Here is a 60,948-nt window from a genome sequence, read left to right on the forward strand (position 1 = left end):
TATTTGGTGTTATTGTCTTTTTTGTCTGCAGGATCGAGAGAGAGAATTTTTTCTTTCCATTGGTTGGGTTAATGTGCTGTGTAGTCTCTTAAGAACTTCCCTTTGAAAGGCTAGAACTGGGGATCCTAACCGTTCATAAAAACTACTACTACTACTATTTTTTTTCCCAGAGGTAGTGTGTCATTGAGGAGTTGAGGTTATAAATTTCAAACTATATTCTAGATTTTGTTTTGATATTTCCTATTCTTTGTGGGTTTTCATGGTGAAATTCACATAATTTAAGTAAAATATTGGGTTTAATGTTAATCATACAATCCTATTACCTCCATAGGTATTGATGCCCTGGTATATAAAGGGAGTTATGGAGGCTCCTTTGATAGCTCTATACTCATTGCTGCCCATACTAGTCTCATATGTGATGCGGAGTTTGTTCCTAATGTATCTAAAATGTTCCCTAGTCATTTTGATAATTTGATGTCTTGAACCTCTACGGAGATGGTCTCGACATTAATTTTTCAGTCACTTGTGAGGAACAATGAAATTAATTGGATTTTTGACAGTCAGGCTTACACACATGTTGAAAAGATCCAGATTTATTTATCATTTCACCAATAAGTTTAAAAATCTTTGCAGTCTATCCATACCACCATAGAGGATTCTGGAAAATTTATTGGAACTCCTTTTCTAGTGGTAATGAACCAGTTACTCATGTTTTCTAATCTGGTCCAATATATCTCAGGATTTGTTTAGTTCCACTTGCTCCTACTGCCGGTTCCTGGTACCCCTTGGAAGATGATGAAGTGCAAAGTCATTACAATGATTTGCGAGAGTTCGATATGCTTCTGTGGCTATTTTGTCTTTTAATTGTTCTTCACCCGATCATTTTGTATTGCAGTTTTTATTCAGAATGGTTTTCAAGTGACTTATCACTTTATCCAGGCATTGTGATGGTCCCTGATGTTCCTGATCTTAATATCTAAGCCTACTTGAAGTTGGGGCTGGGCAATGTCTTTTTCTGAATCCAAGTTATGACATGGTTCTGGCATTATCACCAAGGCTATTTTTCCTATGCCAGTTCCTTCAGCCTCAGCATTTTAGACTTGATTTCCTTTAGTAGGGTTTGCATAGCTTCAGCATTGATTATTTTCATATATATTAGTTATCCCTCCATCATGTATCACAGCATACTGTACTGTATTTGGTTCATAAACATATCGGAAGACCGGAGAAAGACATACCTTGGTAATCTTGCTATAAATATTACCACTGGGTAAAAAAAACAACATTTTAAAAATGTAAAAAACTAAAAAATGAGGGCACTCTTAATAGGTAATGTCATCGAATGTAACAAATTATTTGAACAAGTTTGCATGCCTCTTAGAGGTTGTTGGCACATGGTCAGTCACTATTTTATCTATAATGTTCTCTAATATTCTCAGGAGCAGACCATGCCTGTTCTATTTGTGTAGGTACTGTCATTTCATTTTGTGCAATGCACAACAGTAATCCCTTGGCTATTGTGGGTGTTATGTTCCCTTCATTCCAACTTCCTTTCTTCCGTCTTCCTGTCCAACTTTTCTGATCATTTACATCGTAGTGCAACTACAGAATTTATCCTGCTGCACCATGGTTCTGAAAGGTCTCCCAAGCTCCAACATTTGGTCATATGGCCCAAATTCTTATCAATTTATTCCAGTTGTATGCAATGCATGACCTATCACTATTTCTCCGGTTAGTTAAAAAGGGGTGTCTCTTTCTCTTCAGAAGTGGTTTTCGACACTATAGGCATTGTTTTATATGCATGTGTGGAGCAAAAGTCAAAGTGGCAAGTAAGTTTAGGATTTGTGAGGTTACCAACATTGGTTCTGTTGGATTTTAGTGTATTTATTTGTACTGTATTTCTTGCCTGATGTCGGTGGCACTGGTTATGGCTGTTTCTTCCAAAGTGCCCTTTTGTCTTGGGCGGTTAGCGTGTTCTGTAAGGTTCTGACAACACTAATATTCCATCATTGCGCTTGCTCCTAGTTTATCTTTGAAGATGGATCTGGGTGAGTTAATGGCAATAATATGTGGTGGTTTGTTTAACAACGGCTTTGCGTACATAAAATGTTTCATATCAAAGGGCGTAGGTTTATCTTTACTTCTGTAGGCCTTGAGTATATATTATTGTTGGCTTTCTTGATGTTCAGAGGCTTTATATTAATTACCTCCCTTGAGCATAGTAAAACTAAGTGCTTTTCATGTATAAGGAGACATTCTGAAGTAAGATTTTGTAATAGTTCTCTCTCCAGCATATAGGGTATTATGAGGTGTTTTACTGCATTGCTCTACTTGATAGAAAGTGTATACTTTTTAAATAAGGATGGGTTTAAGATTTACCTAGTTGTTTTCCTGATTAGCAGTTAGTCTTTGTGGTGAGATAAGCAATATGATAATGGTACTGTACTTGCATTTTTTTTAGCTGTCTATTTTAACAATGTTCTGATGGTTTACTTTTATGGTCTAGTACATTAATCTTGTATTATTCTACTCTTCATGCATTGGTTTATACTACCAATAATGTCAGTGAGTTTTATTAATACCAGCGCAACAAGTTTGTGCTAGATTTGGGAATTTTATTGCTGATGGTAAGCTGAACCTTATGAGGGAGCTATACAGTTACCATTAGCATGGTCTATTCAGTTGAGTACATACCTGTTCTTAGGTGTCCACGTGTCTGTCACTAGTGTATCTTATATTCCACATCTAATATTTGTTCGTCAATTTGAAAGGACCCTTCTGTGGGAAGCAAAGCCTAGTGTATACATATAGTACTTGTCTTCAATGTATTTATTGTTTCTGTCCTTGTGTATGATCCCCTAAGGAAGGTAGCACCATCAGTGCTCCTCATGCTGTCCACTCTAGGCATTAATTAGGGATTTTGCAGTATTCTTTTGACCCCTAGTTGCAATTGCTTTATATCATACTTGACCTCTGTTCCTTCTTTCCTTATTGCTATCCAACCACTTGTATCTTTTACTTCATAATGCAATCGTTGGGTTGAACTCCAATTTCACTAGCGTACTGAGTGGCTATATAGGCCCAAGCACTGCGCTGTATAGCACAGTTTCATAAATCCAATCCAATTTGTAATAGGATCTTGTTCTTCTTCAGTGCTTGCTTTTCACTGTTGTTCTTTGTTATATGTGAGGTGCAAAGGAGCAGTCTATATCTTTGACAGACTGATTTGGCTATAGGTCTGGTTATTTAAAAAAAGAAAAAAAAAAAACTGTAGAGCCATCACATTTCTGTCTGGGGAGATATTGAAAAGTTTAAGACGACTTTGTTTTATGTCAACCGAAAAAGTTAGGGAGCTTATTTTTGTCAGTAAATTATTTCCAATGTATTGCCTTGGATTATGATACCCCTGTTATATTTATAAAATTGAGGCCTGGCAAGATCTTTGTTGATAATGAATAATGATCGTTCTAATGTTTCTCCTACTCTAGTTCTTTTGGACCTGATTTTAGTTTTTAGTTCATATTTTGTCGCGTAATATCAAAGGTTAGACTTCTCGTATGTAATTTCAGATTACATTAGTTTTTATTGCTTCAGAGGGTCTATTGGATCTTTAGCCTCTTAATATGCTAAATTTTTCTTTTGATTGTAGGCTTCTGGTTTACTATGGACCAGAATCAAATACACTGCTACATTATATTTTACTTTATTCACTATCTACACATATACATACAATCACCTACATTGTTTTACCTATAATATTTATCTAAACCCTAAACCCATCTGTTAGCAATAATTTTTTATTCCACCGAGTACTGTACTCACAACAATGGAAACATTATATAAAATGCAGTAGTTACCCAAGCCTATCTATCTTGTCTACCATGGCACTTCCCCCAATTTGCAAGGTAGCAGACATAAAAAAGAAACAAATGGAGAATTTTTTCATGGATCCCCTTTGCCTGACGAGCGACTCGGCCGAGTTTGGTTGGTACTGCTAGGGTGCCACAGCCTGTTTTCCACCACAAATAGCAGAGCTTATCACAACTGTTGCACTTGCTTGCCATTCATTTCTATTCCTAGCATGCTCCTTTGCCTCTCACATCTATCCTGTCACCTGGGGATTATTTCTGCACTCCATCCATCCACCCAAACTTTGGCCTTCCTCTTGTACTTCTCAAATCAACTCTTGCCTTCATCACCTTAAGCAGACAAACATTTTCCATCCTCTACGTGGACAAACCTCAACACATTCATATCCAGCTCAAGCTGCCACTTCATTTCTCACACCTGTTCTCACCCCCACTACTCAATTTGTCTCCCCGTCACTTTCATTCCCCACAACTCTGATCCATGCACCACAATTGGTACAATTACTTTCTCATAAAGAACTCTTCACATTCATTCCTAAGCTTCTATTCTTTACTACTTCCTTCACTGTCCCCAACACTTTACATCCTTCATTCACTCTGATGTTCATTGCTTCCATCATTTGCAGCAACAACAGAACCCAAGTGCTTAAACTGATCTACTTCAAGTAACACCCCATTGAACATGACATTCAATCTAGCACCACCTTCCCTTCTTTTACATCTCTTAACCTTGCTCTTAACCCAAATTAACTTTCAACTTCCTTCTCTCACACACCCTTCAAACTGTCACTAATCGACACAGCTTCTCCTGCGAGTCTACAGTCAATACAGTATCATCTGCAAACGACAACTGATACACCTCACACATGATTTCTCTCATCTATCAGTTTCAATCCTTAACGAAGCACTTGAGCATTTACCTCTTACAGCTCCATCAACGAACAAATTGAACAACCATTGTGACATCACTCATCCCTGTCTCGGCCCCACTCTCACTGAAAACCGCTCGCTCACTTCAATCCCTATCATAACACATGCTTTACTGCCTCTTTATAAACTCTTCACTGCTTGTAACAACCTTCCACTAATTCCATATAACTTCATCACATTCCACATGGCTTCCCTATCAACTTTATCAGAAGTTTTCTCCAATTCCATAAATGCAAAATATACCTCTCTACCTTTTGTTAAATATTTCTTGCCCATCAGCTTAACTATGAAAATCTGATCCCTACATCCCCTATGTCTTCTAAAGCCACCCTATACTTCTAAAATTGCATCCTGTTTTATCCTTAATCCTATTGACACTACCATACTCTTACCCAACCACACTTAACAAACCAATACCCCTAGAATTACAACACTTGTGCATATCTCCCTTATCTTTGTATAGTGGAACAATACACATACACACACACACTCAGTCCACTGGCATCATGGACAATGTAAAACACATGTTAAACAATCTCATCAACCATTCTAGTACAGTCACACCCTCTTCCTTTAACATCTCTGCCCTCCCACCATACATATCAGGTGCTTTTCCTGCTTTCATTTTATCTAGTGCTTTCCACTGCCTCTCTTGTAATATATCTCTCATTCTCATCTCCCATTAGTGACGGCTCAACACTTGCAGCAGCAATTATATCTGCCTCCCCATTATCTTTCGTCATTCCACCACTCGCTACCCTTCCTCATGCTGTCTCCAACAATCCTCTTACCACATACACCACTCTCAAGGCCAACAAAATTTTCTTTGCCTAACTGCTACTACTCCTAAATCACCAGCTTCTCACTTTCTCTCTGTCATATGCCACTTCTAACCTTCTTGGTATTCACTTTTGACATGTTTTTTTTAACTCTTCCACCTTCAGTAACTCCCTTTTTCATCCCCATTCTATTTCCCCACTCTTTTGCTACAACTAATTTTGCTTGAACCAAAAAATGATCAGACATGCTGTTAACCACACCCCTAAACACATGCACGTCTTTCAAACTTCCAAACATCCTTCTTGTTATCAACATACAATCCATCAATGCCCTTTCTACCACTCATCCATTTGCCACTCTTGCCCATGTATACTTGTTTATATATCTCTTCTTGGAAAACTACTACATATCACCAGCTATTGTGGAGCGTACATATCTAACAGTCTCTCACCACTCATTTTCACCTGGTACACCATACTTCCTAGTGACACCTACCTCTCCAGCACCCACTCTAGCATTTAAGTCACCATCATAACTACATAATTTCTTCTACTCAATCCCTCTACACATCTAATTAACTCATTCCAGAATTGATTCTGGTCTTCTTTTCTCACAACCTGCCCATATGCACTAACAAAATCCCAACATTCCCTACCCAACCTAACTCTTACCCACATTAACCTAGATTACACCTTCTTCCATTCCACTACTTTACCTATCATCCATTCACTCGGCAATAAAGCCACACCCTCTCTTGCTCTTCCTCTTTCAATCCCTGACACACTACCTGTCACTTCACCAAACATCACTTCCCTCTTCCCTTTTATCTTTCTCACACAAGGCCAATACATTCATCCTTCTATTCCAAAACATACATCCAATCTCACATCTTTTATTCTATTGTACTACAACCACGCACATTCAGACGCCCCAAAAGTAGTGCGGTGAGCAATCACTCTTTCCTCAACTCCTCTTTATATCTCAGTAAAAAGCCAACTAAACTAATTATCACCAGTTTTCTTGCTTATCTACAAGATGTTACATTTGAATACAGTATGAATATACCATAGGAAGACACTAACACTATGAACTGGAACAGACAATATATGTATCATAACATGGTACTAAATTTTTATCATACTATGAGGGTTTACTCTCCTTGTAGAAGTCTTATTCCACTGGAAAATACAGCCATATAAGTATAAAAAAGAATACATTACTTACAATATTGTTTTCACAAAATCATCAGTGTACAAGCAAGCACAGTACTTTTTAATTTCACAAGCATCAGTGTATAAGAAAGTACAGTACAGTACTGTATTCAAACTATCACTTATGTTTTTCACTTTATTATACACAGCTGTAACAGATTTGTATTCTTATTTCTTATTTTTTACTCTAAAGCTTTGACAAAGTTCTCTCTGTTTCACTGTCACTTGCATCCAAATTCATCTTTACTGTATATTTTTTTTTCTGTCTCTACTTTTAGTATTTGAGAGATGTGAACGTCATGATCACTGCCATTAGATGGTTCTTTTTTTCTGATTTCTATGATTTCCATCAACATCTACCTTTTTCTTCACACACTACCCTTAATCATTGACATGTTTTTATATAGTTATGGTGTTGACATTTACATCTTTCTAACTACCAGAACACACACCATTAGGTCTGGTGTCTTGAAAACAACAGGGGAAATTGAAGAGAAGTCACCCCCAAACATTTGGATCCTCTAAAATAAAAACAAGAAAAAACAGGTAGATGAGAGGCAAAATAGATTTATTTTAATGAAAAGATTTAATGAAAAAAAAAAAACTGCTACAGGGTTTCTTACCTTTTTGTTTTAAGATAAGTGTATACAGTACAGTATAGTACTTTGGCTTACTTTTGATATTTACCCCCCATTAATTTTAAGAAATGGCTTTTATCTTGATATTGTCAGTTGTACAATAGAAATTTTTGGTTGGTTTGTTTGTAGATGTTTCATCATTGTTTGTGCGTCCTTTATCTAGAGGTGGTGGTTTTGTTTGTGTATGCTCTGTAAATGTAATTCTCTCTCACAACCCTTTGAAAAGAGTTTTGGCTCCTTACATTCCTTTGTTATCATTATGCTGAAATGAGTTTTAAAGAAAAAAAATTACACCATGCTTTGTGTATTGACGTATCACGTGCCCTCCATCCACTGCTGTGGTGTATTCAGCACATGAATCTTGGGCAAGATTCACTGAAATCATTTTAAAACAAAATTATTTCCACCTTACCCGAGAATTATTGATGATCCCTCCTGTTTTTTTTGTTTCACTTTAGTGCCTCAATTGAAAGTTCCTTTCTCTTCTTGACTTAGAGGGAATGAAGTTCTTTAAATGTCGGCCAAGGTATGATTAGGCAATCCATGCCGAATCCTTATTCAGTCGTGAGTTCACCTTACTGCGGGGAATGTAGGGGCATAGTAATAATTAGAGAAAAAAATTCTTTTAGAGTGAATAGCACATGAATCTCTCAAGTATTTCGAAAATTAAGGGTCAGCTAAAATTTCTCCCTTTTGAAACTTTATGCTTTGAAGAGAATAAGGAAGTTTATTTGATATTTTACAAGAGATTTTAATGTTATTTTAGATTTTAGAATAATTTATCAGTTAAGAAGAAGTTTTGGAAAGAAGTGAAGAGAGTAAGGAAGGCTGGCTCAAGAATTGAAGAGACAGTGAAAGATGGAAATGGAAGGTTGTTAAAAGGAGAGGAGGCAAGGAAAAGATGGGCAGAATATTTTGAAAGTTTACTGAATGTTGAGGATAATAGGGAGGCAGATATAATTGCTGTTGCAGGTGTTGAGGTGCCAGTGATGGGAGATGAGAATGAAAGAGAGATTTCAATAGATGAAGTGAGGAGAGCACTAGATAAAACGAGAGTAGGAAAAGCGTCTGGTATGGATGGTGTGAGAGCTGAGATGTTGAAGGAAGGGGGTGTGACTGTACTTGAATGGTTGGTGAGATTGTTTAATGTGTTTTGTATTGTCAATGGTACCAGTAGATTGGGTTTGTGCATGTATTGTACCACTATATAAGGGTAAGGGAGATGTGCTTGAGTGTTGTAATTCAAGAGGTATTAGTTTAAGTGTAGATGGAAAAGTGTATGGTAGAGTAATGATTAATAGGATTAAGGATAAAACAGAGAATGCAATTTTAAAAGTACAGGGTGGTTTTAGAAGAGGTAGGGGTTGTATGAATCAGATTTTTACAGTAAGGCAGATATGCGAGAAATATTTAGCAAAAGGTAAGGAGGTGTATGTTGCGTTTATGGATCTGGAGAAAGCGTATGATAGAGTTGATAGGGAAGCAATGTGGAATGTGATGAGGTTATATGGAGTTGGTGGAAGGTTGTTGCAAGCAGTGAAAAGTTTCTACAAAGGTAGTAAAGCATGTGTTAGGATAGGAAATGAAGTGAGTGATTGGTTTCCGGTGAGAGAGGGGCTGAGACAGGGATGTGTGATGTCGCCGTGGTTGTTTGACTTGTATGTTGATGGAGTGGTGAGAAAGGTGAATGCTCGAGTGCTTGGACAAGGATTAAAACTGGTAGACGAGAATGACCATGAATGGGAGGTAAATCGGTTATTGTTTGCGGATGATACTGTACTGGTTGCAGACACAGAAGAGAAGCTTGGCCGATTAGTGACAGAATTTGGAAGTGTGTGTGAGAGAAGGAAGTTGAGAGTTAATGTGGGTAAGAGTAAGGTTATGAGATGTACGAGAAGGGAAGGTGGTGCAAGGTTGAATGTCATGTTGAATGGAGGGTTACTTGAGGAGGTGGATCAGTTCAAGTACTTGGGGTCTGTTGTTGCAGCAAATGGTGGAGTGGAAGCAGATGTGCGTCAGAGAGTGAATAAAGGTTTCAAAGTGTTGGGGGCAGTTAAGGGAGTAGTAAAAAATAGAGGGTTGGGCATGAATATAAAGAGAGTTCTATATGAGAAAGTGATTGTACCAACTGTGATGTATGGATCGGAGTTGTGGGGAATGAAAGTGACGGAGAGACAGAAATTGAATGTGTTTGAGATGAAGTGTCTAAGGAGTATGGCTGGTGTATCTCGAGTAGATAGGGTTAGGAACGAAGTGGTGAGAGTGAGAACAGGTGTAAGAAATGAGTTAGCAGCTAGAGTGGATATGAATGTGTTGAGGTGGTTTGGCCATGTTGAGAGAATAGAAAATGGCTGTCTGCTAAAGAAGGTGATGAATGCAAGAGTTTATGGGAGAAGTACAAGAGGAAGGTCAAGGTTTGGGTGGATGGATGGAGTGAAGGAAGCTCTGGGTGATAGGAGGATAGATGTGAGAGAGGCAAGAGAGCGTGCTAGAAATAGGAATGAATATGCGAGCGATTGTGACGCAGTTCCGGTAGGCCCTGCTGTTTCCTCCGGTTCCTTAGATGACCGCGGAGGTAGCAGCAGTAGGGGATTCAGCATTATGAAGCTTAATCTGTGGTGGATAATGTGGGAGGGTGGGCTGTGGCACCCTAGCAGTACCAGCTGAACTCGGTTGAGTCCCTTGTTAGGCTGGGAGGAATGTAGAGAGTAGAGGTCCCCTTTTTTGTTTTTGTTTCATTTGTTGATGTCGGCTACCCCCCAAAATTAGGGGAAGTGCCTTGGTATATGTACTACCCTTTTCTGACTAGAGAAATTGGGTTATAGTGTAGGTACAGTATTGAGCATGAATATTTAGGTATCAGACTGATAACTTTCTGTATATAATAGGTAAAAGCCATGGCATTTAATTTGTAATTTTCAGTTTAGAAAAACTTTGTAATTATCAATTATAGAAATTATAAGTCACTTCATATCATTCTGGCAGTGATAGTTTATAGTCAAGTATCCAATTTATTGGTTAATTGATTTGATTTGAGCATAGGTTCCCTTCACTTTCTAAAGTCATATAACGTCTAGGTCTTCAACCATCCCGTTTTGGTATATTCCTAGTGTTTCTTAGTGAACTGTTTCCAGGTATTAATTTTACTACTATATTTGACTGTTGTTCCCTTTTCATTGGGTGGTTCTTCCCTTCTAGTCGGATGTTTAAACCATATCATTTGAGTTCTGTTTTTAATTTCTGGATTTGAATTATTTCTCCCACATTTTGTCAATTCATCATTCATAATACAATCTCTCCTTTATATTAGAGCTATGGAGTATTAACAATTTAAGAATGAAGTTGATAACAATCTAAGGTTGGCACTGTTCAAAATTTTCATCATCATTGCCTGTGTTTGTGTTGCATACTGTATAGTAGTTCTGGGTGTATGTACCTATCTAAAGTACTCTTTCTACTAATGAGGCGTTATTATTGGACAATTTTATCTACTAGTACATGCTCTTACTGAACGTCTTCCAAAACTTGAGCAGCTGTCTCTTTTGTAACTCCTCTATAACTGCTGTGCAACAAACATGAAAGAACACAATGCTGATCGTTGATGGACTTGCAAGAATCATTTCAAACTCTGGTGATGCATCTGCCACTGGTTGCACTCTTAAATATTGTGTTATGGCAGTGTAACATTGCTTATTAAATGAGTTTCTATTACCTTCTGCTTTTATAATGCCCATATGATTACAGTACCAGTACTTGTCTCAGTACTTTCAAGTAACTTTTCTAGATCAAGTTTTTGGTAAAAACTTTATCATTGTGTGGTACATTTCAAGAACAGCTGTTGCTTTTGATATACTGTAATAGCATTAAGTTAAAATGACAACTGTTTTACTTTTGGCTTTTTCTAACTATTGCTGATATATTCATAGGATGTTCAAGTAATCCTATTCCTCTCTTAACTTGCACATTGCAGTTAATACTTGTTTATATACAATTACTTAAGGGCTTTTTTTTCCCTCATTTATGTTCATCTTTTGTGTTTCATAAACAGTACCTAACAACTGTAATGAATGACAAGCTCTTCAGATACTTTTATGTCTCTTGTCTTGCCATTTTTCATTTTGTCTGGAAACTTTTTAACCTAGCTAATTTTCATTTTCTACCATACGCAGTTTTAAAAAGTATATACTAACTTCTTTATTCCTGTAAAGTTTGTTGAAATTATTTCATCTTGTATGTAATTCAGCCAGTTTGATAGTCTATTTTTTACTTTAATTAGGCTGTTGAAATTCTGATTCCATTTAAGGTACTGATTCTATCCTTTCTAACAAGTTTGTTCCTGGCTCCCTCTCATATTTTTTCACCTTTTCACTGCTTGTCCATTGTTATAACTTGGTTTGCTCCTACATGTATCCTGGTGGTATCATAATTTTCTCTGGTGTCCTGAAGTTATCTGAAACACTTTAATTTTCTCACCTTACAAATATCCTCTGTCTGTGGTTCCCATTGACCACTTATTAATGCAATGTTTGCTGGTATATTTTCATTATATAATGCATTTATTAGTTCTCGAACAGCTCTTTTCAACTCTGTTGTTAGAATAAACTGTATGTAGTTTTAATTAGAAGATATAAGATCCATGGTTTGGATATATCCTGATGATAAAGTACTGTATTGTAACAATTTATTAAAAAAAATTTGACCATTGTAATCTTAAATGTCTTTTAAATCTTTAATTTCTTTTAATATATTTTTCATTCCAGGAGGATAAACTCGATAACAAAGAATTCGTGTTTGGAGTAATTTTGTCAATGGGTGAAACCTGAGAAAACACAGTTTGTACTGCAGTTCATTCATTCTACCATGTATTGGTTATGCAAGATTTTCTTGTTGCTGCCTTGAGAAAAACTACACATCCACGAAGTTGTTAGTGGTTTCAAGAAAGATGACGATGCCAGCGCCCCATACTGGGTTTCAAGAAAGACGACGACAGCGGCCCATACTGCAAGTTTCTCATATCTCTTCAACATTTAGTCTACCTATTTCCCAAGTTTGTCATTTGTCACATTTCTCCTCCTTATACAGATAAATTCCTCTCTCCTTAACAGCATTAGGAAATTCTCAAATGTTAATTTCGTAACATGGTGAAGGAGAATTGAATTTGTCTATGTAAAGAGGGATGTGAGTAAGGATAGACTTGGGGAATAGGTAGGCTAAATGCTGAAGAGATTGGGGGACTAAAATGAAGTTGAAAAAAAGAGGCTAAGCTAGAATTATTGAGAGCGAGGTGTAATCCTTGTTTACAACTATCTAGCAACTCTTACTGTCAAGTTCCCAACTTTTGAATTTTTTTTTTTTTTTTTTTTTTTTTTTTAATAAAAGAAAACTTCAGTTAATAAACTTCTTCAATTTATATATTTTATTTTTGTAATTTTGTACAATAAAAGAAACTGTTTTACTCTGGCGTTTTTATCACTAATTACTACTGACATGAGTGAACAAGAAGGTACATAAAAGTATCATTTTTGGTGTATCTTAGAGGTTATACAATAATGGATCTTACATTTATAGCCATGAATTTCAGGCTCCTTCAGCAACCTTATTAACTAACATGGTAAAGTCTAGTTAGTTACCATCTAGACCTCTGTATTTGAAATACTCTGGCAGTTTCCCAACATCATGCATTAACACTTGTAACGTTCCTATTTACTTGTGCTGATTTGACTTTGTACTCACCCTCAAGGAAACTTTTAATGACTAACCAAGAATAACTACCATATGCATCATTGAACTGGTCCTACTTTGAATATGAGGAAAACAAGTTTAGTTATAATATACTGTATACATTGAATTCCGTGAAACGGAATTCATTGTCACCATGGTGAACTGAGAAATATAACAGGAATGCAAAAGATAGGTTAGGTTAGGTTAGGTATGGAGAAGACATTTTTTCAAATTACCGTATTCAACATTGAAACTGTAGTGAATTTAATGTAGGCAATTAAATTAAGGATACTTAAAAAATCGATCAGCCATTTTCATTGATATTACAGTTCTGTATTTTGAAAATGTCTTCTCCATATGTAACCCTTCTGTTGTATTCCTCTAATTTTATTTTTATACTTATGAGTCTGGGAAACTTGACAAACTGCACACGGCACACTACAAATGTACCATTGTACTTAGTGATAGCTTTTTATTGCTTGGAACCAATAAGGAAATTTAATTCCTACTTCTGAAATTATTAAGTTTCATTAGATTACATACAAATACTACTGTAAATACTTTTAATGGGGGATGCTTACGAACAAAAGTTGGGTGTTATGGGTTCACTTTCTCCTCCCATTTTAGCTAATTATGAATGAAATTGAATTAGAATATCTTGTCAAAAAGGGTTGTAGGTGAATGGGTATTTATGACATCAATATAAACACATTTTTGATAAGTTAAAGTATTCTTAAAATTCACAACAGTTTTAAGGAGAATGGAATATTGCAATTTTTAAATCTCATTTCACCATGGTAAATATATTGTTTCAATGTATATTTTATCATAAGTACACTGACCTACATCTACTAGTCAATTTCTTTTAGCTAGGCATATTTGCACCGACTCGCAGTGCTGCCTTTTTAGCTCTGAAAAGTTTCCTGATCGCTGATTGGTTGGACAACAATTCTAATCAATCAGCAATCATGAAACTTTTCAGAGCTAAAAGGGCACCCTTGCGAGTCTCTGCAAATCTGCCTCGTTAAAAGAAATGGACTACTTTTACTTTACCTCTCATTCAAACCAGTTCAAGGAAAATTTAATAAATTCATTTGGCAGGGTATACAGGATGTGTGACCAGTTCATTGATGCAAAAATCAAACATCTTAGGTTTATCAAAATAATTTCTTGGCCTTAAGTGACTTTGTACTCTCCCTCAGATAGAAGAGATCTAAAAGGTTCTGTTCTAAGCTTTGTTAATGTAAAGATATGCCGAGAGTAAATAGGAACATTGACAATACTTCTAGGTACAACATTGACATTACTTCTAGGTACAACATTGACATTACTTCTAGGTACAACAATACCAGTAAGTGAAAATTAAGTAAAAACAAAGGCAAAAAGAACACAGGAAACTGTACCGTGTCATTCCATGTCAGGATTGTAATAAAAGATTAACTGCTAGAGCATTGAAAGTTAATTCGCAGTAACACAAGAGCTTGCTCTATTGGCTTCTAAAACTTGTTTTGCCCAAGATCTTTACTATAGAATATAGATTATGATGATATTGAAATCTAGACTTGGATATTGGTTGTAGGAAGGTAGCTAAAGGAACCATGATTTATGCAATGGACACTTTTGATATTAAACTTATTAATCAGTTGGACTGAATTATGATTGAGAAATTTTTAAAACCTTTAGGCAATCATCTGCTTCATGCACAACCTCAAGGCATTATTGCAATTGATCATAGCCATGATGCCGACACCTTGAGCTACGTTTACTAAACATTAGCACAACCATGTGGAAAATAGACTTGCCACCAAGACTATCAGAAAGAATTTGTAATAGGCTACAAAACAGATGGCAACTTTTAACATCAAGACCGTTCACTCATTGGCAGAATGCCTTTTCCTTTCAATTTTCTTTAGCTAAAGCCTCCTACTTTGATTGTAAACTTTCAATTTTCAGCTGAATTGAGACTGAAGAAAGTGTGAAAGCAGTGTTTTGAATATACACTATAACTATGGATTAATACCCCAGATTCTTAAGATACATTTTGGGATTTTCTTCCAGCTATAAGACCCTAAGTTACATTGAGGTTAGACAAGAAGTGGGAACAGAGGTAAAGTATTAATGTATGAAAAAAAAGTTCCTAAGGGGAAAAAGCAACAAGACAGATTGAAGTAATGCCTTTGAATTTTGGCTTGGTAACCGTTTCAAGGAGGCCATTCAGAGCCCCGTAGTTGCAACATTTAGTTATGTCCAAGAATTTGGACAAGTAATTGTAGCTAGTAGTCAATAGGCCTGCAAAGCCCTTAAAATTAATCCCTTCTACAATGCACGACTCGTGATGCAAGGATTATACTATTACTAAGGGGGTCAATGAGGTTTTAACTATTCATCTACTATTAACATCCAATTGTAAGCTTCACTAGGGGATATTTGCAAGAATCCTTCAATTCCTAACTGTACCCACTTTCAAGCCTATACCTGCCATTTTATAGCCCTATACTTTGCTGAGGAGCCAAGACCCTTTCAATTGCCCTTTAGTCTCTCGTGGTATTTCTGGGGTATATGATAAGGTAATCAATCATGTGCAAATCACAAAACTAGACTTATTATTCAGGGGCTTACTGTTGAAAAGCTAATTTATTCAATAAGAACTTACTATTCTTAAAGTAGGACATTATATTATGAGTATAACTGATTATTTTACCTGCATTTCAATTTCTATATACTTAAGTATTGCAAAACAGTATACTGATGATGCGACCATAGTAGGGATTAGTGCAAGCCCATTCTTTAAATCTTATTTTGATCCATTGAATTCCAGCTACCCTTATTTCTTTTCAACCTGTTAATACCGCACAGTAATTATAATGTGCAACTACGGAGTTCCCACATCCCCCTTAAAAGTTTTTTGTGCACTAAACTGCCTCTGTCCCTGGAACCTACAACCATAAACTTAAGGACACTTACATTTTTTTCCTATAACAAGGGGTCAAATTAAGAGCATTCAAGCAAATTAAACAATTTAGTTCATTCACCAATATTAAATTGAAACCTATACACACTTTTGTCTTTAATTATTAAATCTCCCTATCTACTTGCTCCTCACTAGGATTAAAGACACTTTGCCAAATGGTTTCAAAAGTAAGGAATTTTTACTAGAGGTTTTTTTCAAGTAAACAATCCAATTAAACCATATAAATTTATTTAACAAGACAGACAATACATTTATATATAATATAAAAGTTATCCTTAAATTTCAGTACAAAACAATACAGTAACAAAAACCAATACAAAAAAATTACTTAAAATGTACAATAGTGTAATTAATAAAAATCTTGTGGCAAATTTCCTACAACAAAGTATTTTCTGTCATCAGGACAACCTGATGAAAAGCACTCAAGGGAATTAAAGCATTCAAGAGTTTTTAATTATGAGTAAAATTAATCCTGGTACTCCATATCACTATAAACTAGCAGGTCATTAAGTTTTGCAAGGTAAAATTCTTCAACCAGTAAATTTCTAAAGTAATTTTTACACTAAGTTCACACGCAACTCATCTGCAACTAATGCAAGACTAAAATTCTATTCAAACAATCTGCAAGATTGTTATTTGTCACTAAGTTATATTTTACTCTAAGCTACAGTAATTATTAATCATCATGTGAGCATGTCTTCACTAAGACACCTACACACTAAACCTCTAAGTTTTGGTCAATGCCTTCATTTTTTTTATTTATGGAGAACCACCAACAAAATCCAATTGCAGCCACAAAGCTAAACGTTAAACTGAAATTTCTGCTACTCTACACCTGTTCTGCTTAGACTTCAATGTTACTTTAGTCAAGCATGACCTACCATTGCTGCAGAAGTATGAAATACAGTATACAATTGCTTAACTAAAGTCTGAACCAGCAATGACTGCCTATTGCTATAGAAATAAAGAATTGCTTGCCTAAATTCTGAACCTATAATTTGTACCAATGGATTTCCTACATTAATTTTTGCCAGATTTTTTTTCTGCACATTGTAGTATTCTTAAAATGCAACAAGATTTGTAAAGAGGAAAAATACCATACATACTGATTTTTCATCTAACAGCCAAATTAAAATATCCCTATAACAAAGTTTTTAGTACTAAATACAATTAAAACTAAGTCCTTTCTTGCCTAATGACTTTGGTTAGCATACAACAACATGGAGTGACTCATTTTCCAGAACCTGGGTTTTTATTTTCAGATTAATCAGATTTCTTAATTCAAAGAACTTAGTGAGATGTAATTTCTATGACTAAACTATTCAATACTAGAAATTACCATCTTAAAATTATTTTGTACCCATTCTAATGTCCATGTTTTGCTCGGGTAACTAAATTATCAAAGCTGAATTTGTAATAGCAAGTAAAAAATTAATAGCAGTAAGAGGATATCAATGGAGAAAAGCTATACAATAGAAAGCTAGGACAGGGTTTCAAAACTTGTTACACTACCTGTGAGACTATCCATTTACCAAATTAAAAAGTTGAAGACCAGAACATAGGCTAATGGAAAGGCTGGAAGCATATACCGAGATGTGCCATTATGCTAACTATCAAAGGAAGAAAAACCTAATTATGAAAAGTAAGGAAAACTAATCTATGAAAACCACAGATTAGGAACACCAAGATTTAATCAAGAAAAAATAACTAGACAGAATAGAGGAATTTTGGTAATGAAGAAATTTAAACATGTATGGGAACTAGTTATTAAAAACAGTCCAAGGAGATACCTAAAAAAAACATTTTTAAAGTTTGGGATTATTTGTACAATGGGGTACTTCTTACAGCCGGAGAAATAGTATTCATTCAAAAAAGCACTATTACAGCAAAGCTATTACTGGCAGGATGCAGGCAAGTTGTATAAGGGGACAAAGGTACAAGGTCTGAAGACATTAAAAAGAGGAAATGTTTCTTTACATGGACAATTAGGCTTGGAAGGCAAATAGCGTGTATGATAGATGTTCGAGAATAAAGCCTATCAAGAAAATATTAAGGAAAGAACATTGTACAACAGTACCAGGAATATAAACTGAATAACAGCAGCAAGTATGAAAAATTATGTAAATAATAACTTGAAGAACATGCGACATTGACACAAACGATACAGGTACCAGATGCGAAGAATTTTACACAAGAGGGTGCAAAATTCAGCACTTAGCATGGTGGTGAAATTGTACAGTATTTTAGAAGAGGGAGAGTAGGAAGAAGGAATAGTGTGTGGAACACTAGAAATGCTAAATAAAAATTTAGGCATAAGGAGGCAAATTTTCCATTTGCCAACACACATCCATACAGGTCAAGACGAGAAAATGTCTAGTACATATCCGTTAGGAATAGGAACTATGTAAAGATTTGAAAGATATAAGAATAAAGACTCGAGATGAACAAAAACGTTCCACGACGTTGAGCCCTGTTAATCAAGATTTATATTTGAATCTTGATAAAGCTCACAGGGAAATAAGAACCAAAATTTACAGATCAATAATGTAGCCCAGTAAGAAAATTATGAAATTCCTCAAAGACTACTTGCCAAAGCAGAATGATATAAATAAAAAAAAAAGACATATGAGGCAAAGTATTGAACATCAATGCAGGCGGCAAATTGACAAGAGAAGATCAAATAATTCATTGATAATCAAAGAAAAGTAAAAGCATTAGTAAGTAAAAATTATCCTCAACCATAAAGGGATATTATGTAGAAAGAAAATGTGAATAAGAGAAGGAACGCAAGCAATAAAGAGGAGGCAAACAAACCCAGTACGTACAAAGTGCAATGTAAACAAGAAATTACCTATCACAAACTACTGGAGAGGCCAATTATGGAATAAAGTGAATTGCAAGTCAAAGATAATGTTAAGTGAATAAGAAAAGTTGGGACCTTGCAAAAGATTAAGGCTAGTGGTACAGCCAACTGGCAGTCTAGAAAAGATCATGGTAATTTAAGGAAAATTATGCAATCTTAAAGAAACAATTTAAAATATGAAAATTTTTTTATAATTCTGTTTGGCCTTTAAACTTTAAACAGCAACTGGAAAAAAAAAATAAATTCAGATTCTAAGTTAAACAGGTACATGTAGTGGAGGGGAGTTAGAAAAATAAATCAACACTACTCGTATGGAGTTTAAAAGTCAAGAAGATAAGGAAAGGACGGACTGCTTAAACATCAAAACATCCATATAAAGTCCACAGAGATAAAGGATTGTTTTATTGATGTTAACCATAAGTTATAAAGTTTAATATTCAAAATATTAAGGAAATGAAAAGCGTAGTGTAAGAAAAGGAAAAACAGAAGTCAATTTTAATTTAACCCACGAGAAAAAATTTGATTAATCTAGGAAATGAGATTAAAAAAGGATAAGCACATGATCTATGAACGAAGCAGCAGAGGAGATAAAAGCAAATGGAGGTATGAACTGTCCTTCGGAAACAAAAAGGGAATTAAAAAACCCGATAACTGTACATCCATCATGGCAAAAAAAGAAATTAACTTTAATAATGTGAACAATTTTATGAGACAGCCAGAAACAAGTAAAGAGGAACTCACGGTAACTAGATTAACACCCAGTTAGATGAAGTGATTAAGATCTGGCAAAGCAGAAATATGTTAATATAGGAGCCATTGTAAAGCCTATAGGACAAGTGACAGGACAGAAAAGGCTTAATGTTAAATGAAAATGGTAAATGTAACCTCTTGTCCTACAAAATTTAAATATCCATCCCAGAACAAGCATTTTAAATACATAAAATATGGAGATTGAAATCGAAAAGAGAAAAGGCTTAAGTGTACAATTGGTTAAATATTTGAGAAAATATGAAGAGTTTATATCAAAGATTATAAAGCACAAAGTGAAGGCATCAAAGCCAAGTCTACTGTACATCATATGAACAATGTAGTAATCAGCTATAATGCTTAAATGGGGGTATCTACAAAAAGTGTCTCATCAAAACTTTAATAAATTAGATCAAAGATTCTATTAAATGAGAAAAACAATTTAAATACCACTTAGGAAAATTAATAAGAGGCTTAACAGTTTTAACCATCCTGTAGGAACTACAGACCATTGAGTGAAGTTAAGAAAGACTAGGAATTATCTTTACCGAAGCCATGCAGAATAGCAAAAATCTAATACGTGTAGTATAAAAAATACAACACTAATAGGAGTATCTAAATTTAAATCTTTATAATTATAGACTGCTCTCACATGAAAGAATGAAGCAGCAGAATACGCTAGAAGTTAATACAAACCCAAAACCTTGAAATGTACATAATGAAAAGGAGATTAGAAAAAAAGATTAAGAACAGGCCAGCAAGTAGGGCTAAGAAGTATCTAGGAAAATGAAAGACATGAAGACTGCAAAAGAAAAGCCTAAGTGTTGTGTATATAGTCCAAGAAATATCTAAAGGAGGACTTTGAAGTAAAAAAAAAAATAATTTACCAAAAATATTTGCTAATTTATGGAGTAACATTAGCGATAAATGAATTAAAGATCTAGAAAATATAATATGAAGATATAGTGTATGTATGTACATCCATCAAGTACTGTACTCCATACTGAGGCTTCATTGAAAAAATTATCTGTCTTAGAATATTGTATCAAAAATAATGTAGTTCCATAACATCAAAATTGGTAAGATTGATCAGGGACCTTGATACAAGATCAATTGCAAAAGCCCTTATTACAGTGCTAGAGCAGCCACATTCAAGAAATTTGTTACAAATAAAAGTAAATTAGAGAATTTATAAAACAAAACAAAAAAGTATGAAGGAAGTTAAGACAGTAAAGAATGGTGCACCTTAGAAACGGATACTGAAATGCTAGTCATAAAAGCATGATTATCCATTTTCAACATGCAAGTTTCAAAGGAAAATGCAGAAATATTTGTGACTTGTGCAAAGATTGCACAACATTTTCTGCCAAAAACTATGAAAATTTAAGAGAATGATATAGAAGAGTGGATGTTTGTAAGATCCATGCAGAAGTCTGGCAGAATACAAAAGGCCAATAGAATAAAGGGTAAAAATACTACAATAGATTGCCAAAACTGAGGGTATTATCTAGACCTATTTAAAGGTAGAAAGGAATAAAAGCAAACTTATTTTCTTTAAGATTGTAATTTTTTCTTAGCAAATGGTTGAATTACATTGCAGTATTTAGTTCCTAGCACCTATCTATTAATTGACAGTATGACGAGTCTTGTACTGTGTGTTTTGCAAAGTGAGAAGTGTAGAGCCAAGAGTCAACGAGTAACTGAAGGGTTATGAGAAAAATAGAGAAATTAAAATATTGAAAAACCCATAAGTTAAATAAGATGGAAATGGTCACATACAGGTAAAAGAAAATAGCACAGTAATGGGGGAAAAGTGAAAACTAAGATTAGATAAAATTAGCAAGATATTTCTAAAACTAGCAAATACAAGTCTATTTGGAAAATCCAACCCAAGATAGTTTTAATCTATGCAATCGTTTATTATAAGCATTAGGAGGAACCTTTATCATGTATGATTTGGAGATTAGTTTAAATGCTTTGACAAAACCAATGTCAATAAAGAAGTACAAGAAAATTATGAACTTCAATATTTTACCCTTATTTCAAGAACACTAAGAATTTAGGACAAAACCCCAATGCTGTAACCACGTCATTCTAGAATTGTTAGAAAAGTTACACTAAGGATTCAAGGATAACTTTTTGTCTGCAATTTTCACAAGCTCCAATTTAATACTCTCAAAAGACATTTGGCAAGATTTGAAATATAATCCTATCTGACCTTTAAGCGTACATTTTGAATAGGTACTAGTCTACCTTCAAATTTTTCAAACTATACATAACCTAAACTTATTAACCAAGTCATTTCAAAGTCACACTATTGTGTAACTTAAAAATCCAAGTTTCCATGGACTAAACTAACCACTTACTCAAAAATTAAAAGCCTATTTAATTACCTACAGTAATGCTGTGTAGCTTCAGTTCCATAAATATATAAACATTCCCAGACTTATGATAAAGAGCAATAACAGAAAATAACCTCAGAACAACTTACGTCTTCCTGCATAACTCATTCTATTTGTATTCACTTTTATAAAATAGAAATAATTATAGGCTTTTTCAAGCAGCTGTAACAAAATGCCTAAAGGACTCATCTCAAGTGGGATCAAATACTCTGAATGAACTCTACTGTCAAGGCAACTTTCCAGGCGTACTGAAGACTGTCAGGTTGACTTCTGCTGATGGACAGTTCCCTCTCCCAACTCCTGCAATAGAAGATTTTTTTTAACAACCTTTCCTTTAAGCGAAATACGAGATTATCAGGTTCCAAAAGAATACATTTAAGAGTAACTTTAAAGATACACAAGTGCAAATACAGTAATGGGATACAGATTCATGTATAAAAAACTATAGAAGTTCTCAAAGATTTCTGGAAACTTTACATTCAATTAGGATATTCTATAAGTAATGGCCAAAAAATAATATACACCAAGCTAACCCGAGCTTCAAATTTTAATACTAAAGCCTATAGTTAGGTTAATCTTTCACTTCAATAAATTTCAAATGTGAAAATTTTAATGCATTTAGGGCAATGTTAATTCAAATTAATGGATGAGTAATCAGATGCCCAAGGTTGTTAAAGCCAAAAAACTCATTCGTTGCATTTTTAAATTAAGTGTCCCCCCCAAAGATTAATACTTAACCTTATTGCACTATACAGTATTATGAAAAAATATGTTAACTTGCATTAATTTACAATTGAATGAAAGCTAGGCTATACTATACACAATATGGTTTATATAGCAAGATTATTGACAAACTAAGCTTTGTTCCAGCCCTCTTAGCATTTTATTTCAGCAAAAATAGTTAATTCAGCAATAAAAAAAATCTAGACTATAGATAATAAACTTTGATATAACTTTTGGTCAATTGTTGAGATTTCTTTAGTGTGAAAATATAAATTAATCTCCACTGGAAAACCTAAAAATAACTAACTGGATATTTATACCTGCCACAAAAACTGATGTTAAAAATTATAAAAGTTGTGGTTAGAGCTATCAAAATATTGGTATAATCTCTACTCATAACCACAAGTATTTTTAATTACTAAAACTAATGGGGGAAATTTCCAAAGATCCATTAAGACTGCATGTCTGCGACCATTTCAACTTTCTGCCTTAATATGTTTTCAAATTATCTTTTACTCAAATTCATTCAAAGCTACTGATAACTTGAGATTGAGACTACGAAAAAGTTTCCCATATATTCTCCATTGTACTTATTTCCATTAGTAACTTTTAGGTACCCTTCTGAATGCTTTTAAAACTGGAAAAATTTTTTGTAACCAAATCAAAATATAAAGCCACATTTCTTGAGACTATTCTGGTTTCCCCCAATCATACTACTAGATCAAATATCAAATATTTCAAAGGATTAAACTTTTAAAATACCATAACCTTAAAATATAGGCTAACCTCTTAAATACTTAGCAAGTTTCATATAGATATGTAAGATTGAGAATGCAAGGTATTTCATTCTAACTTTACCTAAATCAAACTTAAAATCTCTCCAAGGGTACATTAATACCCGGCCAGTTGCTTGAAAGCATAACCAGCACTATTTTGATTGTAATAAATTGCAACTATGCCCACACCTTACTGTGGTGTACTTATTAGGACTGATTCAACCACTAAACCAACCTAGTTGAAAGTACAGTAAAGATACATGGGTACATAATACTATTAACATTTCACTACTGTACTGCTAGATATATAACATGCTTTGTCTTCATCCACTTCAGACTAGTATTTAGAAATAAACGGATTTTGAGCGAAGTTAAAAATCGGTTTTTGGGTGAGATGGCCATGACGTCCTGATGGAAGGTTCCTTTAGTAGCTTCCCAAGGGTATATATGACTACAGTGATATTCCCAGAGAATCAAACCAAAGGTTTCACAGAATTCTAACTTCTGGCACGAGTACCCTTAAAATTACTCTCAAGGATATCGTATATAATCGGGACGTATTTTTGACACGCCACATGGCAATCTGCACCCCGAATAGCCTTTACGCTTCGAGGGTTATAGGTGACAGAATTAGAAGGGTAGCCACAATAGAGGTTACCCTGATTCCCCTACGACTATCTTATCACAACCGCACCAACTCCCTCTGGCAGTCATTCCTTGTAGCGTTGAGCATGGTGCTACAGATACAATAGTTCAAGGAGGGAAACCGTGAAGATCTTTTCATAGAAAAGGGTGGTTTCATCAGGACATGGCCATCTCACCCAAAAATAGATTTTTCGCTTCGCTCAAAATCCGTTTTTTGGGCTCAAGCCATGACGTCCTGATAGAAGCATACCAGAGAATTAATGTATCTGGATTTTCATCAGTGCCTTAACCTTGGGACAATATTTCTACGGCCAAGAGGGCCAATCGAGACAAATGACGTTACCGTTATCCGTCATTATCATTAAGCATAATGTTAGTGCTTCTTGCCCCCCTGCAGTGAAGTAATTTTTAGAAGTTAGAAAAGGGGCCTCAAAGTAGCATATATTGTATGAACAAATATAAGTATACACTGAGAATACAAACGGTCTCAAGGCTTGTATATATTGCGGAACCATTATCAGTGTCCTCATTCGTTGTTTGTAAGCATACAATGATATGAGAAATACTGTACTTACATGAGTAAGTCAAGGAACTCTGGCATCTTAAACATGCAATTGTTGGGCGAATTAGGACGCAACTGCATTTTAATAGACATTCATTCCTAATAAATGACTACATGCTAAATGAACGTAGCGAGATAAGGAAATTATGCAAGAGATACACAAATTAATGTTGCCTTTTTTGAAAGGTGAAAATTGATTTGTGCCACACTCAGACTGAAGAAAAGCTCTTTTAACAAGACTTTTCTTTATAATTTCTGTACATGAAATAGTCTAACACCACCGTGTACTAAGTACAAACGGCACTAGTGGTATCCGTATAATTTCACACCTGAGATTCTGAACAGATTTGGTGTTACCATGGCAACACTTATTCAAAGGGAGGTCAAACGAAAAATGCTGACCCCTTCTCCTTTTAATTGATAGTCCCAATCAATTTACTGTTCATCACAGAGCTAGACGACAGGGTCCAAAATAGCACCTGCCGCCACCACAATGCTTCAATCCATTGACTTGCTTAGCATAGTGTCTGTAAGACACACTGGACAACCTCCGATCAGTAAATGAGCGAAGAGGCTGAAGTCCACACACTGAAAGGTTCAGTGATGAAGCAACTTTTCTCGGATCTTTATCTGCAGGAGTACTGTCAGGATCCGCTCCGCGAATAAGGTAGGTGAGCTTCGCCCTCAGTTATAGGGATAGTTTGATCCAAAGTTTTCTCCTGTAAAGAGCTGTTACTCCTGAAGTCTGAAGTTCTATAAAGATAGACCTTAGACACACTAGCAGACCTAGAGAGACATCTTCCTTCAGAGGGCAAATTCCCCAGGAACCCCACCTCTTAGTGGGTAGGTCGTCCTTAGTGACAAAGGTTGGATCAGGAAAGAGATGCAGTTCTCCCACTTAATGTGGCCCTCATCCCCAGATAGGGCCACTATTTCACTAACTCTAGCCCCAGAGGCTATAGCGAACTGAAAAATAACCTTTTAGGTTAGATCCTTGAGGGACAATCCTCATTGTTCACAGGTGAGGCATAACGTAGGACCTTGTCCAAAGACCATGAGATGGGCTTTAGTGGCGCTGCAGGCCTAAGCCTACACGTTTTCGGAATCAAAGATTTAATTCGTCAGATCCATTTAAAGGGCATGTAGAAGAGGTCTAGTCTGGGCTGACCTGCACATAAATATTGGTCCATGGATCCAAAGATCCAATCAAGTGACCTTTCTCACAAAGTCATCCCTACCCTTAGTGCTTACTCAAGGGTTTATATGGGGACAAGACCGAAGAACTTTACTTCTCTTAGTATCTAAGGATACACTGCCTCCTTTCTCAAAGGCCATCGTTCTGTTGGCCACCAGACCTTGAATATAGAGGTGGACAGAGAAGGACAGGCAGAAGATCATGAGATTGCTTTCGGTCCCTATTGCTTTACAAAGCAACTTTTCCCAAGACGACTTTTCTTGTCTTCTAGTTGACTAGACTCTTATTCAAGGAATTCTAATTGGCCTTTTGAGATCCCAGTCTTTTTCCTAACCGTTAAGGGCAAGGAATTCATAAGATGAAGGGATCAGGTGAATTGTGATAAATCGAAGGCAGAGAACTTCTGAACCTCCTGGATAATCCTAGGTGCATAACCAGGACCAGCCTCAGTCCCTTCATTACAGGGAATGGGGTGTTCTTGGCTACCTGGGAGCCAACAGAGCCCCTCTTCCCTGGAAGGGTCTCAGCATGTAGAGGGCCTTCCGGAGGAAATTTGATGGGCTGAACAGGAATTTTTAAGTCCTTCTATTCTAGACACATGATGTCTGTTACCTATCCTCGTATGGGGCTATATATCAAGATAGTATCTTGACCTCGTGATGAAGAGAACGATCTGCAGCTCGGGGACTTGTTCCCATCTGGGAGGGAATGGATCTGCGTCCGTGTACCATTCCAACTCTATTGGGTTGAACCCGAGAGGAGCATCCACTGTCACCTTGCGGATCATTTATAAACTAGCTGCTGATAGGCGCAATTCCCTTAAGGAAGGGATGGCTAACATTCCCTAATGAAATGAGATGTCCCTTATCCCTGACAGTTTCGACGCCTCATTATCACTTCGATGCCCCAGATCAGCCTGAGGAGGTCTGATCTATGTGGACAGTTTCTCCAACCATTACAGGGCTAAAATGGCCTACGGGCCCGTGGCCTTTGGTCATTGTGGATAAGCGAAGAGGGAATGACCATCATTGGTCCTATTAGATCTCTTCGAGCGTTTGATGAGTATCTTCTCCAGCCTCTTAACGCATCTTACAGCTGTGCACATAGCACTGGGTCTGTCATTACCGTGAACTGGAGTTCAAAACTCCTCCCTGTTAGCGTCATGGAATCCTGACTGATTACAATAGTCTCTTGACAGACCTTGCGATCTCCTTTTACATCCCCAAGGGAAAGGAGCGTTAGGGTGACCACAGGTTTCAACGATTTTTTTAAAAACATAAGCCCCGAGCTGGAGAGAATCGAGACTTGAAGTTATTTTGCATCCCCAATGTTCCGGGGACGGATCATCTCCATGATGCTCATAGTCGTTTTGGGTGCTGCCCACCCCAGCCCATCGTCCAGGGCCATTGTTGCCTGAACACACTCTAGGCTTGGTTTCGCTTGACTGTCTGCTAATTCCGTGAAATCCTAGGACTGAATCTAGTCCAACGAGAATCTTGTCTAGGATATATGTTATCTTCTGTAACTTGGATCCTAGTTAGGAGGGGAGGGGGTGACTGACTGGAAGTTGCCGATAGACATCTTTCAGGTCTGGCCAGACTGTCAACACCCCTTACTGAATAAGGTTCTTATGTTGAGAAGGATTAAAATTCTGAACTTGCTGTTTTATTGGAACTTGTTGAGTGGCGCCAAGTCCAGAATGACTCGAACACACTCTAGGCTTGGTTTCGCTTGACTGTCTGCTAATTCCGTGAAATCCTAGGACTGAATCTAGTCCAACGAGAATCTTGTCTAGGATATATGTTATCTTCTGTAACTTGGATCCTAGTTAGGAGGGGAGGGGGTGACTGACTGGAAGTTGCCGATAGACATCTTTCAGGTCTGGCCAGACTGTCAACACCCCTTACTGAATAAGGTTCTTATGTTGAGAAGGATTAAAATTCTGAACTTGCTGTTTTATTGGAACTTGTTGAGTGGCGCCAAGTCCAGAATGACTCGGAGTTTTCTTGAGTCCTTCACATGAATACTAAACAGCCTTCCTTGGAAATAGATGGACTACTTTCCTTACCGCTAGTATGCTCTAGAGCTCTAAGGTATACCCTTCCAGGGGATTTGGAATGTAGGAAGAGTTGAGGAAAGGATGGTGGAGGCATGTCCATTTCCATTCTAGTCTCATCTTGGTTAGGCCTTGGACCCAAGGATCGAAGGTCCAGCGATCCAGGAGGAACTTCCCTCCTACCAGAAGCGTATGTTTGCTTCACATGATCAGAAGGTGTACATATCTGACCGTCTGTGGAACAACGGTCATTGTAACTGTGGGATGCTGTTTAACATCAAGGAGAACTAAGAAACCTTCCCGTCGTCCTTTTAGGTCATACCTGACAGTTTGTCTATATCAGCTCAGTGTTTCACTGTAATAGAAGATTCCTTTCTGTTGTATAAAGCTTAGGATAAGTACGCTGGAAAAGAATAGGAGACATACGTGTGAATCCTTCCAGCCAACTGCTGTGGCCCTCCTAATTGATTCTAGGGCATCCCCTTTTAAGAAGGGCCCAATGGAAGATTCTAGCCCATAAGGATAGAGTAGCGTAAGCAGCGCCTACATCCAGGGAATTAATAATGAGAATCAAAGAGGCTGATGAGTCAGCGTAAGGAAAAAAAAAGGGGGGGGGAGTTTATCCCCCAAATCAGGTAGGTCTCAGCAAGAGATTGTGCTTAGAAGCACAGCATACTGGAAAACCATTCTATTGTATGGTTATGTACCAAAGGTTTCTGTCTGATACGGTCCTATACTACAGATGTACAGGGTATTACAGTGAACCCTCGCTACTTCGCGGTTCGACAATCGCGGATTCACCACTTCGCGGGGTTTTCCCATAACCCATATATATATACATATCGCGGATTTTCCGGAAAATTCGAAAATACCGCGAAATCTGAAGATAACCAAATACGATATTTTGTTACCTGTAATTCCATTAATACTGTAATTAGTAATATCTGCTCTTACTGATTGTTCATTGCATTACATATGATATATAATTCAGCACAGAAAGAAATAAAACACGAAAAGAGAATGTGATCATACGATAATTCAGTACGTAGTAAAATTAAATCGAACATGAAACGCAAATCAGATGCAGTCATACCATATTAGAATGGTGTGTACTGTAATGGATGTGCTTCTTTTCCATGAATCTTTTGTATGTATACGTACGTAGTACAGTACTGCATCCAATAATATTCTTTGTTGCAAAAATCACATTTCGAATACTGTAAGCGTACGAGAGAGAGAGAGAGAGAGAGAGAGAGAGAGAGAGAGAGAGAGAGAGAGAGAGAGAGAGAGAGAGGCGTAAAATAGCGTACAGTACGTAAATTTTTATTATTATTGTTATTATTATTATTGTTGTTGTTGTTAATAAAATTATTATTGTTATTATTATTAATCATTATTATTATTATTATTACTGTACAGTATTATTATCATTATTTATTATTATTACGGTACTGTATTGTACTTAATCTACGTACGTTCAGTATGCGCGGGGGCATCTTCTATGAGTAACCAACGCGCCATAGTACTAAGACGGGTTGTGATTGGTTCAAGCGCTGATAGATGACGAATCAAAACTCAAGTTTTGTTATCTAGCCTGTGATTGGTGTTTTGCCCGCATCTTCTACCCGCAGCATCAAAGTTCTCGGGGCTGCATCGTTCACTTTCTCTTTCCGCGTATTGCTGAGTAGACGTTCTTAAGTTTGTGAAGTTTAATCTGTGCTGTGTGCGACTGTTTTAAGTTGAACTTTTTGTTGAACTTTCTGTTACAATGCCTCCCAAGCGTTCTGCTTCTAGTAAGGCTGGTAGTGAGCTTAAACGCCACCGAAGAATGATGACGATAGCTGAGAAGGTTACGCTTCTCGACATGTTAAAAGATGGTAGAAGTTACGCGGCCGCCGGCCGCCATTTTGGCATCAACGAATCCACCGTTCGCTACATCAAGAAGGACGAGGCGAACATTAGAAAGACTGCTGCAATCACCTTTAGCAGATCAGCGAAGCGAGTCGTTACAACGCGTAATAAAACGATCGTACGCATGGAAGGTGCTTTAGCTGTGTGGATTGCCGACTGCCGGAAGAAGAACATAGCGTTGGATACGAACACCATCCAAACAAAGGCTTTGAGCTTATGAGAATTTTGCTGCAAAGGAACCTAAAGAGGACGACGGCAACCATGCTGAAGATGATGATGATGCAGATGATCCTCAACCAGGGACATCCACTGATTCCCAGCCTCAGAAACGTTTTTCCGCAAGCAAAGGATGGTTCGCGAAGTTTCAGAAACGCTTCGCCCTGAAAAGCGTTTCCCTGCATGGGGAGTCTGCTTCCGCTGACACTGCCGCTGCTGAAACTTACGTGAACCAGACTTTCAAGAACATTATCGCTGAAGGTGGATACAAGCCGGAACAAGTCTTTAATATGGATGAAACCGGCTTGTTTTGGAAGAGAATGCCGTCGCGAACTTTCCTGTTCAAAGAGGAAGCCAAAGCCTCTGGCTTTAAGGCATTCAAGGATCGCGTTACCCTCGTGATGTGTGGCAATGCTGCTGGATTTTTGTTAAAGCCGGGGCTTATTTATAAGTCGAAAAATCCTCGCGCTTTGAAAAATAAAAATAAGAATCTCCTTCCCGTGTACTGGATGCATAATCAAAAAGCATGGATTACGAAGATGCTGACCTCCAACTGGTTCCACCAGTGTTTCATCCCGCAAGTCCATGAATATCTCTTAGAGAAGGGCTTGCCATTCAAGATCCTTCTCCTTATGGATAACGCTGGTGGACACGCAACTGACCTGTCGCGTGAGGGCGTTCAGGTTGAGTTCCTGCCACCCAACACCACGTCATTAATTCAACCAATGGACCAGGGGGTTATCAGGGCGTTCAAGGCCCTCTACACGAAGAATACCTTGGCGGACCTCGTTGCGTGTGTGGATGCTGCCCAAGATGATGAGGATGAAGACTTCAACTTGAAGGCGTACTGGCGGCAGTACACCATAGCCACGTGCCTGCAGAATATTCAAAAGGCACTTCAAGAGATGAAACCTGCAACCGTAAATGCGAGCTGGAAGAAGCTGTGGCCCGATATTGTTTACGACGACAAGGGATTTACTCCGTCGGAAATCCAACACTCTGCAATACGGAAATCTGTGCAGTTGGCTGCCATAATTGGGGGTGACGGGTTTGGCGACATGACGACTGAAGACGTCGACGAGTTGTTGGACTGCCATTCCCAGCCCCTAACTGACGCAGACCTCGAAGACCTGACGAAATCGGCAAGTGAGGAAGAGAGTGAGGGTACCCAGGAAGAGACCCAAGAAAATGTCGAAGAAACGGGCTTAACATTAGAACGGCTTGCCAAGTTCTGCAACCATATGAAGGAGGCGAAAGAAATGTTACAAGAGTGGGACGAGGATATGGTTCGCTCGATGCAATTCTGCAACAAGGTTGATGACATCACGACTCCCTACAGGATGCTCTTGGATCGAAAAAAGAAGCAGCGGCAACAACTTCCGATCACAATGTTTTTTCAGCCTCGCAAAAAAGAGCCAGTTCCTCCTGCTAGTACGCCTTCGGAAGAAATTGAAGAAGTTGAAGAGGTGTCCCAGGAAAAGACACCTCCGTCTGAAGAGACGTAAAATACTATCATTGACTGCACAGTAGAACACATCATCAGCTTCATCATCATCATTTCTACTGTGCAGCAAATTCATCGCCATCGTCATTCAAGTTTTTCTTGAACTTCTTTCGTGGTGAGTACAGTAACAATCTTTATTTTTTACTTTAACCAGTTTTATAGTTTAGTAATGTACGTACTGTATGCATTAAGTTAAAGGGAAGGTTTTAAAAGTCTACATGTTGTAACCTATCATATTTTTTTTGTTTAAAATTTACATTTACGTACGTAAAACACTCACACACACTCTCTCTCTCTCTCTCTCTCTCTCTCTCTCTCTCTCTCTCTCTCTCTCTCGTAAATTGTTTTCCTGCTTTGCTACTCTCTCTCTCTCTCTCTCTCTCTCTCTCTCTCTCTCTCGTAAATTGTTTTCCTGCTTTGCTACGTACAAGTACTGTATAATTTATATTTGTAAGGTAACATTTTGTAAATGCTTTTACTGTAAATACTGTATGTACTGTATCATTATTTATCACTATCATCATGCGCGTTAAATGCCTTGTTTGTTCTGAGCGTGGTTGTTTACTGAGCGTACACGCCGTCGTTTCAGGCGGCGTCATAAAGAAAAAGATTTCATTTGGAAGTCCTAAGAAAAATACGTAAACTAAAACATTGGTAATAAAAAAATCAACATACAGTACTGTATAATCAATATAATCGATGCAAAAACTAACCTATACGTACATATATGTGTACACTAAATGAGTTTGTTTCTTCATTATGATCAGAGATGAACGTAAACAAAACATTGGTTGCCATTTTTTATCGTGCTTTTTAGGTGTTTAGGAAACACATGATATAAAATCGCCTTTAATATTTGTGCCTGTTTTAGTTTAGGGTGCTGTAGTACATGCATTAAGTGTTCTGTACATTAAAGGGTGGTTTGTTAACAGTACTACGTACAAGGGAAGGTTTTAAAAGTCCGAATATACATGTTAAATAAATAGGTAAATATGCTGTCACTACTTCGCGGATTTTCACCTATCGCGCCCGCGTCTGGAACCTATCTACCGCGATAAACGAGGGTTCACTGTATATACACCTATACAACTGGCATATTACCGTCAAGGCTAATACTTGGGGGTAAGTTAACTGGCACAGTACTTCAGTACCGATATGGCTAGCAGTTCTCCGGCATGTCAGTGACTTGTTGGCTGTCAGCGGTTCGCTGACTTAAGTCACACCATCCTAGCCAGTATTCGATGCGACTGGGTAGTGGTGAAAACTATACGCATAGTCAGCAGCCCTCTGAACCATTGGCGACCCCTCGGGCTGTCGGCAGTCTGCCGGTTATCGGCGGGCTGCCGATTGAAGGCATACCAACTCTGCTATTGACTGGGTGATGACCAAGGGCACACACTGCCGGCTCTCGGCAGCGGAGTCAGATGCGACGGTGAATCAATGACTGCCGTCGTTATCACTGCAAAGTGTGGCCTGATTGTAATGTGCGCGCCTGGTGTTTGCCAGTCGGGGGTTCGAGTCTTGCTCAGATTCATTAGTGCCATTAGTATCTGCAACCTTACCATCCTTGTGAGGTAAGGTTGGGGGGTTTGGGGGGAGCTTGAAGACCTTAAAACCTTTAGAAGGAACACTAAATTGCCAGTTATCGCAATGAATACGTGAAATCTTCGGTCCAATTCCCGTAGTTTCCGTAATTTTTTGCGAGTTAGCAACTGAATCTTATTTTTGTGATAACTTCTGAAACCAAACCAACCGTAGTTCAACAGCTTGAGACTGCCATCGTGTATGCACTGGCAGCGAGAGGGGGGGGGTACCCCCGTCCTCACCTCTCCTCGAACTGGAGTGGAGAAGGAGGGATAGGGGACAGGATGTCATTTGGGAAGCTGTAAAATAGGTAGGTATGGTTTTGGAGAGATTTTAGACATCTCACACCCAAATGTGTAAATGTTAAGAGCTGTATACCAGATTCTATTAACTTGGGTTTTTCGAGACCTTCGACAGTAAGGTCTGGCCTACTTACAGGTCAGAGGGTCTCAGATGGGGTTGGGGATTTGGAAATAATATTGCTGAGGGCATGAACCTGCATGTATTATGTTCGTGAAAATACTCTTTATAACTGCAAAAGACTGCGATGCATCATCTGGTGTCCCTCCTGTAAGGAAAGGAGAACAGTAATGAGTATTCAATTTACTATCACACTGATAAACAATTTGCAAAAGTCATCTTTTGACAAAAATAGCTTAGGACAAAGCTATAGAGATAGTGGGAGAGACATACCCGTGTATCCCCTGCGAACCAATGCTGTTACCTCCCCTCAGTATTAAGATAAGGAAATTCCTCCAACTGGGGAATTCCCGGTAAATAGGGGGTCGAACACCTAGGTGTAAGGAAGTGTACAAAGCACTGTCCCCCCTTATACTTAACACTGAGGTAAGGAGGACTGATTTCACAATCAGAGTATCAAAGGAAAGTCATTCTTTCGATATAGAAGCGGTACCAGCAGAAGCTCGCACAAGGGTACCCAAGATATGTTGATTAGAAAAGATAAAAGACATATATTTGTGTATCCCAACCAATCTATTTGTTGTGACCTCCCTTACAATATTAAATCAGTTTCCTGATCAGGGAAACTCGGGGATAAGGGCTCTCCCCTTTAAGGGTTAGAGGTGTCACACCACCAGCCCTATACGAAATTTAATATTGTAGGGTAAATGGAAACTGATTTCAAATCAGAATATTGACAAAATATTTTTTCAATATAGGATTGGGTTCAGCAAATACCTGGGCAGGGATACCCAAGATATATTGGAAATAACTACTAGTATAATATAGACGTTAGTTTTCCATCTGCCGTATATACTATACTGCAAATATACTGACTACTGTACCTGTATAGACATACTGTAGTTCAGCCGGCATGTTGCCGGATTAGCTAGCTCTTGCCGGAGCATCTAGCATGCTAGTTAAGAGAGAGGGAAAGTATGGAGTGAAGGCTATCTACTACTGTGTATGTATACAGTAATAAAGGATGTAACTAAATTTTACTGCCTTTTTCCAAAAAGAAGGTTCAAATGGAAGGGGAGAATGTAACATTCAGGCTTTCATCTAGCCACAGTACTATTGCCGGCTTACCACTGTAGGCCAGCCTCCGGCAGCACTAGTACAGTCGGCATGCTACCGACTGAGTCAGTACCTATCTGTGCCGGTCTACTGCCGGCCAGAGCAACATACCGACAACAGAAGTTGTGGCCAGCAGTTCAAGGGAGAACTGGAGAACCTTAGTGACAAAAGGGACCTCCCACCCACAGCCGTCATGGCCGCCGGAAGCCGTCAGTCGCCGACGGTCGGCTGAGGAGAGGCGGTCTGGCCGGCTCCGGTGACCCACCGGCAATGGTAAGGTTGCAGGACGCCGGCTCAGGAAAGACAATGGCTCGGCCATCGTAAAAGAACAGGGGGGGGGAAGGGTCCTATATGAGGTATGGGAGGGGCCGGCAATGTTGCCGGACCTACACACCTTGAAGAAACACTGTTTTACTACCGGCACAACCCCAAGTGGCAGGAGAATCTTCTATTCTCCAGCTTAGGAGGTGCTAATACAGTTAAGGGGACGACAGTCCATGCCGTTCCACTCAACAAGGGAGAAAGTTCCAATGCCGGCGAGATCATAGGCCACTAGAGTATACTACTCTAAAGCCTAAGGTCTGCGAGCATAGGACTAGTCTACTAGACCACAGGGAGAAGGTGGCGGCATCATGCAACCACTTCAGGTGTAATCTAGGGAGGGCTAGCCTCCTATGCCGGCAGGGGAATGCAATCACCCCGCCGACCAACTGCCGACAAAAGACTAAATACTTTGAGGTTCTGATCGAATCCCAAAACTTGCTGTCTGCTGTTAAGGGACGAGACAAAAAACTCTAGGCTAGTTATGCCTGAATTCGAAATTCAAGGCAGACTCAGAGTTGTAGCCTAAGGCTACTCTCAGAGGGAAGAGAGATTACCCATAAATCTCTATCAGAGACTAGTAACGGCTAATAATTCCAGGAGATATCAATCTCCAATGAATGATAACCGATACACAAGGGTAACCGGGGAAATGTTGAAAGTATATGTTGTCTAGGTTGGGTTACCTAGACAAGGCGAGATCTGTTACCTAAAATCATCAAAACTCTTGACATATACGATCGACACAGAAAAAGGGAAAATTATGCATATAAATATCTTTACAATATAAAATGCCTAAATAGCTTTCATAACAACAATGCTATTTAAACCGGAAATGTCATTCTGCTAACTAAATAACACATGCCCAATGAACGACGGCGCCTATGGGGACACCGGTGACCGGCGTAGATCCAAACAATTACACTAATTTCATTGTGAGGCTGGAACTAAAATACATATTGTAAAGAATAAATACTCTACTTTCTGGATGGAGAAAGAAGCCGTAGAAAGCATTAAGATTCCTAGAAATCGATCGAAAGTGTCAGATCAACAGGGAACACCACCATAGCGAGTCTCTACAAATAAAGGAATGACCGCCAGAGGCAGTTGGCGCGGTTGTGATACGATAGTAGTAGGGGAACCAGGGTAACCTCTATTGCGGCTACCCTTCTAATTCTGCCACGTATCCCCCTCGAAGCGTAAAGGCTACTCGGGGTGCAGATTGCCATGTGGCGTGTCAAGAATACGTCCCCTGATTATATATGATACCCTTGAGAGTAATCTTAATGGTACTCTCACCAGAAGTTAGAATTCTGTGAAACCTTTGGTTTGATTCTCTGGGAATATCACTGTAGTCATATATACCCTTGGCAAGCTACTAAAGGAACCTTCCATCAGGACGTCATGGCTTGAGCCCAAAAAAAGGCATCTAAAATTCAAGATACACAGATTACGTTTATCTGACTATTTAGGATAGAAATTTCTTTTTAGCTCTTTAGTGTAAGATAAAGATGAATTATATTACTTTACCTTAGCACCATTAAAATATTTTGTGCAAGTGGTAAAATGAATAAAAATTCTTTGTAAAGAAAATCAACTGATATCTAGAAATTAATAGCCCCATTTGCTGATTAGTTCAAGATCATCAATAACTATGCAAATAGACAATTACACAATTTCAATTGTGTTGACTTCAAGCAGCATAGAAGTGATACCAATCTGAAAGGCATTAACCAACTAATTAATCCTTGAACTGAAATTTATATCTGTTGAACACAAATTTACAGAAACTCATAAAACTTTAAATGCTTTAGTTTGTCAGTTTCTAAAGTAAAGATGGACATTAGCTGAAAATATATCTGTTTTTATACTTTTAACCTAACCCTGTGAGGAGTTAACACCAGCATTCCTTAAAATCCCTTAAAAGAAACTTCTTGATACATCTTTCTAGTCAAGATCTCACTTTCTTGAAGTATACAGAGGTTTCACTTAGACTAACATCAAACAAGACAATTAGCCACTTCTGTGTTAAACTCACCTCATGAAAAGTCATCCTATTCCTGTATCCATTGGGTACTTCATCATTCCGGCAAGAGCTCCCCCGTAAATCATCACAAATCTGGAAGTGAATTTCCAATATGAATAAAAATATTTGCAAGTGCATTTATGGCTTGTCTAAGCTTCAACTGGAGAACTACATGTGCTTAAACATTTTGGTAGAATTATCTGACCAGGCCTGCGTCATTATAATAATTACTACAAGTAAAATACCAGTGTCACTAAACACTGGTCTTGAAATATAGTATAAATTAAAATTATATAATACAGATTATTAAGGATTAAAGATTTTGTAACTACTGTATACTGTACTATCAAGCAAAAATGCTACCTACTAGGACAATATTTATCAAATATTGCAATTAACTTTTGCTGAGATTTCCTGCCTTTAAAGGAATTTAAAGGTTTCTATGCAATCAAAGACAACAGTTTTTCCTTTTTAGGTAGATAAAACAAGCGATCAGTCTCCAAGAATTATTTTTAACGGTAAAAAAAACTTTCGTGTTAGTATTAATAGAATTATTGATAGCTAGCTACATTGAATCTTATCCTCAAATTCAACAACTCTGTTCTTAACACCCCAAATCAGACAATTAACAGCAGAACCAGATTGTATTTTTTCAATAAAAGCCTACAGTGCGCCATCACAAAACACGCAATTAGGCCTCAGAAATTTAAGAATCTTATACTTTTTAATCTTAATATGAAACTACCATTACTGTATAAGGAATAAATTAAATAAGCAGTTACAAGTTACCTATGAAATGCTAAGAAAAAACTGTGCCAATGACAAGCAAGCATAGCCATCTGAATATGTACCAGAAGGGAAAACTATCGTCCAAAACTCTGGTGGTCGAGTGATGTGCCAACTTTCACTTAACCAAAAAAGTTTTTAAAACAGCTAATATCTTCAGCACAACCTGGAACAGCCATTTAATACTTAATGAGGTATTGACTTGCTGCACATAAGGCCAAGTAACCCAGACAATCCTCAACAAACTTCACTTTAGATGACCTCCTAAGGATTCAGAAGGATGGCTATGGTAGTAAGTTGAACTAAATAGATTAAGGTTGCATAGCATGGAAAAATAACACTTTGCGTAAAATGTTATTTGTTCCTTAACGGACCGTATACAAAACCCTTTGTCCTTTACAATAATCCCTAGAAGTTTAACTGAACGGACTGGTTCTTTTACTTCCCTGGAATATTCAAGTCTCCCTGGTCCCATACCGGAGCATGAGACTACAGTACTTCAATCTTCTATCAGCCCATCTGAGGTATGAGTAGGATCGTAAGGCCTGGCCTATCCATTGTACAATACTGTATGTACCTGGTATGTTGTCAAAGGAATCCTCCATCTGAGGGGAGAAAATCCCGAGTAAAATAATTGGCATATGATATGGGTTTGATATTCACTCCATCATCCTCCCTCCTTAAAGGATGATAGGGAGAACCTTAAACGATAGGGAGAACTAACTTTACGTCTAGTCTATTAAGAATGGTACTCATAACCAGCATTAATGTCAAATCCAGTAAATAACTAGTCAAGAGTAATTGAACGCAGTTGTGTACAATAAGTTGGGCAAGTCAACTGGCAGAGCAGTCTCCACCTTACCACATCTTGCCACCTCTCATGGTCTTATGTTTGCATCACAGTTGTGATAGCTTGTGTGGTACTGTTTTGCTTTTGCTACTCATGTCACCTCAAGATGGCAGAAAAAAGAAATTTATACTACAAGGATCTCCTGCCAAGAAGCAAAGAAAATCTATGGATAACATGAAAACTAAGATCATCAAGCATCATGAAGGAAAAAGTTCAAACCACTGCTATTGGTAGTATGGGCTTAGTGCATTGTTATACAAGACTATTCTTTGTGTTTCATACATAAACAATTGCAGTAATGCGCTCTGTATTGAACATGCAAATAGCTTATATACAACAGAAAAATAAAACATATTGACATAGGAAAAATATTTTTGGGCGAGAGCCATGTCATCCTGATGGAAGTTCCCTTAGAAAAATAACCATATGGAAATAATATTGCCAGCTGGTGGACAAAAGCTATTCAGTGCAGATATTCTAGTATAACATAGGTTTTTAAACCTTCAAACTTCCACATAAGAACATTTGAACTGAAGGATCTACTTTCATTGGTACCTTGCCAAAGTCCAGTATCTAAGGGGTAGCAGAATCCAGAGTACCCAGATACCTTGCAGGTGTAGAGGGTACCACAGGCCGCCCTAGAGATCTACTTGAAAAAAATGAAAAATAAGAGAAAATACGTATACTGTATATGAAGACCAAAATTACAGTACCTTCAACAAAATCTGTTCTGATGACTGACCAGGCCACTAGCCCTAGGGGGCAATGGCAACCCCTGCCCCATGAATCAGCCCCAGGTTACTTCTGCCAAGCATATGGCAATCTTTACCACAAGAAGGGGTTACAGGGAGTGGGTCTATCCAATTCAATCCGTGGAAACCTTTACCGTCAAGGATGGGGAAGAGGAATAGCAATATCACACTACCTTGCAGTCTCATCACTCTTAAGAGGTAGAAAAAAGCCCAGGTCCAACCTCCTAGAATGCCAAGGTGATCCCCACGGACCGCAGCAGCAGTCAAGAGGTAGCGAAGGGCCAAGATCAAATCTACAAGTGTCCTGAGATGCTTCCCAGGGACTGCTGCTCCAAGTGTTGAACTAGCTGGTAAGAAAGCAAGCTACTTTCTCCAACTCATGGCCCTGCATAGTGGCTTGTGGCATAGGCCATATGGGTGTGTAGATCCTAATGTGATTACCAAAATTGCTATTTGGACTATGTTAACAATAGCAGAATGAATCTTATTTGGGGACAGGAAAGAAATGGAAGGAAGACTGAGGGTGAATAGAGTCCAAATTATTACCTTGGTCTGACTGATTGCGAAGGGCTGAGCACCAAACTGAAGGTCCACCTGACAACAGGAATCAACATGGTAAAATGTGGCATCAAGCCTTACCAGGTAGTCCTTTATAGTTAAGATCAGCTAAAGCATGAAAGAAACTTTCATAATGCACAGCCCAAGTACCATTCCAAAATTGAAGAAAACTCCATAGGATATTCTACGTGAAAAAGTTACGTCCCGATGGGGTTTTTAAGTTTTTAATTGCAAATCTAAACATCTTGAGAATGACTAGCAAAATTGAACTAAGGATTGTCTAGAAAATTTATCAATAAAAAATTAGAACCAACAGTATATTGGATCCATAAAGACCTGGCTGTAGTTATAAATAGCAATAGCATACTGAAAATTTATATTTATAGTAGTTTTACATAGTGAGTAAAGGCAGCAAAAAATACAGTATGGACAGTAAATAATTAAGACTAAATATTTACTGGACTAATAGCACTATACCTTTCATATTCTCAACCTTAAGGGTAGATCAAGGCAGTAGCAGCCTAAACTTTGTTCCAAGCCTTTCTTTAAGCTCGCATTACGGGTAAAAATTTATAAACGTAATGTATAAAGACAGCCACTATCCTTAAAGGGACGTGACCCTTAAAGACGACTGCATGCTTGATCAGGGATTTCTGTAAAGCAGTCAAAGATTCCACTGTTGCCTGCACAAGAGAACTAGGAAGCAGAAACCTTGCACCCACCTGACTAGTTCAACGAAAATGCCACCTCTGTGGTACCCTGTTTTACTGCCTGGCTCACCAGGCAGGTGAACCTTTCCACCACAAGACTTCTGCAAAGCCTGCAGGGTTGACAAGTCTTCAACTTTGAAAAGTACGTCTACTCCTGACCACTGGTCAAACCAGGAAAGTATCAAGGACAGGGCCAAAACCTCCTTGGTCACCAACTTAAAAGAGTAGGATGTGCCTTCTGCCTTTAGTCTCTCCAACCAGTCACCCTACCATCGGTCCTCGCACTAACGTGTCAACCTGCACAGGCTGCAGATGCAGCGTTTTCCCTTGAACCTCCACTGCCTGGAATAAGGGGAGACAGGATCTTTACCAATTGAACTAGAATTAGAGTTCAGAGTACAGATCTACAGCTGCAATCATCTAGACCGAGAGCCAAGTTTACTAGATACAGGACAGGTTTTCCTGACCGAGGTGTCAAGGTTGTCTCCATCCATGCCATTGCACTCATGGATGAGGGAAAGGACCTTCACAAACAAACTTTCCGACTAGGTAGTTTGCTTCGGCAGGCACTGGAACATGTTACAGTGTCTGACATCCTAACCAAAAGCACCCTCATACCTCGCCAAGGATGAGGCAGCATGCTGCAGAAATTCCCCCCCCCCCCCCACCTAGGAAAAAACCCAAACCATATTTGAGGCTGAAAGCCCAAGCAAGCCAACTGCTATGGGAGTAGAATTTCTGGAACAGCACCTGGCAGAGGGACGAAGTTCCAAGTAACACACTGTGGATCAGACAGGTCACCTGTGGCTCTGTGCTCTATGGCTCTACCCCACCACACTTTTCTTGGTCTTCAAGGCCTCAAATTATACTATCTCCTCTACCAAGCAGGAACCACTGTGTTAGACTAAGGAACAGGCATCCAGGGTCCTAGGAGGAGGAAGACTGAGGTCACCAAAGCTCCTATCAACCTTTAAAAAAAAAAGAGCGTACAGGACCGTAGAGACACCTGCCAGGCTAAAAGTTAAACCACAGCCGTTCCCCGTACAACAAAACAGGATCATAGCAAATTCAAATAAAGTCTTCTAGCTGTGACTCCAGACACCATGGGTCTGGAACCAATCTGGAGCTGTCCACCCCGCTTGAAAAGTTCTCTCATCGAGCTCTATCTTTGCAGCTACAGCTGGCCTCCCTGCCCTGTACTACTATAACCTCTTTCTCCTCATCTTAGAAGCAGTGTTAGCATCAGTGAGGAAGATGAAGAGGAAGGAGGGAGCACAGAACGCAAGCTGCTGCTTTCTGGCTTTGCAAGCAGAGCATGAGCTGTGAGTGACCAACTACAATGCTCCATCAGAGGAGAAACAACATTGGTTGCTTCAGTAAGAGCCACAACACTGGAACTGTCACAGGAAAAGGAAGGCACAATGCAATGAGCAGGGCTAGAGGTCACAGGCCTTAAGACTAAAGGGTCAGGGTAACAGGCCCAGGGGAAGGGTTAGTAGTAATCACAGGTGCCAGGGTAGGGTAACACCACCTTTGACCTGGCGACCTCCTTACGCCCACCTATGTGGCCAACATCTTCGACACTGGCACCTTTCCTGCCGGCCTGGGAGCCACTTCACAGACCCCTTAAGCATGAGGAAAGGCAAAGTGAGAGAACCACCATGCCTTTCACCACTGGCATCACCAGGATCACTTCAGATACTTGCACTGGGACCAAGAAAGAAGTAGCTGTTATGTATTGTAATAATGTACTGTATTACCTCAATTGTTACGTGTATTGCGCAACATTGCATCATATTGTATTTTGATAAAACATTTGAAAGAATGTATATAACTGAAATGATGTATTTTGATATTAGGGTTCAAGCATTTATTAATTACCTCAAAGATAGATGAGATTCCTTTTACTTTTGTACTGAAGTAGGATTTTGAGTCTTTTGAGAGTGATGCTCTATTATTCGATCTGATGTTTTGGTTCTTGAGATTGTTTATAAGACGCTCGACGCTTAGTTGTGGAGAGTTGGTTGTCAGAGCCAGAGCAATGAAATCACAAGTCGATTAAATGTATTTTAAGAATACCAACGTATCATTGAACCCCACCGAGAAAAATTGGCGACATCTGAAGGGATTAATTCATGGATAATTAATAATTCTTCCCTCATTTCAGGTGAGTAATATGCTGAAATCACTAGACGATTACAACATACTTTATGGTAGCCTTGGCTACTAGCTCCTTCAGCTACAAAAGGCCTACCTGGCAGACCTACGGAAGTCAGACTACTTTACTGTAGGTCAAACTTACTGACAACAGCCTGCACCTCACGGATGGAGAGCTTCCAGCTTCCGAATGTGTGGGGGGCAAACACTGGGGGTTTCTCCCACACCAGTAAAACCTGACACCAGTAAAACCTGAAAAATTCTCTGGCAGATGCGAGGGATCATAGCCCCTGGGGACAGTCGGGATTGGCAAGAGCATCCACACATCTCAAAAGAGAAGCAGCGCAGTCTTTTTGGGCATTAGAGTCAGACCACGATAAAAGCTTTGCATGCTTCTTCCACTTTGGGGCATATGGCTACCACTGCACAAGCCATCATAACGTGCTCTGCACATGGGGATGATTGCGAACAATCGTGCCTCTACATGATGCACATTATAGATCAACAGCCATTAAACCGGATGCAACGTCCAACCATCTCCCAACAAACTTGCTACTTGCTTCCATTCCATTATGACTGCCAATCACATGAAAATTAATGTTTAAGGAGCTGACAGTACATGCACACTTGTCAGCAGCTGAACCAAAAGTGAAGACACTTCGACTGGAAAGGGGGCAGGACCTTTCGGCCATCCACCTTCACCAGCTGAATAAAAGCTCATTTTCAAGCTTTTTAAACTTCTCCAGCTTGCTCTGAAACAACTTTCCTTTACTACGGAACGAGGGTTCGTATGCAACGGAGGAACAAATTGAAACGAACAGTAAACGAGACAACTTTGAAAAACACTGAACATTGCCTATTATACATGGCCCTCTAACTTTGCACAACTTACAATAATCTTGCGCACTAGCAATTTATTTGCCTGACATTTATGGGTCAAAAAGTTAATTTGTCCTATTCTATATAGACTAGCAGTACCAAACTAAAAACACTTTCTATAATTACCCAAGATCTCCATCTATATATGGTTTTGGGATGAAGTGAAATTTCAATAAGATTGGCCTGAATGTATTAAAGAATTGTGCAAGATGGTAGATAATGATGCTATGAGCAAGATACGCGAATTGAACGAGCAAGTTGGTCCTGACTCCTGTCCATAACGAGTACTGTAGTACCATGACTCCCCCGTGAGTCCGTAACGTACTAACATCTGATATACAGATTTGCGATAGAAGGAATGTGGGATGGGACTTTTGGCCCAAAATTAAGTTCAAATGCTGCCGATAATGTTAATGTTATAAATGGGGAAGACAATCGCCGTTTTTTAATATTCAAAATGGAAGCCCTGACGTATGTTTGATGTATGCTTATATAATCTTCTCCAGTAATAAAAGAAAAGTAAAAAAGCCCATAAGCAACTTCCATTGTGGAAGAACTCGGGTAATTTTCAGATATCGCCAATTCGCAGTCCTGTGTTTGTAATAAGAGGATAAGATTAACAATGCACAATGAGAAAAAGATAATATATTTAAATGGTATTCAGAAAAAAAGTAGCACTATTACAGTCTGAGCATAAGTAAAAGGGGAAGCAGAAATAGAACATTTGAGCAAGAAATGAAATATATGAAACTTGTTAATGTTTGGAAATATAGACTCGTAAAATTTAAGTATACAGCACAAGAGTATGAATGGAAAGTTTTAAAAAAATGCAACTACACCTTATTAGGGGTTAATAGTGGAATCGGGAATATGGCTAGTTGAGAAAAAATTTGGTACAAAAAGGTGATAGTTTCATGACATTACATCAGATAAATGGTCATAAATGGTTATAGAAAGATAGTGGAAACCTATAGAAAGCAAAGACTAAGAAAAAAATATTGAAATCGTGACTCATATAATAAGCTTTGACCTAGTTGTGCAGAAGCAGATTATACAACAAAATTTTATAACTATGCAGAAAAATATTTAGAAACTTTACCATTAAATTACGAAAATTAGAATCGTCAACTAAATGTTACTATAGAGCAGACAGTATATTTATGCAAACTAATGACAACTTTCAGCAGACTGCAACGCTTTGGTGTTCCCGCAATTAGCATAGTGATGGAAGGTGAACACGAACAAAGCCGATTTTCACTAGATTAATGTTAAGATAATCATGAAATTCAGAATCTGACTGGTTGAAGATTTGTTCTTCGGATAGCTAGATTGTAGTCAGCTTTGGTGAACACGACATTGGTAACTGAATATAAATGATTGATAAGACATAGTTTTACGAAGACTATATTCCCATGACTAAAATTAGTAGTATGACTAATTTATAGCCAAATACATAAACATTCCTCTTACTTTTATTCATTTCTGTTCATGAATATTGGGCAAAACCAGTACACTAACTGCATTATTTATGGGGTTCCTGATTCCTAATTGCTCACTTCGCAAAATAGAGGGCAGTATCGCATTGTTGATAGGTGAAAGGCTTATAAGTTTACTCTTATTGTTATAAGATTATTTTACCTGTAGGCTACCATGAATAAATAATTCAATCTATTTTAATCCCATACTATCTTGAAATCAGCTAGATCCTAGGATAACAGCTTGCTATCAGTTTTGGCAACCTATTGTGGTCAGTTTATTAGTTTTAAATTCTTTCATATGCATTGCCCTAACTTATTAAAGCAACCAGATCCCTGCTAATATCTTGCAACAAACACCACCTATGTCTAGTTTCATTAACTGTCTTGATTATTGGCATGGAAAATGTTTAGTATCATCTTTGCTAAGGTCACAAATCTGCATATTTCCCCCTCGAAATTTGTTTTTGAATCATGTGGGTAAAAAGAATTTTGGGTGGGGAAACACCAATAACTAAATCATAACAATGTAATATTCAAACGCATAATAAGCAAGATAAATGGTTCTGATATTATTCATGCAAATTGCGTGAAATAAAGGCATAAATATCACTCCATTCAAAATACGTTACGCCGTGAGTAGATTCGCGAACAAATAAACTACCTCAATGCTAAGGCTTAAATATATTTACACCTTACTCGTTGCAAAGTACGACAAGCTGTCAACACAGCAGCAAGCCAATCATATGGGTGGACAGCTAAAATAATTACATAATGAATAGTGCGTTTCAAATAAATGACCGAAGTAGATTAGATAACACTATTTAAAAGCTCGAGAGACTGGCGAAATCTGACACTAAAATATTCAAAAGGGAAAAAAAGATCAAGAAATAATAAGAAAATGTAGTATTAAAGAGAAACAAAAGACAAGTCCAAAGAAATTAAGGAAATTAATGAAATTTTAATGAATCTTGAAGAAAATTTTATTTATCTTGAAGAAAACTAAGTTCAAGAGAAGAATTAAAGTACAAGAGAGCCTCGTCGACATTTAGAAGAGAAAAAAAGGGGGGAAGGTTTAACAATAACCAAGGAAGTAGAAGAGATCAAAGCAAAAGGAGGAATGAACAGCACAGCCTTCTGGGAATTCAAGATGTTAATAGAAAAAACACCAGCAACTGTACAGCAATCAGAGGAAAAGGTCGAGAAATAAGAGGAAGTTGAAGAAATAAATATGAACAATTCTACGGAGATTTATTTAAGCTAGATACTCCCCAGGGTGCAGAAGAGGTCTTGTCAGAATAATAAACTTGTTTGATGAATGGCTGTCAGTGAGATCCAAAAAAGAAAAATAACTTGAAGTAGAAGACATCGTTAAAAGCATGAAAGCCAAGTACACAATGGACAGGCAAGGATTTAAAAAAGTTAATGATTAAAATGATGGGAAAAGAAATGGCAAGTGACGCTGATACTAGCAGAAATAGACGAAAACATATGTACCCCTAAAGAATGGGAAGGGATGTGAATACTCTCATTCCACAAAATGATTAATAAAATGGAATTAGAAAATAAAGCATATTTATCACAAGCACAAGTAGCAAGATGTGAGAAAATAAAGATTGGAAGAATTTAACAGGTTCAAGAAAGATGCGTAGGTTACAGTGTGGAGACAATGAAATAAGGTCGATAATCTGCTAACACTGAATGCAGTAATCGACTATAATGCCTATCTATGAGGATCAACATGTGCACGGTATTGTGACGCATACACATGCTTCGATGAGCTAGACCTGAAGGATAGCATTAAATAGGAAAAATGATAGGATAGAAGGAAGCATTGCTAGTTAAATGAAAAAGGTAGAGCAGCCATCAACTGTCCAGCAGGTAAAACAGTTAACAGATTGAAGAAAAAGTGAGAAGGAATTAGACATGGATCCAAGCTATGCAGTATCGTGACAAAGTAAATAGTTTTAGAAAAAATATTACATTTATAATGAATTGAAATTGAATTTCTAGTATTTGTAGAAGTTTCCCACAGGAAGAAAAGAAGGAATAGAATAATTGTCATAGCTTGGAGATCTTGAAGTTCACATTCAACACTAACCCCAAAAATCGGGTGTATTAATTAACAAAAGAATAAGAAAGAAGGGGAGATTAAAACAAAAGTGACGAATGGTCCAGTAAGTTTAAAGAATATAAGTATCTGGGTGAATGGTACACAGGAAACAAAGAATGGAGTACGAGTCGCATATATTACCCAAGAAATATGAAAAATATTGAGATGAGAAGAGTAGGAAAGATGGCATTGGAAGAGAAATATAAAACGGTTGTAGTACTAACAATATTTACCAATGTGGAGACAGTGAAATAAAGATATGAAAGATCTGGAAAACCTTCAATATAGGATAATAAGGAATATGTTTGAACAACCTGCAAGTACTCCATATTGGGGCATCCTTGCAGAAACAGGAATATGGCCGGCGTCTTACAGAATGGAAGACAAAAAAAAAAATTAATTCTCTTCCATATCAAACAACAGATAATTAAGGCCAGTTGGACCCTTATGGTAATTTCTGGAGTAAGAGCATAGAAGAAATCTGTAGTAAATATGGGATAGAACTTTATAAAAATTTTGGGGAAAAAGTCCTTGTAAAATGAAATCAAGGAAAGAATCATGAAAAAACTTGAAAAAAAAAACTGAATAAAAACGATGAAAAAATATTTTATAAAAGGAAATGGCCCACAGCCTTGTATCAAAAATGGATCTGGATAAGGCATCCCTTGTAATCAAGACAAGATTAAATATGCTAAATTTAAAAGCAAATTTCAGGGGAAAATATGCAGACAATTTGTGTGACCTTGGCAAAGATGATAATACTGAACATTTATTTTCATGCCCAAAATTAGAACAGTTAATTAAACTAGATATATATGTTGGTTGCAAAATCCTAGAAGGGATCTGGTAACAAGTAGGACAATGCTCATGAAAGGAAAGAATTTAAAAGTCCAAACTGACCACAATAGGTTGCCAAAACTGATACAAGGAGTTATCCTATCTGATTTCAAAGCAGAATGGGATAAAAGTAAAGGGTAAGAATTTCATATTTTTTATGGTACAGGTAAAATAAGCTTAGAATAAGAATAAGCTTAGGTGCTTTACATCTATCTATAAAGTGATAGTACCCGCAAACTTATTTTGCGGAGTGAGCAATTAGGAACTAGGACACAACCATATAGGGAATGTAGGGAAGAAACCTTAAAACATACAAAAATAGGTTTAAACTGAAAGCTTTAGAAATTATAGAAACCAAAGACTCAAGAAACAAAACTTTAAATCGTGACAAGCTCAGACCGCGTTGCACAAAGAGGCAGATTATACATTTGTTTAACTATCCATAATTAAGGAAATTTAGAAACGGTAGCACTGGATTAAAATCAATCTACAACCAAATGTATATAGTACAGAGGTTATGTTCGTTAAAAAAATAAAAGGTATGCAAGCTGTGCTATGTGTAGAAAATAACTAATGACAACTTTCTGAAGATTACAACGCTATGAACCTACAGTTGTGTCCTCACAATCAGTGTAGTTAGATTAACCTGATCAAAGCCGATTTTTTACAATTTAGATTAATATTTTAAGATCAAATTTGTGAAAATTAAAATTGGTTCAACCAATTGTAGCTTAGTAACGGACAGCTAGCTGTAACCTATGCTTATGTCAACTTGACATTGGCAATTGAACAAATGATTGATCAACTCCATAAATTTTACGAAGACTACTCCCATGACTAAAATTAGTAGTATGACCAATTTATAGCCAAGGACATGGACCATATATTTCTACTCATCTTTTACTTTATTCATTTCTATACATGAATATTGGGCGAAACCAGTAAATGAGTAACTACCTAACTCAAGTGGGTAACCAGAATTTTGAGTGGGGAAACCAATAACTAAATTGTTAGACAATATTTACACGCATAATAAAACTAAAGGTTCGGAAAATATATGCTTTATGTAAATGGCGTGAAATTAAAGTATGCAATTCAATATCACGTCCCTCAAAATGATGCATTCCGCCGTGAGTAGATTCACGAAGTAGATGAATGGAGAAGTATTCAATTAAAAGCTCAAGATGGAGATTGGCGAAATCAAACCGAGGCCCTTTGCGTCAATAGGTGTAGGAGGAGATTATGAAAATCTATTACAGTAAAACACGGAACTGGCTTTATAACAAAATTTTGGAAGTTTCGGGTATTTGAAAGCTCTTAATTGGTTAAAAAGTCCATCCAATAACTGCGTCATAAAAAAAAGGCCGTCAAAGGCGAATTAAAACGCAAAGGCATCAATCCACAATCTTTCAAATGGAAACTTAAAATTGAATGATTTCAATTTTAGTGGATCGATACCCAAGTCACCATTACCCAAACCCAATTTTTAGAAAAACGACAAATGGCTCTTAAAACAATTTTGGAACTTTCGCGCATTTGAAAGCTCTTAATTGGTTAAAAAAAAATTATCGCGTCACACAAAAAGCAAAGCTGCCAAGGCGAATGAAAACTTAAGCGCATTCATCAACAATCTCTTTAAAAATGATACTCCGAAAATTGAATGGTTTTCATTTTACTCGATCGATACGCAAGTCACTATGCCCTAGACCCATTATTCAGAAAAAGGACAAAATAAGCACTTCCATAGCGAATTCGTTTCGCTAGAAACTAATCCCATAAAATTGTGGCATTCATATTGGTATGAAACAATGGCCAAAGCCTTCATTGCATTTATACGATTGGTCTAATTGAACAGAAGGGCTGCAGTTTAAGCTATATGGGGCTAACAGAAAATTGTAAAATTGGAAATTCAACATTTATGGCTAACGGCATACGAAAGCCACAGTTTATGTGATATGATATTCAATAATAGTTTCATTTTAAGAGTTGTTTACCTGGCTTATCAGTTCACACAGCCACCGTTTCCTACAGGACATATGAATAAAGTTTGTGTTACATTCTCAGCAGGTATTTAAGAGTATTATACAGCGTATTCCACGTTAGGCAATTTATCGAAGCATTTACAAGACGAGAAAGATTTCAGGTTGTTAAAGCCTTAATGTCGTCGGTGTTAATGTCCAGTGGGAGCTGGTACTAAGTAATAGGGACGCAGATTAGGAAGCCCTTTGAGGTACAGCTTAGCTCAATTACTTTAAACCAATGGCTACATTACTTTAAAACCATTGGCTACATTACTTTAAAACCATTGGCTACATTACTTTAAAACCATTGGCTACATTACTTTAAAACCATTGGCTAAATTACTTTAAAACCATTGGCTAAATTACTTTAAAACCATTGGCTAAATTACTTTAAAACCATTGGCTAAATTACTTTAAAACCATTGGCTAAATTACTTAAAACCATTTAACTATTTTCATGTATACAAGATTGGTTGGCTGCCCGATGCTAGAAAACCATGAATAATAAAGTATGCTTAACCTTTGCCATAGTTTTCTTGCAACTATTTACATATCTAATTTAGAAAATTTACTTTAAAATAAATATTTCGCGTCTGCGCTGGTAAGAGTATATCCCTCCTTTAACACCAGTTAACGGCAAGTTTAAAAAATATTCTAAATCCCATTAAGCGGTATTCAAACTTTGGCCGATTGGTTCTACGTTAAGAATCCAAATTACTTTAAAGTCTGCTTCTTTTATGCTATTAGAATTTTTATTTAAATGTATGCAATAAAGCTTCTACATAATATGAACTTTCAACAGTAAGATAGTTCCGGTCATTTTATCTCGCTATTTGAGACAATGGTAGTTTATAAAAAGTTTTTTTTTCCATAGGAAAAATCAGTTTAAGAAAATTTTAAACCCTTTCAACAATTAGGTTTTGATTACGCGAAATGAAAAATTTCAAGCTAAAGATTTATGAATTTTATGAGACCTACCCTCTTAAACTGAACGCGGAAACCCTGCCAAAGCTTTAACGCTCTGACTGGGAAGACTATTTCACGAAACCAGTCTTCAAATATTAAAATATTTAACATTACAAGCACCGTAAGAGATGGAAGCACACACTTCGAGTAATGGAAATGCTTGAAAGGGGGCCGCAATATTTATAAAAAAAAAAAAAAAAAAAAAAAAAAAAAAAAAAAAAAAACGCGTGGACCGGGAAGACTTTCACGAAACCAGTCTTCAAAATTTAAAGTACTTAACATTACAGGCACCGTTAGAAATGGAAGCACACTTCGAGTGATGAAAATGCTTGAAAAGGGGGCCGCAATATTTATAAAAAAAAAAAAAGAAAAAAAAAAATAAATAAATAAATAAACTAAAAATTTATTCATTGACAAGGAAAAGTTGATCGCTGATAACAAGATGAATTACTAACAGCGGGCGTCACATTTTTATAAATCAAGACGTAATGAAATGTCAAGGTTTTTAAGACTAAGTCAATTACTCAAAACATAAAACTTCGCTAGACTAGACAACCCTTAAAACAATTTTTGGTTCCTACCGCATGCGTAGGACTATGAAAACCCAGGAAATGTCGCTAATCCCTACTGCCGGAATTCAAATTTCAGAATTTTCAACGTGTCAAAAGATAGCAGTTAACAGTTAAGTATATAAAACCATTATCTTAAGGTCATACCTTAAACTCTTGCCATACATGACCTAGTCTACCACAAAAGTATTTATAAATGAAATCTCCTTCAAAATATAACCATTAAAAAAGCTTGTATTACATTCCGAAAGACTGATGTTAGGGTTTTCAAGAAGCTGAAGATTTTTTTTTTTCCCAAGTGCTTCGATAACAATGACTGGACAAATACGGAAAACGCTGTGGTGGTCTTTAAAGAGTCAAAATTTAATACCTAAACCTAAAGACCCTTACCTTAAAACAAAACTTCAAAAATTTATTACCTAAAACTAAGGACACTTGCCTTAAAACAAAACTTCAAAAATTTATTACCTAAAACTAAAGACCCATATCTTTAAACAAAATTGCAAAAAATTAACACCTAAAACTAAAGACATATCTTTAAACAAAACTTCAAAAATTTAATACCTAAAAGTAAAGACCCATATCTTTAAACAAAACTTCAAAAATTTAACACCTAAAACTAAAGACCCATATCTTTAAACAAAACTTCAAAAATGTAATACCTAAAACTCAAGACCCATATCTTTAAACAAAACTTCAAAAATTTAACACCTAAAACTAAAGACCCATATCTTTAAACAAATCTTCAAAAATTTAATACCTAAAACTAAAGACCCATATCTTTAAACAAAACTCCAAAATTTTAACACAAAACTAAAGCCCCCATATCTTTAAACAAAACTTCAAAAATTTAATACCTAAAACTAAAGACCCATATCTTTAAACAAAACTTCAAAAATTTAATACCTAAAACTAAAGACCCATATCTTTAAACAAAACTCCAAAATTTTAACACAAAACTAAAGCCCCCATATCTTTAAACAAAACTTCAAAAATTTAATACCTAAAACTAAAGACCCATATCTTTAAACAAAACTTCAAAAATTTAATACCTAAAACTAAAGACCCATATCTTTAAACAAAACTTCAAAAATTTAACACCTAAAACTAGAGCCTTACCTTAAAACAAAACATCAAAATTTAATACCAAATTAAAATAAAGACCCTTACCTTTAGCACAAACAACACTGACAACGACGAACTATTAGTATATACACTCACACTTCCAATACGTAAATGAGCTCCACGGTCTATGGAGAGCCCTGATTACGACTGTGACAAAGATTTTCTCTCGACCAATCAGGAGCTTCCACCGTGGAAAATGTAAGAAAAGCCTTGAAAGACCATCTCCTATTGGCTGGAAGGCTTTGTAAAAATTCTGTACTTGGGGAGTGTATTTACATAATTATTCGTAAGTGAATGATATAAATAAACGAAAACAAGAGATTATTAATATTTAACTATTGCAATATAAAGATATATTGACAAATCCATAAGTAAATCAATAAATTTTACTTAATTTTAAAAAGTGAAAAATGAAAAGTTGAAGCACCACAGTGTCTATATGACCAAAGACAGTAATAATTGTCGTTAGTGTAGTTATGGTAGTTTAATGACATCTTACATTTCAACTAATTTCACAAATAAGTCTAAATATTTTGCCTATATTAATAAAATTCAAAAGATGAACGTATGACGTGGAATGATACAAATGAAAAAATATGAAAAGAATAAAAAATAATGACGTCACTAAATAGGGAAGATTTCCTACCTCTTATATCTTAAATTATCTTATTAAAATGGTGATTTTACTAAATTCAATAAGTCAAGCTCGATTTTATTTACTGATAGCCCAAATAAATTCGAAAGGGAAATATATATATATACTAAATATAATCAAAATAAATTAGAGCTAAAAATCTGCACTCAATAAAAACATAAATTTCATGAATTAAACCTACTTTTCTTTAAAAACATTACACTATTAAAAACAGACTAAAAATTCAATAAAATGTCACATTTCAGTTGGGAAACGTCACGAGTTGTGCACATTAAATATACACTGGTTAATCTCGTAATAAACAAATAAACAATACGTAATCGTGCTAGAATCAATATACTTCCTATGACACATTTGAAAAAAAAAATGGCCACTTAAACTATACAGCATATCGTAGTTGCATGTTGGATGATATATATATATATATATATATATATATATATATATATATATGAAGCGATACATGATTGATCACATAAACATAACTATATGTTTGCTTATAAAGTGACACTTTATACACAATATATATATATATATATATATATATATATATATATATATATATATATATATATATATATATATACATATGTATGTATATATATGTATATATATACATATGTATGTATATATATGTATATATATATATATATATATATATGTGTGTGTGTGTGTGTGTGTGTGTGTGTTGTGTGTGTAAACTGTTTTCTAAAGTCCAATGGCGATATAACTATAATGAATATAGTTGTAAATGTAGAACCAACCTAATAAGCATCTTATATTCTCTCTCTCTCTCTCTCTCTCTCTCTCTCTCTCTCTCTCTCTACTGAAATGTAAATTAAATCCTTTCTAATCCAAAGTTGCATTTAACAAATGGCACCTAGTTTATTCAACAAATAAGACAAATGAAATGGGATGATGCATTTGGATACGTTGTTTTGAAACAAATTTTCTATAATAATATACGATACTTCGAATATTACTTGCATCAAAACAGCATTATTACGTAAATAACATTAATTTATCAGCGCCATGTTTTAGTTGTACGTTTATTTCCCGTTTTCTATGTTTAATTCCATTTTCATGAAATAGTCGTTCTATAGTTCAGTCTATTAATAATTTATCATTTTTTGATTGTGTGTAATTCGATAATTTGTATTCTATTTTTTTTCACTTGGTGCTACTTTTATATGTTTATTTAAATATACAAACATTAATAAAGAATCATAGCCGGTAGAATCAATATAGCACTATGATTTTTTTCCAGTTACGCTTAGCATCATATAACTATTTAGTCTCCATGTTTGTTCGAATCTATTCATCCTCTTTCGATACTTGGGTTTGAAATCCTGCCATATAATTATATTTCCGCTAGATTTGAATATTGCATACTAAACGACTTTGAATGGATAATTCTATGAATTTGATGTTTTCATTCATTTCAATGTTGGTAAATATATGATCTTTTAGACATTACCAGAGACGAAGAAAATTGTATTAACACCTTCGGACGAAATATGTTCAAGCAAAATAGTCAGTGTTCAAACATTACTTTCGACTTTAGCTTAAGGTAATCAACGTACAAAGTTATCTTCTATTTCTAAGTACACATTATATAATTATCATTAATTAGTAATGTGTATAACTTGATAAGATTATGGCAAACGCGTTTTTTGTTTTCTTTTTATACCAAATAAATATCGATCTATCATTATTAGGTTTCGAACAAATATTGCTAATTTTGTTCAAAATAAACTGTACCTCAAGTTACATGCTTACATGGTTACAAATCAGGTTAATAGCGAAAATCACGACTCTATGTAGATCCACTTATTTTCTTCCCAAAACATAGAGAAAGAGCATTATTCGCATATGGATGTGGAAAATATCAAACCTACAAAAATATAAAATAAAGCAATTAGGGTATCAATGCACACGGCAATACAACAATATTGCCGTGTGCCATTTGAATGGCTACGTGTTAGGATGAACTATTTTCTTAGAAGCAACTTTAAACAGTATGATATCCCACAAGTCTATTATTTGTACTGCAGCTTATCATTACACATCTTCATAAGATCAATACCCAGTGCAGGCCCATGACAGTTTAACCAACAATCGATGTTGCCAACAGTTGCAGTTAGGCTAAACATTTTTTTTTTTAATTTGCGCACATAATGTAAATGTGTGTACTGTAAGCTAAAAACTAAGCCAATACGTAATTATCAAATTACTTTATAAATATACCATGCTGATCTGGTAACAGGTTAAATATTCAGTTTATATAACATTTAATTTCAGCAATAGAAATTATACATGAGAGAGAGAGAGAGAGAGAGAGAGAGAGAGAGAGAGAGAGAGAGAGAGAGAGAGAGAGATCCTATTACCATACTAGATTCTCCTTTATATAATTCCACGTATCTCTATCTTATGTCTCACAACAAATAAACATAATTACATAAGCATATTCGTATTACTAGCAAAAAGAATCTCTTCTCAATAAAACTTAGTTCACTGTTTCTTTCCTATATTTCAAATTAAAAAGTTGTTTTTGTTAGCATCATCCATCCATTTTATATTGACAATATTAATATTCACAAACAATAGTTTCTAAATAAAGTATTTCATTATTTGTTTTACTCATGTCTCTTTATTCATCGTCTACGTGAATCCTTTCTAAGATATCTTTTGTTTTGAAATGTCAAGCATAGATATCAAATATACTTAACATATAATTCAGAGGGAAAGAATGTTTTGCTGAACCTATTGGCTAACTATTAATGTTATATGTTGCTGAACCTCACTGTCTGCACATGAGTAGCCTATGTAATATTTTTTTCAAGATATGTTGATTAATGTTGAATCTAAGCCCGGAATTCATGTCAAAGATTGTGAGGCCTAAATGGCATAATGCAACATATCACCAGGTTATTATGAATCATTAGAGAAGGAGAGTTAAATTTTCATAGTTGTAATAAACAGTATGAAAAGAAGTAACAGGTTTTATTATAACCTATTTATCTAGGTTTATCCAATGCATCCTTGATTATAAAGTGTTTATTCCTAATGAACTAAGGGCATGGATGCCTTAACATTCGGTAATACCCAACCTACGTGGAACCATTTTTACTTACAGATTACTAAAGGTTAAATAACATAAATACGGGTAAATCAATTCCAGACATTTGAAAAGTAACAAGACTGCTTTAGATAAATTATAACAAATATCTTTTGCTGTCATAAGTATTTCTTCAGGTTCTGGGGTGAGGCATAGCCTTTACAACGGCGCCTCTAACGCTTATCTTCTTGTACTGTTTTGCCTTTTCTTTCCTGATAAAATGCATTGCATTGCTTATCAATCAAGCTTTAACGAACTCCATTAAGAATGAAAGGAAATTGAACTGGTTTTCTTAACCAAGAGATAATTTCGTGTTCGTTTGTCCCTGGTTTTAGTAAGAAGTAATTTTAAAATGTCTATTTTCTACAGGGACGATTTAGACAGTCCTGTAGGGGACGACCAAGTTTCCTTTTCAAGATTATTTAGCAGAGCGTATGTACATAAAAAGGTTTAAGTGCACGAATCATCACTATTTTCTCACGTGTTTTTCACTGAACTGGGACCTGTCTATGTTATAAAAAGAAAAAAAAATTACAAATGTAAAACTCATGTTTCCAAGTTCTAAGTCGTTTTAAGTACCTCAAATAGTAAACAATATAGCCTACTTTCTAAACAACATTGAATATACATATACTAATCTAAGGATTCAATGTGTAAAAAGTTCAAATTTACGCAATAACTTATGACAAATCTAACGATTACATTTTATGAGTAAAAATCCGTTTTGATAAATTTCACAAATATTCGTGGGCAGCGTGGTTTGCAAGTTTTCCAAACCATCAGAATAAAGATACTTATTTCTATTTTAAATTATACTTCATTTCAGTTATAAAAACTTGCTAACACCGACAAGGCTTGGACATCTTTTGCAACTTTTCCTGGATGTGGGAGCAGAATTAATACTGGGCTTAGTTATGTCTTATTCAAAGGTCGAAGGTCAATGCATACTTCTTGCAAATCATGTTAATCACTTCACTTTATTGGAAAATTGGAAATCGTTTAGATGGGAATTCTTTATAAAAAGAAAAGAAAAAAAGGCCACGCAGATGCCTAAAGACTTCCACCTTGCTTATAGATCTTGCATAGCTCATTAGTACACCGTAATTAGTGTCTATCAGTATCATGGAAAATTACTTCCTCATCATAATCACATCAATGTTCATCACCTAGCTATCCTTTGACTGGTATCTGATTTTCATTCGCATTTCAACTCAATTCTCAAGCTGAGGCCAAATTTACTAGCCAGACGATTTCACACTAATGAACAATCTTTCTAAGAGTCTTAGATGACCACAATGTATACTAACACTGTAACAAGTTAAGAATTAAAAGAATTAAGGTCACTAACTTCAAGATGGTTGGCAACGGTAGGTTTATGTGTAGCCTGCTTGATGTCAGTGTTCAAACTGACCCGTGTTCAAGGATAAAGTAACTTGGGGTTATATTTCATCGGTTGTGACGTCATCGTTTGTTTACATAGTAAGTTGCAATCTTTCGTATGAAAAATGGAAAGAAGATTTTTTTGTATCTTTTTATTTAAAAGTGGAGTGAACTTAAAATATACCGAGGGTTGACGAAATAATTTTAGAAATATATATTACAATACATTTGCATCATTAATATATTTTAAAGCAAGAACAAATACGTTAAAAAAATTAAATAGGTAGTGCAAATGTGATTTTTGTGAAAATTGGAATTTTGAACTAATTTTTGTTATTTTGCCAAGATAAAACAAAAATAATGGATTAATTGAGTTACAGTAACCATACGAAGAAGACATAAAAGATAGTAGGATCATTAATATAGACTAGCAAAGGGAGATTACCTAAGGCTATGACTCGACCCTGCAATTGTAATCCTAAGGCTTTGCTATTTTACTTACTTGTATATAATGGATGGTGTTCCAAGCACAGTTTACCGTATTGATGGTTAACTGATCAATAAATACAGTCCTTTGAAAATTAGCTTTGAAGTCTATTGTTATAAAACTAAGCCTTCTAAAACGACATACTCAAGTAGTTACAATATTCTAAAGTGTCACAAAGTCAATGACAACTAATGCATATATAATTGAAGAAAGCTGTGATCTTCAATGATTACTAACACAACACACTATGTTGGGTTTCAGTGTGGAATGTGCAGTGTAGACACTGCTTCCTAGGTTAGGTTTTGTTGCACAAGAAAATTGTTACCTTGTAGAGGTAGTATCCTAACTTACCCTTTGCAACATCATTAGTAAACAATAAAACCCAACACCAACCCCACTAACCATGGATGCAGTCTCCTTACTCATTGGGGATTCAAACCCACTCTTACTTTCATTGAATTGCTGCAATATTCATATTCAATAATCATCTTGTGTCTGGATATTACACATTTCACCAAAGTATAACCATTAAAAAAGCTTATATTACATTCCGAACGACGGTTTACAAGAAGCTGAAGATTTTTCCCCAAGTGCTTCCATAATGACTGGACAAAAACGGAAAACGCTATGTGGTAGTCTTTAAAAATCAAGATTTGATACCTAAAACTAAAGACCCTTGCCATAAAACAAAACTTCAAAAATGTATTACCTAAAACTCGCCTGAAAATAAAACTTCAAAAATGTAATGCCTAAAACTAAAGACCCATATCTTTAAACAAAACTTCAAAAATTTAACACCTGAAACTAAAGACCCTTACCTTTATACAAAACTTGAAAAATTTAATACCTAAAACTAAGGACACTTGCCTTAAAACAAAACTTCAAAAATGTAATACCTAAAACTAAGGACACTTGCCTTAAAACAAAACTTAAAAAATGTAATACCTAAAACTAAGGACACTTGCCTTAAAACAAAACTTCAAAAATTTAATACCTAAAACTAAGGACCCATATCTTTAAACAAAACTTTAAAAATTTAACACCTAAAACTAAAGACCCATATCTTTAAACAAAATTTCAAAAATTTAATACCTAAAACCAAGGACACTTGCCTTAAAACAAAACTTCAAAAATGTAATACCTAAAACTAAAGACCCATATCTTTAAACAAAAGTTCAAAAATTTAACACCTAAAACTAAAGACCCATATCTTTAAACAAAACTTAAAAAATTTAACACCTAAAACTAGAGCCTTACCTTAAAACAAAACATCAAAATTTAATACCAAATTAAAATATAGTCCCTTACCTTTAGCACAAATAACACTGAAAACGACGAACTACAAATATATACACTCTCACTTCCAATATGTAAATGAGCACCACGGTCTATGGAGAGCTCTGATTACGACTGTGACAAAGATTTTCTCTGAACCAATCAGGAACTTCCACCGTGGAAAATGTAAGAAAAGCCTTGAAAAACCATCTCCTATTGGCTGGAAGGCTTTGTAAAAATTCTGTATTTGGGGAGTGTATTTACATAATTATTCGTAAGTGAATGATATAAATAAACGAAAACAAGAGATTATTAATATTTAACTATTGCAATATAAAAATATATTGACAAATCCATAAGTAAATCAATAAATTTTACTTAATTTTAAAAAGCGAAAGATGAAAAGTTGAATCACCACAGTGTCTATATGACCAAAGACCGTAATAATTGTCGTTAGTGTTAGTTTATGGTAGTTTAATGCCATCTTCTTACATTTCAACTAATTTCGCAAATAATAGTCTAAATATTATGCATATTTTATTAAAATTCAAAAGGTGAACGTATGACGCGGAATGATACATATGAAAAAATATGAATAAAACAATTATAAAAAATAATGACGTCACTAAAAAGGGACAATTTCCTACTCTATATCCTAAATTATTTGATTAAAATGGAGATTTTACTAAATTCAATAAGTCAAGCTCGATTTTTTTACTGATAACCGAAATAAATTCGAAAGGGAAATATATAATATATACTAAATATAATTGATCCAAATAAATTAGAGCTAAAAATCTGCACTTAATAAAAACACAATTTTCATAAATTAAACCTACTTTTCTTTAAAAACATTAAAATATTAAAAACCGACTAAAAATTCAATAAAATGTCACATTTCAGTTGGGAACCGTCACGAGTTGTGCAGATTAAATATACACTAGTTAATCTCGTAATAAACAAATAAACAATACGTAAACGTGCTAAAACAATACACTTCTTCTGACACTTTTGAAGAAAAAATTGGCTACTTAAACTATACAGCATA

The 60,948-nt window shown here is 36.3% G+C and overlaps 2 long non-coding RNA genes across 2 annotated transcripts in view; one reads left to right on the forward strand and one right to left on the reverse strand.

Annotated features, from left to right (window-relative positions):
* Nucleotides 1-12,797, forward strand: part of LOC137654217 (uncharacterized) — a 29,603-nt gene extending 16,806 nt beyond the window's left edge. The window contains exon 3 of the long non-coding RNA XR_011046558.1: nt 12,189-12,797. This is a non-coding gene — a long non-coding RNA (uncharacterized lncRNA). The remainder of the gene's footprint in view (nt 1-12,188) is intronic.
* A 6,711-nt stretch (nt 12,798-19,508) lies between these two features.
* Nucleotides 19,509-59,991, reverse strand: LOC137654218 (uncharacterized). Its single transcript, XR_011046559.1, has 3 exons — nt 59,934-59,991; nt 37,200-37,280; nt 19,509-22,432 (listed from the first exon to the last, which is right to left on the reverse strand). It is a non-coding gene; the product is annotated as an uncharacterized lncRNA (long non-coding RNA).
* Between the last annotated feature and the right edge of the window lie 957 nt (nt 59,992-60,948).

This window comes from Palaemon carinicauda, chromosome 15 (assembly GCF_036898095.1).
Source record: "Palaemon carinicauda isolate YSFRI2023 chromosome 15, ASM3689809v2, whole genome shotgun sequence".
Taxonomy (NCBI): domain Eukaryota; kingdom Metazoa; phylum Arthropoda; class Malacostraca; order Decapoda; family Palaemonidae; genus Palaemon; species Palaemon carinicauda.